At 48.8% G+C, this 72089-nt stretch overlaps 1 long non-coding RNA gene and 4 other non-coding genes across 5 annotated transcripts; all 5 read left to right on the forward strand.

Moving 5' to 3' along the window:
- The first annotated feature begins 3980 nt into the window (after positions 1-3980).
- On the forward strand, positions 3981-30933 carry LOC135812605 (uncharacterized). The gene is made up of 3 exons (XR_010552865.1): positions 3981-4259; positions 4365-4559; positions 30185-30933. It is a non-coding gene; the product is annotated as an uncharacterized LOC135812605 (long non-coding RNA).
- A 38571-nt stretch (positions 30934-69504) lies between these two features.
- On the forward strand, positions 69505-69576 carry Trnas-uga (transfer RNA serine (anticodon UGA)). Its single transcript has one exon. It is a non-coding gene; the product is annotated as a tRNA-Ser (tRNA).
- Positions 69577-70421: 845 nt separating this feature from the next.
- Positions 70422-70493, forward strand: Trnas-uga (transfer RNA serine (anticodon UGA)). The gene has a single exon. It is a non-coding gene; the product is annotated as a tRNA-Ser (tRNA).
- Positions 70494-70726: 233 nt separating this feature from the next.
- On the forward strand, positions 70727-70798 carry Trnas-uga (transfer RNA serine (anticodon UGA)). Its single transcript has one exon. It is a non-coding gene; the product is annotated as a tRNA-Ser (tRNA).
- Positions 70799-71945: 1147 nt separating this feature from the next.
- Positions 71946-72017, forward strand: Trnas-uga (transfer RNA serine (anticodon UGA)). Its single transcript has one exon. It is a non-coding gene; the product is annotated as a tRNA-Ser (tRNA).
- Positions 72018-72089: the final 72 nt, after the last annotated feature.

Consider the following 72089-nt stretch of genomic DNA (forward strand, 5'->3'; position numbering starts at 1 on the left):
GTACCTGGTCCTGGACCAGGGAGCTACTCCATGGCTCCTACCATCGCGCGGCCGGCTGGCCGCATGCGTGTGCATTGCAGACTTTTTGTTGTTGCCTTTTCGGATGTGCATGCACGACGAACTTCCTTCTTTGGAACTGCTTCTTGCATGAGCTGTTTCGGATATTTCGTCTCCTGGCCTGGCTTATTTCGTTTCGGCGCTGCTGAGACCTCCTTTCGCGGAATATTACTCAATGACAGGTGAGTTGACCAGTTCACTTTGATTCATTTGCTTGTGTTGACTCTTTCATTTACGAAAAGTGTGCTGATTTTGGGCGGAATGAAATAAATAATGGAAAAGCTGACAGGATCTCCTTTCTAAATGTAGCTTTTCCGCTGCCGAGGCCTCCTTTTACGGAATACTCAATGACAGGTGATCTCTGAGTTGACCAGTTTCCTTCGATTCATTTGCTTATGCTCACCCTTTCATTTACGGAAACGTGTGCTGATTTTATTCGGATTTAGATCCATTTTTATCTCTTTGCCCTTGCCTACAGTGTGCGAAGAACGCGAGTTCACCTTCTTGACGGTAAGGCTTATGTTAGATGTGTTGTCGAAATACTCATATCCATTGCACATTAGTACGTTACAAGTAAGGCACTGGTCAGTGGCATACTATCGTTGGCAGTTCCCAATCTGGAGGGAAAGGTTCAAGGACTCATTGACCGAGTTTGCCAAATAAATTCGCATATCAAGGAAAATCTCCATTGTGGAGAGGTTCAGTAACTTGTTTGCTTCATACGAAACGAGCCAATGGGTGCAGTCTCGTGAAAATCTCGTACTTGTATGATTGCATTTGTTTACTCGAGTCTGGGCTGTTTGATTTGTGAGTACCGCCGAGATTGCACTGCCCCAAATAAAGTTTCGTGCCGTTAATGCAAGAATTACGATCTGCAATCTGTTTGTAGTACCAAGAGTACATGAAACCCCCGGGTTTTCATGTACTCTTGGTAGTACCTGTAGTACCTGCAAGAATGTGCAGTCCGTGTATCGTACTTTCTCTGTTGCTGTTACAGTTGCTGTCAAGTTGCTAAAGAAAGGTTCAGTAGAGAGGTTCTGCAAAACGAAAATTCGAACGAAGTTTCGCGACAGTCCTTGCGAAAGTGTGTACGAATTTTTGCACGAACTTTGCGTTCTGCACATTTTCGTAGTTTGCGCGGGCCAAGTGCACGTACGCCATGACCCGATCTCACGAAATTTCCTACGACAGTTCATTTCGTGTTCCCTGCAAGTTTCGCTTCCAAAGTTGCGAAAGTTCGTGCGAAGTTTCGCACCTCCTGATGTAGAGGGAAAGTTTGTACGCATTTTCGTTTTGCAGAACCTCTCTAGTGACTCTTTTGTTTGATAGGAGACGAGTCAATGAGTCGGTGTGGCTTAGAATCTTTCGCTGTAGAATAAATCTATTCGTATGTCTATTTGAGAAATAATTGTATTCACTGGTTATAAAATAGGTTAAGACAAACTCACAGAATAAATACCATCGGTCCCTTGGTGTTCGTCCTAAAGAAGTTCGACTGGATATCATTCATACTCACCAAAAGATGTGTAAGATTTTATTATCATGGAGTGCCTTGTTTATCTCTCAGTATCAGTACCTCCAACCATAGCCTTGACCCTTTTATCCTCAGGATCAGTGTAGTTGTTGGAACGAGGTGTCGGACTTAGCAATGTATTTGTTTACATTTTAATACATGTTTACTGTTCCTCCTTTGCTGTGTTGTTTTAGAAAATCGTGGACTAACAGTTTGAAGTCATTGAACTACTTCCAAAAGTTGTATCGACATCAACAGGATTACGATTTCAGTGCAATATGATGGTGGATGACCTTATCACGATAACCCATGATTATAAACCAATATAAACACAGAATCAACAAAAACATCTGCGACACGCACCTGGCGCATGGCTAAATTTCTCAAACAAATCTGATCGAGGGTGGGGAAATCTGAAATATCTGAAAGGCACGACTCATGCATAACCTTCCTAGGGGCTCCCGTAAGAAGACCATAGATCTGTGGGAAGCACCCTAGTAAAAAAAAAAAATTCACGGTTCGCGTGAGACTCGGCTGGAAGCCGGGCTTTCCGCATCCGTAGGAACGCCACCACCCTTCAAGGATCAAGGCGCAGCCTAGTAAAATAAAAGTAAATAATAATAGTTTTCTCTGAGACAAAAATGCGACAATACTCATAAAAAGGACACACTTCAGGCTCATTACAAACATCTTGAAAGTTTTTGTCTTCACAAGTATACTTTCAAGCCTTCTCATCAGGTGAAATACTTGCCTGTATTTCACCTGATGAGAAGGCTTGAAAGTATACTTGTGAAGACAAAAACTTTCAAGATGTTTGTAATGAGCCTGAAGTGTGTCCTTTTTATGAGTATAAATAATAATAATAATAATAATAATAAGACAAATTTATGACAGAGTCATGAAATTCTGCAACAGCAACATGCACAGAGTGAACTCCGTATAAAAAAGTATAACCACCACTACTCACATGTTCACCTGCAGGAGAACATGCATTATCATGCTAGTGCCATTTTCTGCCAGAAAAGGCTTGCACATCAATGCGTATAATACGGTATTGATATGATCAAGAGTGCATAAACCTCTTGATATGATGTGAAGGCCATCATTTACATAATTATTGATATAGGCAAGAGTACATAACCCCGGGGTTATGTACTCTTGATATAGGGCATTCCATTGATTGGTGACAGAAAAAACAAAAGAAATTATAGCAATAAAAACTGCTTTATGGCAGTTTTCTAAAAAAAGTTATTGTGTTCTAGTCCATGGACCCCGTCCAAAAAGTAAGAAATTACCGAAATGTGATAGATGGAAATTAAAATTTCACACAAAACCTCACAATAATCACACACAGAATTAAAAGCTACATGTAGAAGACCTTTTCCCCTCGTGATACCCTATTCGTAAATTCCCCTTTCTTTTCCTCCTACTCCACGTGGCTCCAACTGCCTCCCAGTGTTAGACAAGCTCCAGATATGCCCAAATTCCGTACCCTCGTCAGACAGCACTTCAGTATCTCCCAGTAAACAAAGTCACAGTCACCACTTCCGCTGCATAGCTCGCTGAGCATCCCATTGCTTTGTAAGTTGCTAATCCCTTCCCACTTTGTGTACGTGCTCTTAATTTTCTTTTTTTCTCTTCTTCCGTGGTTGGTCTCACCCTCTCCTCAATTCAATTGGCTGTCTTGACATGCCACGAGGTGCAGAAATAAATAAATAAATAAATAAATCCTCTTTCCTATGCATGCATGTTGCCAATTGTTGGTGCAGTACAAGTTAAAGTTGAAAGCAGCATTTCAAGTGTTGTGATTATTGTGAGGTTTTGGGTGAAATTTTAATTTTCAGCTATCACATTTCGGTAATTTCTTACTTTTTGGACGGGGTCCATGGACTAGAACACAATAACGTTTTTTAGAAAACTGCCATAGAGCAGTTTTTATTGCTATAATAAGTATCAGTATCAGCACTACAGACGACTGCAACCACTCACAAGCAACAGTTAGTTACCAGCTCTGATCCATCTACAACCTTCTCTTCGACTCTTGTTTCCGAACAACACAGCGCTCAGCAGGCAGTACCACGCGAACAGATTACAGCATCCATTCACCTAGACTAGACAGTTACAATAGGGGCGCCAATATTTACTGCACTCTGCAGCTCTCGCTATACACAACAGGCACACTCGACCACCGGCCGGATCGAGCCGTTTTCCTCGGATCGGAGATCATTTTCGATCTCCACCAAAATAAAATAATTAATCCACCACACACGGTTCACGTGGTAGATTCGTACTCGGACCTGACCACCACAAACCCAGATCAACGGAGACCGCACAACATATCCAGAACAAGCGGTATGGACAACGCCCGGGTCAAATACTGACCCCAACGGCGCAATCGCGAAAGAAGCAAGTCCGCAAGTACGACTCACCATTGTCGGAACGACGAGGACGACAAACGCCCCGGAGCACCACGCGCGCCAGCATCACCGCACGCAGATCTACGCGCGATCCCCGCGCACGACCTACGACACCACGCAAGATCGACGTCTCCAGAACACAACTCGCGAAGACAACAAGAAGCCATCACGTCGTGTCCGACTACACTCCACATATCTTCCTCAGCCTACGTTCACCTTCGACGTCGACGACCATCTTATCAGCTCCTCGGACAACCTGGAGAGATCTCCCGGTAAGTCCAAAGTCAACACGTGTGTCTCTCTCAGAGACCCGCCAGTGAGACTTCTCTTCTCCTTCGATACACCAATAACCGCCGTCCTGTCTGTGTGTTTTATAGCTCCGTCCACCTGGCAGAAGACTCAGCCCACGCCACGAAGAACGTGATACAACACTAACCCCTTCATCAATAATTAATTAGTAAACAATTTCTCGTTTCAACAAAGGATTAATACCGGAGAGCCCAAACCCCCTGGGGGGACGCACAATTAATTAACTACGAGGGAACCCAAGACGGTCCAGCGCAACAGCCGAGGTAAGCAATGCTGACTTCCGACATTTAATCCCAAAACCGGTGTACCTCACCTGAACAACATACTGGAAGCTGCACTGAACTTATGTTTCCATGTTACCAATTGCAACATTCCACAAATCATTCATAATTGAAGGAAAAGTAACCCTGAAGCTGATTCAAGAAATATAACTCTGTTTTATTTGTGGAATTCATGAGGTCCGTGAACAAGACTATTAGTATTACCAAGACCAACAGCAACAACGAGAACAACTCTAAGGAGAACAACAACAACAACAACAACAACAACAACAACAACAACAATCAACAACAACAACAATCAACGACAATTACAACGACAACAACTATTACAACAACATCAACGTCCATCAACACCCAGACCACAACACCAACGTGCAGACGGGGTGTTCCGACGTGGTGAAGGCCTACCCATGGCCTCGTCGGGACATCACCAACCTCGTCGGCAGCGAGCACCTTCTCACAACAGTCGTCATGGTGATGACTATGACTGTTACAGCTGACGAGCTGAGAGAAGGACGCCATGGGCAGAAGTTGGAAAAAGACAAGAAAAAAGAAAAAGAACAAAAGAACAAAAGAAAAAAGAAATATAAATTACAAATAATTTAATTACAGAGGAAGACAAGAAAATAACATCACAAATCCTTCCAGACGTGATCCCTGCAGCTGCAGCAACGACGACAATACTACGGCGGCAACACGACGACTTCTACAACACAAAAAACGAAAATTATAAAAATCCTACCAACCCGTAGAGTAACGAGGGTCCGAACCTGGGTTTTCCCAATACGGTTCAAATGGTCGCAAGACCGGGACTCTGCCAACCGGTTTATGGTTGTAGTCAGGAGCACTACGCGTCCTCGCCTTGTAACATGCTGTCAAAATCGAAAAACATGTTAAAGGGGAAGTTAAGGGAAAAATTAAAATTTCACCAGTTGTAGTCTTCGGGGTGCTGAGTCGAATGGTCTTGGTCCGAGAAAGCTGAGACGCTCCCTTCCTACTTGAATCCCAATCGAACTCGCGCACTTCCACCAAAACTGGGTGACTGCGCCCTACTAGATGGGGATTTGTATGCAAAATGTCACTAAAAGCGCCATTTCGTTCCTATAAAAGCACGGATGACCGCGATTGGCCCATATGTTGTAGTCTTTTGGACGCTGAGTCGACTGGTTTTGGTCCGAAAAGGCTGCGATGCAGCGTTCCTCCTTTATTCCCAATCGAACATGGTTGAACAAGTGGTCACGTGCTCCTGGGTGCCAAAATCACCTGGTCACCACGCCAGCAGGCGACAACTTTCACACCAAGGTTCAACTCGAGTTCAACTCGAGTGACAGGACTGCACCCAAAAAAGGTCAAACAGGCTAGCAAGTCTACCCTGCAGGCACGGTGACCAGCTGACTGGTGTACGCAGGAGCACGTGACCGCTTGTTCAACCATGTTCGATTGGGAATAAAGGAGGAACGCTGCATCGCAGCCTTTTCGGACCAAAACCAGTCGACTCAGCATCCAAAAGACTACAACATATGGGCCAATCGCGGTCATCCGTGCTTTTATAAGAACGAAACGGCGCTTTTAGTGACATTTTGCATACAAATCCCCATCTAGTAGGGCGCAGTCACCCAGTTTCGGTGGAAGTGCGCGAGTTCGATTGGGATTCAAGTAGGAAGGGAGCGTCTCAGCTTTCTCGGACCAAGACCATTCGACTCAGCACCCCGAAGACTACAACTGGTGAAATTTTAATTTTTGCCTTAACTTCCCCTTTAAACTACCAAGCAAGGCTTCTGTATATACTAGTACTAGTACTGTACTAGCGCTAGCATGCATGCAGTGACAGCAGTCAGCACTTTTGTTTTTGTTTTTCTTTAGTTGTGACGTCAGGTCATTGTGATAATTATTATGATTTCTTGCAGCACCGACTTCAACGGCGACTTGCCACCGAGAGTATGGCCCAGTGCTCATGGTACTAGTAGTAGTAAGTGGGGGGGAATAGTAGAAGAATTTATTATTTTGATAGGGAAGGCCCTACGGTAGTACAGACGCATGCCGTCTTGGTCGCAGTGTGAGCGCGCCCTACAACTACTTACTTTTTGTAAGTTACTTTTGTAAGCCCTTATTTTTTGGAAATCGGCGGCTTCAGACTACGGCCAAATGTGACCACATTTCTACGACTCAGATACTATAGGCCCTCATGGTACCGTAGTGGAAATCGGTCCTTAGCGGGAACCCACCCAGCCATCCAACCTCTGCTGACCAAGAACAGCCTACTCCGCTTCACGGAACTCTTCAAGCATAAGCTGCTCGTGCGGAGGCAACTCCGAGCACGGATCAGCCCCTCCCTAACTACCCTCATCTAGGCATATGCGGATAATGCCGGCAGAAAAATTGGCATAATTCGGTACTTTTTCTGGTAAGTTTCATGCATGTTTGGTATGTGGATAAAGAAATGGAGCAGAATTCGAGGAATTGCCCGCCATAAGGTTTGTATGGTTCTGCCAATTTCACTGCTTTTATTATTATTCATTATAGGGTACCTCACTTCTAACTCTCCAACTACGGTCTCTTTGCTGCATATGTTCACTTCACTTCCAAAAAAAAACAAATAATATTAGATATAAATTGAATGCACCAAATTTTCGGGCATGGCCCATCTTCAGGGTGAAAAAGAAAACCATTCAACTAAAGCTAACAAAAACTGAAACGAGTATATATGCTGTGTGGTGCGGTAGTGCTGGAAATCTTTGTATGTGTGAAGGGTAGCAGCAATGGTGAAGTGTGTTGGTAGAAAGGGAAGGAGCGAAAGAGACCAGTGGAGAGCTGTGTCTGTAAGTGTGAATATGTGTTAGTGCGATGTGAAGGGAAAGCACGAGAAGTGTGGTTACCAGCAGCAATGGTGAAGTGTGTTGGTAGAAAGTGAAGGAGCGAAGTGGAGAGCTGTGTCTGTAAGTGTGAATATGTGTTAGTGACATGGAGAATAGAATGCAAAGCATCAATGTAGTTGGGTCCATGGGTGTGAAGACAAAGATGACGACAACTATTTGCTAAGCACTATATAACCATATAACCAGCTAGCACACATAAACATCAAATATCCGCAACATCACAGTCTACCACAATTTACAACACCAGCATCTAACACAATAATTTCACACTGTGTCCAGCAGTCTCCAGCCACGATCCCTGTTAACACTTGGGCGTTTATCACGAATGAACATTGCTTCACGTATACGACGATTCACAAGGGAAGACTGCTTGGCGAGAATTGATGCGTTGGTGATGGGTGTAGATGTGATTGCTTGTTGTGGGTGGTGTTCTGCATAGTGTTCTCCCCATGGCGTCTCCAGCGCTTGCGCTTTGGCCTCTCTGCAATGCTCCTCAAATCTCTTCCTTGCAGTTCGCTCGGTCTCGCCAACGTACTCCTCGGCGCAAAGTGCACATAACATCGAGTAGATAACATCCTGAGACAAACATTGACCACTCTCCATACCAGCATCACATGCACGACATTCAACTGGTCGCCCCCTCCCTCTTCTCTTCTTATACACTTCCTTCGGGCATTCAGGACGGGACAATGATGACGATACCAACATGTCCCTTAGTGACCGACCGGACTGGAACACCACACGCACATCCTTACTGAAAGACCTCACCGTACGACGAACATCACGTGCCAAACGATCATTGACGAAGGGCAGTTTGATGATGGATGTGTACGATTGTTATAGAAAAGTGTATCCTGTTGGTCCAGATCGCACTCTCCCCTGGGAATTGGTGAAATGTAGTGTGTCGTTGTCTAAGAGTAGGTGTTCTGTCAAATTCCTTACAGCCTGTCGACATCATGGTGTTATTCCTGGATGTATTAGGAACTGTTCGAAGGCTACGCATCTTTTTGGAGCCGCCGTTGCCAAACAAGAGACCCATTTCCAGCAACTAGTTCTGAATCAAATCATAAAGGACAAGTTCACCTGCATAAGACGACTCAAAGACAGGCAAGCATCTCTGCGATGGGAAGTCCACAGGAGGATGTTGCCAGGCAAAGCGACATGGGTGATAGGCCATTGCAGTCAAATGAGCGAGTGTGTACGGGAGGACGAGACGAGGCGACTGAGAAGGAAGTTGGACTGTTTGGTGAGGAGTAGGGAGGCATTGGCGGAGCAGGCCCCAGCTATGGATGCCCAGAATCGGAGAAATAGAGTTGTGATTGAGGAAGCGGTGGAGAGCGAGGTGCCAGAGGTAGCGAGAAAGGTGATGGAGCTCGGACCAAAGTTTATTCCTGGCAGACGCGTGACGAAGTCAACAGTGCAGCAGGCGGAGGTGGGTGTGGAGAGACTGGCGTTCGGTCTGAGGTGGAAAGAAGAGGCGGAGAAAAACCGGACGCAAGCAGCTTCTCATCAGACGGTTACGGGGAGGCCCGTGCGACATCTAGACAATGACACGAGACTGAGAAAGATTGCAACCACGACCAAGCAAGCGCCAAGCATGGATGATGAGAAGGAAAACGGATTAAGGAGACTGAAGGGAAACATCATGAGACTGTACAAGAGAGAGGCCGACATCAATACCTCCAATAACGGACGTCAACTAACGAGACGGGAGAAGGAGGCCCTCTCCACCTTACGGAGGAATGAAGGAATCGTGGTTAAGCCATCTGACAAGAGTAAGGGATTTGTAGTGATGTCTCGTGACAGTTATGTACAGAAAGCGAATGTCATGTTGGAGTGTCGGGATAGTTATGAGCGCTGTGACGTGAAGGTAGAAGACCTTGACAAACACACACGCAAGAAAGTCGCTGAGATCACCCAACACAAGCTACCACAACCACTCGCCAAAGCCATTCTCCCACATAACTCACGACTGAGCCAATTCTACGGTCTACCCAAAGACCATAAGCCAGGTCTTCCGCTGCGCCCAGTTGTGTCTACGTGCGGTTCGTCAATGGATAATGTCTCCTTGTTACTGGAACGTATCCTTAATCAGTTGTTGAAGTTCGTTCCAGCACATTTGACCAGTACAAAGGAGTGTATTGACGTGTTGAGTGATGTTGGTGTTCTTCCCGATGATTGTATCATTGCCTCACTGGATGTTGTCTCGTTGTATTCTAACATACCAGTTGTCGAGAGCATTGATGTCGTCATGGAGTTCTTGGAGTTGCATCGGAAGGAAGTAGATATGTTTCACCTGTCACTGTCGGATGTTCGGGAGCTCCTGTCAGTCGTGTTATCGTCCAACTACTTCGAATTTGACGGTGTCCAGTACCGGCAGCGGAAAGGCCTGGCAATGGGCAACCATCTCGCACCCCCAATGGCAATCATTTTCATGTCGAAGCTCGAGTCGGAGGCGATGGCTATGTTTCCGTGGAAGCCTCGCTTGTATCGTCGCTACATCGATGATTGTCTGGTAGTATGGTGTCATGGTCTTGTCAAGTTGATGGAGTTCGTGCAGTACTTGAGCAGCAGACACCCAGACATACGCTTCACAGTAGAACACACCCAGCAGAATGTCTCGCACACAGTCAGCTACCTCGACTTGTCTATCTCTGTGGCGAGTGGTGTTGTGCAGTGGGAGTTGTTCGTTAAGCCCAGTCATAGTGGTGTCCATCTATCGTACGTGTCTTCATTGCCATTGGGGGTGAAGCGTTCGGTTGCCCAGGAGCAGTTTCGGCGCGCAAATAGCAACGCGTCAACCGACAGGGGGAGGGAGCGGGGAGAGAAGAAGATCGAGACATTACTACAAGACAACGACTACCCACAACACGCTATTCAAGCAGCCAAGCACCATGCAAGCACACCAAGACCATCATCCACCATACAACAACAACAATCGTACACATCCATCATCAAACTGCCCTTCGTCAATGATCGTTTGGCACGTGATGTTCGTCGTACGGTGAGGTCTTTCAGTAAGGATGTGCGTGTGGTGTTCCAGTCCGGTCGGTCACTAAGGGACATGTTGGTATCGTCATCATTGTCCCGTCCTGAATGCCCGAAGGAAGTGTATAAGAAGAGAAGAGGGAGGGGGCGACCAGTTGAATGTCGTGCATGTGATGCTGGTATGGAGAGTGGTCAATGTTTGTCTCAGGATGTTATCTACTCGATGTTATGTGCACTTTGCGCCGAGGAGTACGTTGGCGAGACCGAGCGAACTGCAAGGAAGAGATTTGAGGAGCATTGCAGAGAGGCCAAAGCGCAAGCGCTGGAGACGCCATGGGGAGAACACTATGCAGAACACCACCCACAACAAGCAATCACATCTACACCCATCACCAACGCATCAATTCTCGCCAAGCAGTCTTCCCTTGTGAATCGTCGTATACGTGAAGCAATGTTCATTCGTGATAAACGCCCAAGTGTTAACAGGGATCGTGGCTGGAGACTGCTGGACACAGTGTGAAATTATTGTGTTAGATGCTGGTGTTGTAAATTGTGGTAGACTGTGATGTTGCGGATATTTGATGTTTATGTGTGCTAGCTGGTTATATGGTTATATAGTGCTTAGCAAATAGTTGTCGTCATCTTTGTCTTCACACCCATGGACCCAACTACATTGATGCTTTGCATTCTATTCTCCATGTCACTAACACATATTCACACTTACAGACACAGCTCTCCACTTCGCTCCTTCACTTTCTACCAACACACTTCACCATTGCTGCTGGTAACCACACTTCTCGTGCTTTCCCTTCACATCGCACTAACACATATTCACACTTACAGACACAGCTCTCCACTGGTCTCTTTCGCTCCTTCCCTTTCTACCAACACACTTCACCATTGCTGCTACCCTTCACACATACAAAGATTTCCAGCACTACCGCACCACACAGCATATATACTCGTTTCAGTTTTTGTTAGCTTTAGTTGAATGGTTTTCTTTTTCACCCTGAAGATGGGCCATGCCCGAAAATTTGGTGCATTCAATTTATATCTAATATTATTTGTTTTTTTTTGGAAGTGAAGTGAACATATGCAGCAAAGAGACCGTAGTTGGAGAGTTAGAAGTGAGGTACCCTATAATGTGTGAATGGCTGCAATGGAGTCTGCGAGTGCTTAGAAAAGTTTATTATTATTATTATTATTATTATTATCAGACTTTTCCCGTTTGTCTCTTTCCCTCAAAACCAGTTAATATTTTATGACTTGGGGCTCCCCGCGTGCTAGTTTGTACGTGAAGTGTGTGGGTACAGTGAGGGCTGCGTCCCACCCGCCTGTGTGGATTCACAGGAAGTGTGAGTTACGAAGTCTGAAGAAAACATTGAACGGTCTCTGCTTGGATGACGACTACACCATAGCTCAGTGGTTAGAGCATCGCTGGCTACAAGCGAGGGTCCCTGGTTCGAGTCCTGGTGGTGACAGTCAATTTTTTTCTTCAGACTTTTCCCGTTTGTCTCTTTCCCTCAAAACCAGTTAATATTTTATGACTTGGGGCTCCCCGCGTGCTAGTTTGTACGTGAAGTGTGTGGGTACAGTGAGGGCTGCGTCCCACCCGCCTGTGTGGATTCACAGGAAGTGTGAGTTACGAAGTCTGAAGAAAACATTGAACGGTCTCTGCTTGGATGACGACTACACCATAGCTCAGTGGTTAGAGCATCGCTGGCTACAAGCGAGGGTCCCTGGTTCGAGTCCTGGTGGTGACAGTCAATTTTTTCTTCAGACTTTTCCCGTTTGTCTCTTTCCCTCAAAACCAGTTAATATTTTATGACTTGGGGCTCCCCGCGTGCTAGTTTGTACGTGAAGTGTGTGGGTACAGTGAGGGCTGCGTCCCACCCGCCTGTGTGGATTCACAGGAAGTGTGAGTTACGAAGTCTGAAGAAAACATTGAACGGTCTCTGCTTGGATGACGACTACACCATAGCTCAGTGGTTAGAGCATCGCTGGCTACAAGCGAGGGTCCCTGGTTCGAGTCCTGGTGGTGACAGTCAATTTTTTTCTTCAGACTTTTCCCGTTTGTCTCTTTCCCTCAAAACCAGTTAATATTTTATGACTTGGGGCTCCCCGCGTGCTAGTTTGTACGTGAAGTGTGTGGGTACAGTGAGGGCTGCGTCCCACCCGCCTGTGTGGATTCACAGGAAGTGTGAGTTACGAAGTCTGAAGAAAACATTGAACGGTCTCTGCTTGGATGACGACTACACCATAGCTCAGTGGTTAGAGCATCGCTGGCTACAAGCGAGGGTCCCTGGTTCGAGTCCTGGTGGTGACAGTCAATTTTTTCTTCAGACTTTTCCCGTTTGTCTCTTTCCCTCAAAACCAGTTAATATTTTATGACTTGGGGCTCCCCGCGTGCTAGTTTGTACGTGAAGTGTGTGGGTACAGTGAGGGCTGCGTCCCACCCGCCTGTGTGGATTCACAGGAAGTGTGAGTTACGAAGTCTGAAGAAAACATTGAACGGTCTCTGCTTGGATGACGACTACACCATAGCTCAGTGGTTAGAGCATCGCTGGCTTCAAGCGAGGGTCCCTGGTTCGAGTCCTGGTGGTGACAGTCAATTTTTTCTTCAGACTTTTCCCGTTTGTCTCTTTCCCTCAAAACCAGTTAATATTTTATGACTTGGGGCTCCCCGCGTGCTAGTTTGTACGTGAAGTGTGTGGGTACAGTGAGGGCTGCGTCCCACCCGCCTGTGTGGATTCACAGGAAGTGTGAGTTACGAAGTCTGAAGAAAACATTGAACGGTCTCTGCTTGGATGACGACTACACCATAGCTCAGTGGTTAGAGCATCGCTGGCTACAAGCGAGGGTCCCTGGTTCGAGTCCTGGTGGTGACAGTCAATTTTTTCTTCAGACTTTTCCCGTTTGTCTCTTTCCCTCAAAACCAGTTATTATTATTATTATTATTATTAACAGTACGAAGTAGTGGTTGCGACTTCGGCGATGATTTGTAAGAAAGGTTTGCTCCCCACACCGGAGCTCGCGCTATTCCGCCGACTTTACTTGACACTATTATTAACTTTTATTTTACTAGGGTTTTCGAGCAGAATCTGCCACCGTTTCGAGCATTATCCGCCAATGCCTACCCTCATCTCTCGTCCTCCAACTAGGCCTTGACGGATTATGCTAGCATAATTTTCGCATAATTCCTACCAAAATCGAATGATCGCATAATTCGAGGCAAATTGCATACGAATCGCATAAAATTGGAATAATCCGCCTGTTCGCATCAAATTCCATACAGTTGTACAGTCATGTTGTACAAGTACAAGTAGATACACTAGGAAGTCGTAGGTTTACGACTCCCTTGATAACATGTCCAGTCCACTACAATCAGTGACGACAAGAGTAAACCTTTTTTTTATGTACTCTTGGTGACGGTCGTAGCTGCAATTGTAGGTCGGACGGCGCGTTGACCCCGTGTCGGCGTTGAACTTTTGCTACTACAGTCTGTCCCCGGGGAAAATTGCGATTCCGCGGCCGCGTTTTTTTCCGCGTTTTTTGCGATTTTTTAAAAGACCGCGTTTTCCGCGATTTTCCCGCGTTTTTGAACTTTTTTGTTGCACTAAACGTACACACAGTGCACTGTTCGGTCAGCAACGTCTCACCGTGGCGGCTTTTTACTCAAATATGACGAGTGCTTACACCAGAGACTTGTAACTGATTGATTTCACTACATACTAGCACCGAAAATTGCCGCACATCAATATTATTCACCGCATATTTACCGCATATTTACCGCAAATTCACCGCAAATTATGCCATATTATGCCGCGTTTTTCCCCGCGTTTTTGCGATTTTTCCCGCAATTTTCCCCGGGGACAGTACAGTACAACGCCCTATACAAAAAAATTCCCCTGTGATTTTGCACAGATCCATCATACATTATGTATACATTAGCAGCATAATTATTATGCATATACATGTATGTGTAGTGTGCGTGGTCTAAGGCAAGGAGGCAACTACCCACAGTCAGTCAACGAACGTTTCAGAACTTACTCCGGCACGGCCTGGAGGTTATCTTATCAAATATTCGTAAGTGAACTTGCTCTCAATCAACCACGTATGAAATACAAACTAGAGAACTACTTATACAAAATCTAACAAGGCCGTTGGCAAGGGGGCCAGCTAGGAAGCTTCAGCTGGTGTCTATTGCGGGAAACAAGCAGCAGGCAGCAAAACAGCTAAAGAGAGTATGTGATAGTTGTAGTGTTCGCGTGTTCCTACGCGCTGTGGCATTCCTTGGCCACTCCAGACATTCATGATGCATGTAGTAGTAGTAGTACATCGTGATGTTATGCATGTAGCATGTGCCGTTTCCCGCGCGCGCGTGAAACGGACTTCGCGGCTTTTAGTTGCTGTGCATGGTTTGACTCTGGACTCTTGTTGTTTTGGACTGAAGAAGAAACAATACTACATTGGCGCTGCGAGCTATTTCGTTCCTCCGCGGCGAGCATGGGTGACCGACCACCCGCCATTCCGCCCCCTGGACCTTTTCCTATTTATGTCTCCCTCTACGATGCCGCCACGCGCTGGCCCGCCTGGACACGGAGTTTCAAACTTTATCTTGCTGCGTCCAAAATTGGCGATGACGACCAACAGCGTGGGCTACTCCAGTACCTGGGAGGAGACGACATCCAGCAACTCGTGCCCACTCTCAGCAACACAGGGGCAACATTCGACGACCTCGCCAAAGCATTGCAGGACGAGTTCGATAAACACCAAAACAAAACGCTCCTCAGGTTCAATTTCCGTCAGCTTCGTCAACAGCCGAACGAGACTATGGAGGGTTTCTGTTGTCGTTTGGGCGACCACGTGAAACGCAGCGGCTTCCCGGATACGGCCGCGGAAAAATTGGCTGTCTTGGACCAGCTGATCATCGGCTGCAAGTCCGACGCCCTTCCGCGAAAACTGCTGGAGATCGATGGCCTCGACTCCGACAAAGCTCTGAAAGCAGCCCGCGCGTATGAGGCCAGCATCACCTATGTACTCGCCATCAAGGACGCCTCTCTGGGCTCTTCAGTGGCTTCACAGCAGGACGCCCACGTCGCTTCCCTGGCGTCAGCAGCACCCCAGCCTGCCCATGTGGATGCCCTCTCAGGGTCACAGCGCCACGGCTACGCAGCTGCACGCCAGCCCCAAGCCCAGTGTCCACAGTCTACCTCATCCGGTCTGACCTGCTACCGGTGTGGAAAGCCAGGCCATGCCACATGTGACGCTGCCAAGGGCCAGTTCTGTAGCCGCTGTGGCAAGCCAAACCATTTCGCTGCGGCGTGCCGCGCCTCGGACTCCGCCATCCAGGCCCGCACGTTCAGGGAACGCCGTCCCCACCAACACTCTGACCAGCACGCTGTCAACAGCGGCCACCATGCCATTCATTCTTTAGAGATTGGCGCAGAGCTGTTTTCTACCGACTCTCCGCCTCGCCCATCTACGGCACCCTGCCGTGAGGATGCCCGGCGCACCGTGCACGTCAACGGCATACCCCTGACTGTCTTGGTGGATAGTGGTGCCAGTCACAATATCATCAATACTGGTGACCTGGCAAAGGTTGCCCCTGGTGCAGCACTTCAGCAAACGGATGTGCAAATCTTTGCTTACGGCTCAACTTCACCTCTTCCTCTTCTGGGTAGCATCACCCTCTGTGTTTCCTCCGCTACCATGAGTTCGACGGCAACATTCCTCGTTGTCGCACACGCGCCACGTACCGCTGCTATCGTTGGCCGCGAGACCGCCATGCGTTTTGGCCTCATCCAGCTGGTCCACAGCATCGAAAGTCCGCAACTGCCAGACGACCTTGCTGAGTACCACGACCGCTTCCAGGGCCTCGGCTGCATCAACGACGTAGAAGCCCATATCTACGTAGATGGCAACGCCCGCCCTGTCGCTCACGCACCATCCAAAGTGGCTGTCCACCTCCAGGAGGACGCACTCGCTGAGCTCCATGAGCAGGTCGCATTGGATGTCATCGAGCCTGCCACTGGCCCCACCCCATGGGTTGCCCGAATGGTGGTCGTGCCGAAGCGCAAGGGCAAAGTGCGCCTCACGCAGGATTTCCGTGATGTCAACGCCGTTGCGGCACGGGAACGCCATCCCATCCCCACGCTCGAGGAGATTACTTCTGACATGCCAGGGGCCACCGTGTTCACCGAGTTGGATATGAACAAGGCCTTCCACCAGATCTCACTGGCCGAGTCATCCCGTCTTTTCACCGTGTTCCACACACCCCTCGGCCTAATGCGGTGCAAGCGACTCGCCATGGGGTTGGCTTCAGCGTCTGAGATCCTCCAGCGGACCATGGACCGTGTCCTCGCGGGTCTCCCAGGTGTTCGCAGCGTGCACGACAATATATTCATCTACGGCGAGACGGCCCAAGTCCACGATGAGCGCCTGCACGTCTGCCTGCAACGCCTACGTGCCCACAATGTTACCCTCAACCTGGCGAAGTGCCAGTTTCGCCAAACCCGCCTGGCCTTCACGTCGACTATCTACAGTCGCCGGGGCACTCAGGCTGCACCACACCACAAAGAGAGCATTGCTGTTTTCGCCACACCCAAGTCAGCTTCCGATATCAAGAGTTTCCTGGGTTTGGCGACATTCATGCGCCATTACATCCCCGACATGGCCACCAAGACGGCACCCCTGCGGAAACTCCTTGGCAAGGGTCAGCAGTGGGATTGGTCACCCGAGGCTCAGGCAGCATTCGATGCCATCAAAGCCGACATAGCAGCTGATCGGGCCCTCGCCTACTTCGACCGTACCAAACACACTCACCTTTACGTCGATGCCTCACCCGTTGGCCTTGGCGCCATCCTCTGCCAGTCTCCTGAAGCAGTCGTCCAGGATCACTCCGAGCTGAAACCAGTCGCTTTCGCAAGCCGCAGCCTGACCCCCACTGAGCAGCGTTATTCGCAAACGGAACGCGAAGCCCTCGGTGTGAAGTACGGCTGCTTGCGCTTCTCCCATTTCCTCAGCGGCGACCCCGGCTTCACGGTCCACACCGACCACAAGCCCCTTCTACAGCTGCTTCACCCGTCTTCACGACCTCCACCCCGCATTGAACGGATGGCTCTCAAGGTCCAAGACCTCCACTTCAAGCTGGTGTATGAACCTGGCCCTACCAACCCAGCAGACGTCGTGAGTCGTCACCCTCAGCCACATCCTCCCCTGCCGAATGTTGGTGAGGAGGAGGACACCGCCTATATCAATGCCATCGCGCAGTCCTCTGTTCCCAACGCCCTCCTCTTGTCCGACATCCAAGGCGCAACTCGAGCAGACTCAACCCTCCAGGCCGTGCTGCTGTCACTGCAGACGGGCATGTGGGACGACAAGGCAGTGGACATCCGCCCTTTCTACACACAAAGGCATGAACTCTCCGCCGCCGACGGTCTCCTGCTCAAGGACTATCGTCTGGTGATTCCACTGTCTCTCCGAGAGCGGACACTTCAACTGGCCCACTCCGGCCACCAAGTCATGACACGGACCAAGCAACGACTGTACACGAAAGTCTGGTGGCCTGGCATGACATCCGCTGCGGAATCCCTCTGCCGCCAATGCCTCTCCTGTTAGGCAAACACGCCAACAGGCCCATACCGGCCGGAATCCACACCGACCCCACCATCGACGGCGCCATGGCAACGGGTGTTTGTCGACCTGTATGGCCCCTTGCCAGGCGGAAGCACACTCTTGGTTGCGGTGGACCAACTGAGTCGCTACCCAGTCACTCACGTGTTCAACTCCACTCCCGCTACAGCTGGCGTACTTGCAGTGCTCCGCAGTGCGTTCGCAGCATTCGGCCTGCCAGAAGAAGTGGTCTCTGACAACGGCCCCCAGTTCCGCTCGGCGGAGTTCAACCGTTTCCTGGCCCAGATGGGCATCGCTCACCGTTGCACGCCTCCTCTCTGGCCCCAAGCCAATGGTGCAGTGGAGCGGATGAACCGCACGATCGGCAAGGTCCTCCGTGCTGCCCAACTGGATGGCCGAGATTTGCGTGCTGCACTTGACGAGTGGCTACTCGCATACCGCACCACTCCCCACCCCGTCACAGGCCTGCCGCCAGCTACCATCATGTTCGGCCGCAGCATCCGGGACACTCTCCCCAGCCTGTGCACGGCCCCAGCACCAGATGCGACCGTCACGGCGAACAAGGAGCATGCGTTCCGCGCCCGCCAATGCGAGGCGGCGAACCACCATCGCAGTGCGCAACCGGCTTCGACCATCACCCTCAAGCCGGGTCAACAAGTTCTGCGCAAGAACGAACGGCAGCACAACAAGCTCGACTCAATCTGGGATCCAAACCCATGGACTGTGGACGAGATGACGGGCTCCACCGTGGTCATCACCCATCCAGTCACAGGCCAGCGGGTCTCTAGGCATGTGTCATTTATGAAGCCGGCTCCCGCTATCGTGGTTCATCCTCCGTCGCCCGAGCCTCCACTACCTACCCCGCCGCTACCACCGACAACACCACCCTTGCCCCACCGGCGGCGTCAGCAGCCACCGCGCTCGGCCAAGGCGGTCCACAAATATGTCCAAACAGCACGCGCCACCTGATGTATGTGTGCATCAAGTCCACCCTGAATCTCAGACTGGCTTCAGTTTTTTCCCTTTTATCCTTTGTGTGACTGTTTACCTGCTCCGCCTTTTCTATCTGTAGCATAGGGAGAGGGACAGCCTGACATCAAGTCATTTATCCATGCCTCGTGTTTTCAGTTTTCCACTTTTCACCCTACGTTTTTTCATCTGTGCTTGGGAGAGATGTAGTGTTCACGTGTTCCTACGCGCTGTGGCATTCCTTGGCCACTCCAGACATTCATGATGCATGTAGTAGTAGTAGTAGTACATCGTGATGTTATGCATGTAGCATGTGCCGTTTCCCGCGCGCGCGTGAAACGGACTTCGCGGCTTTTAGTTGCTGTGCATGGTTTGACTCTGGGCTCTTGTTGTTTTGGACTGAAGAAGAAACAATACTACAATAGTGTAGCAAGCAATCTGGAAATGCCATTGATTAATCGCAGCACGCCTCGGTTCTACAAAGGAAGCATTGGAGCATGAAACTGATATCGCAGTGAAGATAAGTCCATACAACTGCACTGGGTGTCTGACACTGGTGTGTTGCACAAGGCTAGAGTGTATGGCATCTCGGGAGACCTGCATCGGTGGCTCCAAGACTACCTCTGCAACCGCACACTTCAAGTCCTCATCTCCGGCCAGACATCAGCCAGACGCCCAGTTAAGGCTGGGGTGCCACAGGGCAGTATCCTGGGCCCCACCTTATTCTTGGTCTACGTCAATGACCTTGAAGACCACCTCCCAATCGGCTCCAACCTTGCCTCATTCGCCGACGACACAACCCTATACGCCGAAATTGCAACGCTCGCTGCTGTTCCTGACAACGCTAGAGTACTCCAGGCTGCTGCCGACCTAGTATCCAGTTGGGGCTCGGATTGGAAAGTGCAGTTCGAGCCAGCCAAATCTCAGGCCCTTACAATTTCCCACCATCGTCGGGACTGGCCAATACCCCCCATTGTCTTCAATTGAACTCCTGTCCAGGAGCAGCCCTCCATCAAAGTACTCAGCATCACGTTTGACCATCAGCTAAAATTCAGCCAGCATATCCGAACTGTTGTAGTCCGAGCAACGCAGAGACTTGGAGCCTTGCGCAAGGCATTTCACTTGCTGACTATTCCTGCCCGGCTTCGAGCCTACAAAGCCTTTGTCCGTCCGGTTATGGAGTACTGCCCAATCGTCTGGATGGGGGCAGCTCCTTCCCACTTGAATCGGCTGGACTGGGTGCAGGAGCGAGCCATCAAGGCAATACATCCGCAATGCTGGCTTCCTAGCCTCATAATTTGCCACACTATCGCTGCCCTCTGCCTCCTGTATAAAGCCCTTTGCGATAATTCTCCCGCTCTTCTCTCGAGAATGGCTCCACCCCCGACACACCAACCCAGGACCACACGCCTCACCCGCCAGGCTGTACGACTGTCCACCGCGCATCCCCATCAGTTACAGAATGTTCTTCCTGCCAATTCCCGGAACAATGTGAGCCGAGCCTTTCCCCACTCCGTCATCCCAATTTGGAACCAGCTGCCTACCTCTATCATTCCCCACCCATTTCACCCAAAGAACATCCAAAAGTTCAAGACAGCAGCTTATCACCATCTCCTCAGAACGAACTGGCACTGGGCCACTCATAGCATACGCGAGTAAGAGGGTACAGTGTCCTACCCTGCTTGGACATACATGTAATCTCTCCTCACAGACAGTCTCCTCTTGAATTTAAAAGTCTAACAGCGTTCACATCAATACTCAACTTATTCTTTTGCTCACTGAGCAATACAATCTTTCCATTTTCTTTCTTCTGTTTTCTTTTTCAATTTAATCCTCCCTACCCAATATCCCTTTGGTGGATCCATGGAGCTATGAAGCCGAGACCTCTGGTCGGCGGAGCTTAATGGGCCCCACCACCACACTCCATCATTCACCCCAGTGTCTGGAGATATGTGGATTTTGTAGAAGAAAAAAAAGAAGAAAAGAAGAAAAACAAAAACAAGGACCTCTTACAAATGAAGCATAGCGGCACAAGTATTGTATTTTGGAAACAATGAATACTACTGATAATTAGTGTTGGTCTAGCTACTCTCCAGTGTGTAGTGGCGCCATGCAAGGATCATGGAAGAACACTCGTAAATGTAGGAAGTACTGTATTCTTCTAAACAATAAGAGTCATGCAAAATACATGTACATGTACTACTATACTAGTCATGTGTAAACTGTAAAGCAGGGATACTACACTGTATGAAGCAAGTAGGGGTAGGTACGCGTTTTTCGAGCTCCAGTTTTTTCACATCGTCTCGGACAGCCCAGCCGGCATTAGGCCGGACTGGTGGCAGGCAGGTAGCAGTGGTTTCAGTGTAATGTAGTGTAGTTGTAGCTTAGGTAGCCAGGTTGCGACAAGGAGCAATCTGTCGCCATGGGCGAGCTCTCAAGCGCGGAGCAGGTAGAGGTACTCAGTAGTATTCCCGGGATCCACCACAACGTGGTCAGTATGGTAGAAAATTTGGCTGCGTTCATTAGAGAGTCAAGGGACAATGAAGCCTGCCTCTGGCGGAGACTAGACGATCTCTCAAACCTTGTCATTGAGCTAAGGCAAGAGGTAACATCATTGAAGGAGTCCGCCACTACGGCAAAGGCCAACAACGGCAATAAAACGACCAAGGAGAGTTCAAAAGCTCATGTACGGGATGACCGCGCATCCGTGACCCCCTGTACCTCAGACCTCAGACATGCCCATCGCGGAAGCGATGATAGCGAACAGCTATGTTTAGACAAAGCAACTTGTGCTGGGATTACACCATTCAACAGCTTGCAAGGCTGATGAATTGACCGCCACTATTTTTAGCCTGGTATCCACCACACAGCTGTTTGAAGTGACTTTTTCTGGCCAGTGAATCCCTATTTTTCATTTTTCCATTTTTTCTACACACACACACACACCACACCACATACTCCGGCATACACTGGCTGTTGGTAACCACCCAGGAGAATGAAAGAAAAGTCAGGAAGAGTCCGAGAAAGAGAAGAAAGGCGTGTGCGACCATAATCGTCGGGAATCCGCGATATTCATGTTAAAACAAAATGGCGTCACGATTTATTGAAAGTGGTATAGTTGGTGGTACGAGTGTTCAAAACCATTTGAACTTCATACTGTTCGTCTTCTTTTTGACATGCTCTCTTTCCATCGTCCTTAGCTTTTGTTTGTTGTGAGCTGTTGTGGCTTTCTCCTGTACCTCCGGGGGATGCCAAGTGATGGTTTTGAGAGGCTGGTGATGGCTGTGAGCGAGAGTTTGCCGATCGGCGTCGTCCTCGCTGTAGCGATGAAAATACTAGTTACTGCGCACCTGGCAGATATCACAACACGTCGGAGCGTCCAGGAGAAAAGGAATCTTGGGTTTTCACTGGAATCTAGTTCCTCCAGCACCGTGTAGCCCACCGTCGGTGAATGGCCGTCCAGAAAGGTCGAACCTGGTCTTCTGCAGCATCTCGCAGTCCTGCGAGGCACACTGAATACGCCTGTCATGTATTCTACAAATAAAAATCACGAAGCAGTGGACTGTATGCTGCAAAAGACTCAAGAAATGTGACTGGTGTCTGTACACTCAGTGACTGGACGCCAACACCCCAGTCTTCTCCTGCAGGATCTGTTTGACATTGACGTTATGCAGTAGGTCGGCATTGACCTGGTTTGGCAGCTATCGTAATAGTATCTGCCTGGTTGGATGTAGCCGGTTGGCGTTTGCTCGTCGTCCAGTCCGGAATTTTCTTGTAACTCACGGTGGAGTACGCGCAGGGTTTGTGATCATCCCTGTTCACTTCAATATTATCAAACACAACGTTCCCTTTGTCACTCATCTTATCCTAAGTACTGAATTTGCTGACAATATTGCACCACACTTGTCACAACCTACCGCCACTGCTGGCGGTGGCGACTGGTTCGTCAATGGCGGTGACCAGGCTGACTGACTAGCTTCGAGACAGCGGCCTCGTTGTCAACCCCGCGACAGCCTAAAGGTTGATTTTATCGATCCAGCCTCAGCGCCATGTTGACGATGCCCTAGTGACTGGGTGTCATGGATTGCCTTGCCATCAGCGGTCATTGCCGTCCACCTTGGTGCAGCCCTCAACAACTGGCTCAGCCCATGGGAGTCTCAAGTGGACAAAGTTGTTGCCAAAGTAGCTCAGAAGATTGGTGCATCGTGGTGTAGGTGAGCACATAACTAGGACTTCCCAGCGCCTATTTGTCCAGGCTGCGATACTATGTGACATGCTGTACTGCACATTCTTTTCAGCACTGCAAGGCCGGCAGCTGGACCGACTCCAGGGGCCGCGCACATGCAGGCCGCCTGTTGCCAGTGCAGCATTCTGGAACGTTCCTTCCTTCTGAGATCCGTGGAATAATAACTTTCTTTGCTTCAAAGCAAGTTGCTTACCTTTCTGTTGTGCTCCCAGTGTCCTTACAACAATAACCTACAGCAATATTTTATTTTCCTTTCCATTCCCCAACCAATGAATACTACAATGTCGATTCTATTTCTGAATACTTTAGTGTGTGCCCGCGCACGCACGTGTGTGTGTGTGTATACCTCACTCGCCACTCGAAGTTCTGTTCCCCATTACTGGAACACTGCCTGTTCTTTCAGGACCTGCCATCATCTGCGGATGGGTATTCAATGATTGTATTGTGTGTGTGTGTTTCATTCAGAATCAGATCCGCTATCGTTGCTATAAGAGAAAATCTGTGGGTTCACATCCAGTGCATTTGTAGATTTGCGTGCTTTTCTCGCCACGGGCGCATACATGGGACATTGTGTGTGTGTGTGTGTGTGTGTGTGTGTGTGTGTGTGCGTCTGTGTGTATGGGGATATTGTCTGTATCGGCTTTTGGTACTAATGTTCAGGTCTGTGCTTGCATGTGTGAACATGAAATTGTTCGGTTCTGTGCATGCTATTGCTATGTTGTATATTATTGTATGTATGTGTGCATTTCCACGAACAGTGTAGATGAGCGTGGAGAGTGCATTCATCCCTCATCAACCACTTCCCCTTGGGCTTACGAGAGTTTTTTCTGCGTACCTCTCATTTTGGTTTGTTTCTCTCTGATACTGTATTGATGCCGGTACCTGTACCTCGATGTGTTCCTCTGTCTGCAGTCGCCTTTATCCTTCGGTCAAGTTAACGTTTATTGTGCTCTATTTATCGTGCGAATCAAAATAAACAATAATAACACAAGTCATGCTAGAGTGACGACATGTGCGTGTAGTAGGGTTGATGCGATGGGACGTTATAATTAGGTGGAACAGAACACACATTGGGCAGATTGATTGGGCATCATTGACTGTGCTCAGTCTAAACAGTGAACATAATAATAATAATTATCTCCAGTGACAGACTGTAGCGGCTAGCCTCCAATAGGTAGCTGGCACTAGTCGCTACTGCTTGTTTGACAGGTGCCGCCAGAACCCCTGTTGTGTCATGCTATAGATGCACATGCCCTATTCTGGGGCATACTGAGGTACTTTGATTTTGTTGACTGCATGTAGACAGCATCCAATAGTAGTACTCGTAGACCTTGGCTCTTTGTAGGTCAACCACCATCGCATGGATCGATCGGTGACTATGCACTTGGAGGTTGGAATAGCCCGCGCTGAACAGATCTTGCCATGGCCCAGGGAGTGAACTCGCTTACTCGACTATCTCGGTTTTAGTTAACCAGCATGAGTGGTGCAAGTTGTCCATACCATGTTGCGAGCTCACAGTTGTTTGGGCAGGTTTTGAGCTGCACCACGAAACAAAGCGAAATAACGGCGTGACTATAGAGCAAGGAAGCGGCGAGACGGCACTTCCAGGACGAGACAGGTAGTAGAGATGTGTTCACAGCACGAGCAACCTCTCAAACCCTGCCGGTACTCCACAGTTACAAGAAAATGTCGGACTGGACGACGCGCCAATGCAAACCTGCTACATCCACCCAGGCAGATAGCTGCCAAACCAGGCCAATGTCGACCCACTGCATACCGGTATGTCAATGTCAAACAGATCCTGCAGGAGAAGACTGGGATGATATTGGCGTCCAGTGTACGGACACCAGTCACATTTCCTGCGTCTTTTGCAGCATACAGGATAGACTCATCACTATAAAGTCCACTACTTCGTGATTTTTATTTGTAGAATACATGACAGGCGTATTCAGTGTGCCTCGCAGGACTGCGAAGACCAGGTTCGACCTTTCTGGACGGCCATTCACCGACGGTGGGCTACACGATGCTGGAGGAACTAGATTCCAGTGAAAACCCAAGATTCCTTTGCTCCTGGACGCTCCGACGTGTTGTGATATCTGCCAGGTGCGCAGTAACTAGTATTTTCATCGCTATAGCGAGGACGACGCCGATCGGCAAACTCTCGCTCACAGCCATCACCAGCCTCTCAAAACCATCACTTAGCATCCCCCAGAGGTATAGGATAAAGCCAAAACAGCTCTCAACAAACAAAAGCTAAGGACGATGGAAAGAGAGCATGTCAAAAAGAAGACGAACAGTATGAAGTTCAAATGGGTTTGAACACTCGTACCACCAACTACAGTCAGACCTCGCTTAACCGCACACATCCGTTTTCCACAAAAATATCCGGATAGGCAAGGGAACCGGATAACCAAACACCAGTTATGTTGGATGCAATGCGTATGTTGTAAATCCGTAACCAGCTATTTTCTTCCGGATGGCGAGGGATCCGGATAAAGGAGGACCGGATAAGCGAGATCTGACTGTATACCACTTTCAATCAGGGAGTCGTAAAATACTTTTACGACTCCCTGCTTTCAATAAATCGTGACGCCATTTTGTTTTAACACGCATACGGTCCATTGAACCCGCAACCTCTCGATTGGAAATCGACTGCACATACCACTGCACCATATGGGACACACACACCCCCTGTACACGTACAGACTGTTATGTATGCACTACCGTATTTATGCATGACTGTACTCTTATGGACTGCCCTGTCCATGTATGATGCTCCCCTACTCTGTGCTGCATCTGTTCCGGCCCGTCCGTCGATTCTGCCCATCCTAAAATGGGCAGGTGCCCATCTTAGGATGGGTGGAGGGGGTGCCCATCCTAGGATGGGATAGGTTCGATTGATGGAGATCCGGTTTTTTCGTTTTCCCGCCGAAAACGTGCTTTTATAAATTTATAAACGTGGTTTATATTATACTTTTTTTCTTTCTTTTTTGGGAGGGTGGATCAGAAGTACAGTCATTACTAGTCCGGACGAGTCAGAGCGAGGGCGATTCACGGCTTGGTCTGGAACGTACAGTAGAGTCGCGCGCCCAAGAACGTTGTTTCCAAGGGGTTAGCCTGGAACGTTCTTATTTTTTCTGCAATCTGGCTGCGTTCTTATAGCACGTTCTTAGGAACAATCCGTACTGGATCATATGTATTCCACAAGCTGCCAGAAAACCAACATCGCCGTTCTTAGCTTTAGGGCTCGGTCACACATGCACTGGGATTCGCTTCGGCGACGAGGTTCGGCGGCAGCGAGCCTGGTGTCGCTCCAGCGAAACGGTACGCTTTCCAACGGCCAAAGAGAGTTGGAAAGCTTGTGTCTTTGTGGGTAACCTGAACATTTGGGCTCATGCAAAATCGCACCGATTTTGGGATTTCCCCACAACTTTTTGCGTCCGCAAAAATGTTGTGCTGGACCGCATTCCTGTCACTTCGCAGTGGCTTTTCGTTGGTGCAGTTTGTATTTTGGAGTTCTATGACATTTTGGGTCTAACATGATCATGGAAGAGTGCTCTTTCGACGAGAACAGGGCTTCAACTGTAGCTTTACAGCAGGAAAGAAAATCGATGCTGGTGGTCAGAGGGAAGACGTGATTGAACGATTTCTTGGCTGTTTTATGTTGGCAAGTCAAATATTCACCCTGCCGGGGCGTAGGCAGGTTAGTTTTTCTTCAGCTTCGGCCGTTTTTACCTCTGCTGCTGAACAGCTAGATCCCTGGACGTCAACTGCCGTCCAAGCATGTCATTGTTACGTACGGCCGGCCTGCTGCGAGTGTTCATCCAAATAATAGTGTGATCTACAGCGGGGCTAGGCTGCCAAGTTTGTCCATTGATGCTGTCCAGCCAACTTTGTTGCTGCGTCTTATCAGCCAAATCCAGTGTCATCTGCTGCGAATATGCCAAATTTGGCCATTGCTACTACTTCTAGTCCGTCACATACAGTATTATCTGCGGAGAATCTGCCAAATGATTCGTCCAGTGCAGCTGGTCAGCCAACCATTGTGGCATCTGCTGCAGGCCTGGTGAATGTTGCTGTTTGTCAGTCAACATGTAAAACCATCGACCATGTATAAGTAATCACTCGTACATTGTTCACAATGCAGTATGTTGCTGGGCACCCATATTCGCCCTTCACAGCCAGTCAGCCACTAATTTTCCTGCTGGTGGTCATCCGTATATGCCAGCTTTGTCGGTCGGTCGGTACCCGTATGTCGCGTATTGCATTCAGTTGCGCATGTTTCCAGCTGCAACTAGCCAGCGAGTTATCTCACATCACGGTAATAATGGACGTACCTCACAGTGCTGCCCCTGCATGGGCTCTTTGGCCGCGTGAATGAGTGGAGAGATTTTCACAAAAAATTCCGGGGTTCCAGTAAGTAGCGGCAACACCCCGACCGCTCAGCAAGCAACTTCTGCACAAGCAGCAAGATGTTCGAGCGTAGTGTGAGAGCCGGCGTCAATCTAAGTCTGGAGGCCGTGGAGAATGATCAAACCATGATGGCAGAGATGCTGCAATATTTGAGTGGCACGGAAGTGGATGGATTTAATGTGGCCGCCTCCTATTCTCAGTAGCGGTATTGCAGCAGAGGAGGCTAGCCGAGTTCTTGGCAGCCACCAAGAAAAAGCTGGAATCGCCCACAGCGGCAATCTGACAAGTGAGATGCTTTACAGCCACACCTGTGCCGAGGGCATATAAATCCCCTCAGATACCACCTGGGCTGAATTATCCATCAGGCAAGTGTACATGATGATAAACAATGTCTGTTTTGGGCTTAAGGTATTCATTTTGCATTGAATGAGTGGTCAGGCCATGCAACGAGCTTCTTACAAGCGGATGAGTATAATGTATGGGCCTGGTAGGTCATGCAATTTGTGTGCAAGGGATGTATTTACTCATAATTCTCGGTGCTTTGCCGCTAAACCAGTGATGAAACATCACTATGATCCATGGACATGAAAAACAGAATCCATTATAAGGTATATGGGTAACTACGAAAGCATGAATAAGGAATAACGAGCATGAATGAGACAAGGGTACCTGCGGAAGCATGAATAATGAATACGAGCATGAATGAGACAAACACCAAAAAGTGTGAAATAGTTGGGTACCTACGAAAGCATGAATAAGGAATAACGAGCATGAATGAGACAAGGGTACCTGCGGAAGCATGAATAATGAATAACGAGCATGAATGAGACAAACACCAAAAAGTGTGAAATAGTTGGGTACCTACGAAAGCATGAATAAGGAATAACGAGCATGAATGAGACAAGGGTACCTGCGGAAGCATGAATAAGGAGTAACGAGCATGAAGGAGACAAACACCGAAAAGTGTGAAATAGTTGTGTAGCCGATTACCGTATATCTGGTATCCTATTCTTACTTTGCCCTTGTCAGTGAAGTGTAAGAGAGCCCCAGTGCGGCTCAGAAGTGTGAAGGGTGCGAATGCCTTCGGGCAATGAAGAGAGAGAGAGAGAGAGCTAATGCCACAGTGGCACAATTTCGTGGGTGTGAATGTCTTCGGGCAATGAGAGAGAGAGAGAGAGAGCTAATGCCGCAGTGGCACAGTTTGGTGGGTGTGAATGCCTTCGGGCAATGAGAGAGAGAGAGAGAGAACTAATGCCGCGGTGGCACAGTTTGGTGGGTGTGAATGCCTTCGGGCAATGAGTGAGAGAGAGAGCTAATGCCGCGGTGGCACGGAGATATTGCCGAAGTGGCACAGTTTGGTGGGTGTGAATGCCTTCGGGCTATGAGCGAGAGAGACCTAATGCCGCAGTGGCACGGTTTGGTGGGTGTGAATGCCTTCGGGCAATGAGTGAGAGAGAGAGAGAGCTAATGCCGCGGTGGCACAGAGATATTGCCGAAGTGGCACAGTTTTGGTGGGTGTGAATGCTTTCGGGCAATGAGAGAGAGAGAACTAATGCCGCGGTGGCACCGAGATATTGCCGAAGTGGCACAGTTTGGTGGGTGTGAATGCCTTCGGGCTATGAGTGAGAGAGAGCTAATGCTGCGGTGGCACGGAGATATTGCCGAAGTGGCACAGTTTTGGTGGGTGTGAATGCTTTCGGGCAATGAGAGAGAGAGAACTAATACCGCGGTGGCACCGAGATATTGCCGAAGTGGCACAGTTTGGTGGGTGTGAATGTCTTCGGGCGATGAGAGAGAGAGAACTAATGCCGCAGTGGCACGGTTTGGTGGGTGTGAATGCCTTCGGGCAATGAGTGAGAGAGAGAGAGAGAGAGAGCTAATGCCGCAGTGGCACCGAGATATTGCCGAAGTGGCACGGTTTGGTGGGTGTGAATGCTTTCGGGCAATGAGAGAGAGAGAACTAACGCCGCAGTGGCACAGTTTGGTGGGTGTGAATGCCTTCGGGCAATGAGAGAGAGAGAGAGAGAGAGAGAGAGAGATAGAGAGAGAGAGAGAGAGAGAGAGAGAGAGAGAGAGAGAGAGAGAGAGAGAGAGAGAGAGCTAATGCCACAGTGGCACAGTTTGGTCTGTGTGAATGCCTTCGGGTAATGAGAGAGAGAGAGAGAGCTAATGCTGCAGTGGCACAGTTTGGTGTGTGTGAATGCCTTCGGGTAATGAGAGAGAGAAGGAGAGAGAGAGAGAGAGAGAGAGAGAGAGAGAGAGAGAGAGAGAAAGAGAGAGAGGAAGAGAGAGCTGATGCCGCAGTCTCATGGGTGTGAATGCCTTCGGGAAACGAGTGAGAGAAATATTGCCAAAGTGGCACAGTTTGATGGGTGTGAGTACCGTCGGGGAATTAGTGAGAAATACAGTACAGTACCTCTTTGGCCTGCAGTTGTGTGTTGTGTTTGTGCTTCGCTTCTGTGACTTGTATGTTTCCACAGGTGGAGGCGTTGGGCACGGAAGTGACATATCTTGTCTTAATCTTGCGCTCAGTTGTGTGGCTATCGCAGTGGTCTGAAGAGCACGAAGATGCCTGGGTTCAGGGGGGCCATTTGGTACCTACCGAGTCAATGCCCTGACCGTACAGTATGGACTGTGGCCTATATACAGACGTTTTGGCATGATCACATCAGCAGCTGGGCCAGCCATTGTACGGCGAGACACCTGCTTGGCATTTACCATGGCCTTTACATCTCTATGACGTATACCAGGGCCGAGAGCTGTTTTCTATAGATGCTGCGCGAGTAGGATGTTAATGAGAGTGTTGTTCAGGAACATGGATAGTGCAGTCTGCCTTACTGGACGAATCCAAACCTCGTATTGGCAAATATTGGGAATCTATGCAAGCGCTATGCAGCCGAATCGGATGACACAATTTGACAGGTAACACAGAGTATATGGCAAGGCATGTACCCAGGGCTATCCTTTTCTGTCGCCATTGCCGAGCCACCGTGCTCACAGTAGAGACTTCTGTGTGTGTTATTGTTGTGAAGTGGACCACAAAGACGGTACGCTTTCCAACGGCCAAAGAGAGTTGGAAAGCTTGTGTCTTTGTGGGTAACCTGAACATTTGGGCTCATGCAAAACCGCACCGATTTTGGGATTTCCCCACAACTTTTTGCGTCCGCAAATATGTTGTGCTGGACCGCATTCCTGTCACTTCGCAGTGGCTTTTCGTTGGTGCAGTTTGTATCCCACCCTCCCACCCCTGACTTCTGGGTGTGTGTTTATCGATATATTATCGTATTGGTTTTTCTTATTGGCCATGTGGCTGTTGCAGGTACGACTGCTTTTCTTTTTTAGTTAAAAAACGTAGGGGTGGTGTGTGCGTCGTGGGCCATTGTATGGTTACATACAGCTTCAGATTGTATGGCTAGTGACAGGGGGGTTGAGTCTGCAGGGGAAGAATACAGTGATTGAACTGAAGCTGGATGATGACCGTGTGGTGAGTGTGTGGGGGGTTCGAGATGCCGTCCTGGGGCAGGGATGTCGGTCCTTTAGCTTGGACGGGTGTTGTTACATTCATTGTAACTTTTGTCGTTTTCTGTGTGTTTTGCTGTGCGACAAAGTAGCAGCAGTGTCTTGTGCTAAATTTTCTTATGATATCAGGCCCTATGCGTACAATTATTCAAAAAAGAAAAAAGAAAAAAAATATATATCAGGAAGGAGATATAATAATATCAATAATAAAGCCATTGCCGAGCCACCGTGCTCACAGCAGCCCATTGCCGAGCCACCGTGCTCACAGCAGAGACTTCTGTGTGTGTTATTGTTGTGAAGTGGACCACAAAGACCAAGTGTGTATGGTCACACATACAAACAGGGCACAACTCCTACTTTGGCGGAAAATGAGACTGTGGTGCATACGGTACGGAGAATACACGGTCAATGACAATCACGCGTTTTCGTTGCATGGACATCATACGCATACAAATTTCTCGTAGCAAGTCCATATACTAGTCATGGCCCAAATTTGCTCGGCCTACATCGATATTTTGCCGCACAATTTTGCCACACATATTTCGATATTCTGCTTGGCATTTCCTTTCTCCGTCGATATTTTGCTTTGGTTTTGCTCGAGATGAAATGAGTTTTAGGGAAAACTCAACGATAATTGTCGCTGATGACGACGATATGTTTGATTGAGCTCCTGCTGCTGCTCAACTTTCCACTGAAATGTAGCCATGAGTCTGTTTTCTACAACTTTTGTGCTTGTTTTCAACTTTGGTGACTGATTGTGTTGAGGAAGTCCCTAAGAAGCCTTGGATTTTTCGAAAAGCCCACCGAAACTCGATATTTTGCTCAAAACTTGCCGGAAACTTGCGCATCCGATATTTTGCTCAAAGAATTGCTAGCAAATTTGGGCTATGACTACCATATACATACATGTATACAGTAGACCGTGGTGTTTTCCGCTGAAGCGAATCCGCAGAAGCGACAGTCTCGCTTCGAAAATTTTGGAGGAAGCGGATTGGAGTTTCCGCTGAAGCGGAACTTCCGCTTGCGAAGGACTAAAGGGACCCTCACTTAATTTTTTGCCGACTACCCGCCAAAAAACACATTTCGACACGCGTGTGTGCTGGACGTCTGCGCGTGCACGACAAGACGTGTAACAGGCCAACTAACTTCAGTAGTCATTCTTGGAATAATCAATGATCCTTGCCATAATGCATTCTTATAAACATGAACAAGCAATGATGGACATAACACCTAACAGCAGCAGCGTGATAATAGCAGGTGATAAGTGTATCCTATTCCTAGTGTTAGTAGTAACAGTGAATCTGTTACACCATTCCCCCCTCTCAACTGTCAGAACAGTACCAATTCGAAGGAACAGTTATGGTAACTAATGATCATGCATGGATATGTGGAATGCATGGTAGCCGAAAACAACACTGATGAACTCAAGATCCAGTGCATGTCCTCTGCAAATAACGCCTGGCTGGCAGGGAAGCACTATCCTAATCATGCAGAATGGTACATTTCTATTGCAACACGTAGAAACTAGCAATACAACTGTGGCTGCCAATTAAATAGCAATTTTATGAAAAACGGTCCAGGTAGGTTTTCAGCGGAATAATAGCGTTTCCTGCTTCATCCATCAAGTATTCCTCCGGCTCCCAGGTGGCATCTCGGTAGCCCTTCCATTTCACTAGGTACTGCGTGCGCCGTCCTCTCTTCTTGTGCGACAACACCTTTTCGACAATGTACCGCGTATGGCCATCCGCATCGGTTAGGGGTGGAGGTGCCGGCTGAGTACGGCCCGGTATCTCATTGCCATGGTACAGCTTGAGGGCAGCAATATTGAACACTGGATGGGCCCGAATGATTCTTGGAAGAGCTAATCTGTACGCATTCGGGGCCACTTTCTTCTGCACCTTGAACTGCCCATACCACTTGAGCCTTAATTTGTGTGAAGGCCTGTCTCGTTCCTCGGGCGTCAGCAGGAAGTCCCTGAAGACCAACACCTCATCCCCCTCCTTCAGGGCGTCCTCCACCCGTCCTCGATCCGCATACAATGATTGCCGGGCCTGCGCCGCCACGATGGCATCCTGTGCCTCACGTAGTGCCTCTACGCGGCCATCCAGCCATGACAGCGGACCATTCGTGTCCATGCCAGCTCCAGCTTTCTGCTTCGTCAATAAGCTCGAGGGAGTAACTGGATGGCATCCATGGTTGAGGAAAAATGGCGTGTTACCTGTTGACGCTTGATCGGCATTGTTGATCGCAAACTCACATAGCGATAGGAGTTCATCCCAATTGTTTTGCCTATGGTTGACGAAAGCTCTTAGCGTATCCTCAATGACACGGTTCACACGCTCAGTCATGCCATCGGTCTGCGGGTGGTTGGCCGTGCTCATTTTTAGCTCCACGCCAAGAATACTGAAAACCTCCTTGAAGAACGCCGACGTGAATCGCGGATCTCGATCACAAACTATCGTTTTGCTCAAGCCATGGGCAGCAAACACATGATCCACGTACAATCGGGCTGCCTCCTTAGAGTCAACATGAACAGTCGTCGGGATCAGGTGCACATACTTCGTCAGACGGTCCACAAAGGTTAGAATGGCGCTATGTCCTCGGCAGGTCAGCGGCAGTGCCATGATGAAATCCATGCTGATGTCTGTCCAGGGCTGTTCGGGGACTGGAAGGGACTGCAACAGTCCTGCCTTGGTCTGGCTACCCTTTACGCGTTGGCACCGGTCGCAAGATTTAACGAAGTCCTTCACAGTACTTCTCATGCCTGGCCAATAGAAGTATCTGCTCAGCTTCAGGTAGGTCCTGTCTCTCCCCGGATGGCCGGCCGTCAGGCAATCATGATTCTGTTTGAGCAGTTGCAGCCGTACCGGACCGCGAGGAATGCAGAGGCGAGCATCGCCCGATGTTACTAGGTACAGCCGCCGGTCCACACTGTTCCAGACGTATCGCTCATGCATGGCGTCTTCGCTGCAAGCCATCAAGCGCTTGATTACTGGCGAAAGCTCTGGGTCACTATCATACCCTGCTGAGATCTGATTCGCAATTCCTTGATTCACATCCAGAGAGAACTCGATTCCATTCAGTTCCAAGTCTGGTCGACGTGACAACGGGTCTGCTATGTTACACTTCCCTGGTTTGTGATGTACCGTGTAGTCATAGTCGGCCAGGAATTCAATCCATCGAGCCTCTCTCTTGGTTAAGTTTGGTTTGGTCCTGAGGTAGACAACTCCCATGTTGTCGGTGTAGAGTTGAAAGTGGCGAAATAGGTAGACTCGCCAGCACTGCAGGGCGTACACTACAGCCAAAGTTTCTCGCTCGGCGGCCGTGTAATTCCGTTCGGCAGAAGACAGCTTTCGGCTCACGTAAGCCACAGGATGCCAGGACTGGTCCTCTGCTAGCTGCGTTAAGACTCCTGCCACAGCAAAGTCACTTGCGTCAGTCTCAACGCGGAAATCCTGACTGACGTTTGCTAGTCGCAACACTGGTGCATCCAGCAGAGCAGACTTCAATCGCTCAAATGCCTCCTGTCGAGTCTGATTCCACTCGAAGCGCACATGTTTCCCTGTCAGTTCCTCCAGGGGTTTGGAGATGGCCGAGAAATGGTTAATGAACCTTCGAAAGTAATTAGCGAATCCCAGAAACTGTCTTACGTGCGTGACCGTCGTCGGGACAGGCCAGTTATGCACGGCCTTGATCTTCTCTGGATCTGGAGAAATGCATTGGCCGTCTATCCGGTGCCCAAGAAACAGAACGTCTGTCCGGCCGAATTCACATTTAGACGGTTTGCAATTATAGCTCATTCCTCCTGAGGGCGTTTAAGATGGTTCTGACATGATCGAGGTGCTCCTCCCATGATTTGCTGAATATGAGGATATCGTCTAGAAACACCACAACGAATTTACGCAGGTATGGCTGGAGGACACTGTTCATCAAGGTTTGGAATGTTGCCGGGGCATTTGTTAGGCCGAAACCCATCACTGTGAACTGAAAGTGACCGAATGGGGTATTTATTGCTGTCTTCGGAATATCTGTTTCTTCTATTCGAATCTGATTGTAACCGGACCTCAGATCTAGCTTGTTGAAATACGCACTGCCTTGGACGGTATCAAAGAGGTCGTCAATATTCGGTAGGCATGCCTTGTTCTTAATGGTTATGCGGTTTAGCTCACGCCAGTCGCATACCATTCGAAGTGTTCCATCCGCTTTCTTTACGAAGAACACAGGGGCTCCGTATGGGGATTTGCTGGGCTGGATGAATCCTCTACGGAGCAGCTCGGTGAGCTGAGCTTGAAGCTCATCCATCTCTGGTTTTGGTAAACGATATGCTGCACGAGATGGCGGTTTAGCTCCTTCTTCCGTTTTTATCTCGTGATCTGCGCCGCTTCTGGGTGGCAGCTTGTTTGGAAGCTCATCGGGAAAGACGTCCCCGAACTCCTTCAGCAGGTCCTTGAAATCCTTCTGATCCTCCCTACCCGGACTATCCACCGTCTGTGGCTCGTCCGGATCTGCTGTCACATACGCTAGGATTCCTTCTGCGCCACCTCTCATTGCATGCCTAGCCTGCTTCCCTGAGATGAAGAACGTCTCGATCGGTGGGTTGGATTTGTCCGTGCCATCACTTTCACTCGGTTGACAGATGATGGATCCACCCTCCAGCTTGATTTCATTGGTACGAAAATTGATCTGTGGGTTCGTCCGGGTCAGCCATGGTTTTCCGAGGATCACGTCATACCGCGTCATAGGGAATACTAGGAACTGTTGGTGCTCGCTAAAGTCGCCGACTACGGTCTTCAAGCTGTCCGTTTTCGTGATAGGCTGTGAGCGGACCGATCCATCAGCAAGTGTGACGTTCAGGACGTCGCTACCGGTTGTTGTGGAGATGTTGTGCTTCTTGACAAAGTCAGTTGAAATGAAGTCGTGGGTTGACCCAGAATCCAGTAGTATGGTAACGCGACGTCCATTTATCTTGCCCTGGACGCGCATTAGGTCGTGTTCGTTGTCGGCGGAAATGCTCCCTGTGCTGGCGGTTACTTCATTAGGCCGGCCAACAGTATCAGGTGACGAATGCTTGACAGGCGAGGCTTGAATTTCGGTCTCCTCGAGGCGTGGTTCCTCATTTGCTAAGGGGCTGAATTTGTTCTTAACTTTGATTCGTGGCCTATTCCTGGGTGCTCTCGTGTTCGCCAGTTGTCGCACTCCCTTCCTTACTGGCGTCCATCGTTTAAAGAAGGCTTGCTTGTGGCGTTCCTCCCTCCTTCTGGACAGAATCTGGCAATATGGCCGGGTTTCCTGCAGGTGAAACACAGCCTTGAACGACCCTCTGGCTCCCTGGTTTCTCTCCCACCGGATGGTGTTGGTTGGCTTGACCAGGGTCCAGGCTGGCGCCTCTGATGCCCTGGTGCGCGCACTGCCTTGGCGTAGCTTGCTTGGGCTAGCCGCATCGACTGGTCTGCTGAGACCGCAGCTCGTATGGCTTGGGCCAAATGTTGCGGGTGCTCCCTAAGTACCTCACTGCTTAGGCCCTGAGCCAGCCCACGCGTGAACAAGATAGCTCTGGAGTGGTCATCAAGCTCGGGAACTTGTAAGCTAAGCCGCGAAAATTTGTTGATGTATTCGTCAAGAGTCTCATCTTGGTGAAGAGCGAATAAGTCGATGCGCGCCTGTTCCCTGTCATAAACCGGGCCGTACACTTCTCCCAGCTTGCTCTTCAGGTCTGGCCAGTCGGAAAACAGCGTGTTTGCCTCCTGAGAGGCGATAAACCAAAGACGAGCGTTGCCCTCCAGAAAACTCGCCGCGTAGCTCAAGCGCTCCTCCGCGTTGTCCAGCTGCAGGGACTTCATGGCGAGTTCGATGGCGAAGGCCCACTCCTTGAACTCTCTTGTATCTCCACGAAACACAGGCGGAGACTTAACATGGCGCATGCGTGGCCTCTCTCCGCAGGGAGCTTGAGCACGTCTTGGCGTTTGATCTGATCCATCGCACTGACCGAGTGCGATAAGGTGATTCAGACGCTTCTGAATCTCGAATATACCGTAGGCGACTAATGCGGCCACTGCGCATAGCCCGAACATGACGAAAAGAAAAACCATCCTCTTGCTACCAGTGTAACAGTCCAACTAACTTCAGTAGTCATTCTTGGAATAATCAATGATCCTTGCCATAATGCATTCTTATATACATGAACAAGCAATGATGGACATAACACCTAACAGCAGCAGCGTGATAATAGCAGGTGATAAGTGTATCCTATTCCTAGTGTTAGTAGTAACAGTGAATCTGTTACAAGACGTGTGAGCTGGCTGACAAGTGAGAGCCAGGGAGTCGTCAAGTACCAGCATTTGACGAATCCCGGCCTGGTGAGACTGAGATCGAGAGCATGCATGCATGCATGTCCAGCTGGCGGGAAAGGAACCTAAAATTGTAGATCGATGGGTTGAATCTGAAATTGTGGATCTACACGAGGTTTGTTTTGTAATGGCTAGTGATCTTGCTAGTGATCTTGCAAACTGTTACTGTGACTTTTCCAAGTCCTACTCATATACCTTGTAAAATCAGATGCCCTGTAGTAAGTAGTCTTGGTGGAAGCAGACTGGAATGCGTTGAATTCGTAGCTTCTGAAATTGAAATTTATTTTTTCTTGAGTGACACTGACAAGCGATGGCATTGGCGACAGGAGAACTTTGCTTCCTTCCAGGAAAGCTGCATCGCAGTCGGATCCTGTCCATGCACATGCGATCATGCTGTGTTGTAGACAGTGGAGAGCTGATTTTGACCCAAGAAAATAGTTTTGAACATTCATGAAGAGGATATTGTTGTTGTAGCTAGCTGACAGACATAACCTGTGGCAGTGGTGTATGGAATCAGCGTGCAAGGTCTGTAGCAACTTGATCATGGCAGAGAACGAGCTGAAGCGAGATGTGAAGGGTGCCATGCAGCTTACACTTGTGCATGTTCTACGTTACTCTACGGCGAGGAACTACACACGCACTCGCTACTGCTCTCGCAAGGTGATTGGCTTCTCTCCAGTGATTCAGGCCGCCTCAAAGCATGGATCCACTGCACTTTGTCGCGGAACACATCAACATGCCTGTTGACGTACACTGGAAAAGATACGACTCCTCGATGAGGACCTGTGTAGCAACTTGATCATGGCAGAGAAGGAGCTGAAGCAACTTCCAGTGGCGCATGTTTTTTAGTTTTAACGGTGCTCCACGATGAGGAACAGCACACGCACTCGCTACTGCTCTTGCCAGGTGATTGGCTTCTCTCCCGTGATACAGGCTGCCTCAATGCATGACTTATCTGTACATCAATACGCCTGACGTAGATATAACTGGAAAAAGTGTCACTCCACGATGAGGAGCACACAGCACTCGTGAAGGCTTGTACAGAGTGAGGGGCTTCTCCCCAGTGATGCAGGCTACCTTGAAGCATGATGAGCTACGTGAAAAATACCGCGCGGTGTGTTGAAGCGAGGCATGGAGCATGCCATTCAGCTTGCACTGGTGATTGTTTTACTCAACGATGATGAACTGCACGTGGCATTTGATAGGGCTTGTGCAGGGTGAGTGTCTTCTCTCCAGTGATGCAGGCCACCTTGAAGCGTGAATCCACTGCATCTTTCTCTCTCTCTCTCTCTCTCTCTCTCTCTCTCTCTCTCTCTCCTCTCTCTCTCTCTCTCTCTCTCTCTCTCTCTCTCTCTCTCTCTCTCTCTCTCTCTCTCTCTCTCTCCAAATTCTTTGGTAATGCAGCCTTCCACCAACATTGTCCGGTTGCACGCCTACTGTCACTCAAACAGGACCAATGGATGCAACATGTGCCTAGCAGATACACTGTTGATCATGAACAACTCCAATAACACCCCCCCCCTTACCATTGTCTTCAATACACATCCAACTAGAACTTGAAGTATAATTATTAGTCGAAGCTGCTGGTATAGTCTCTACTTCTTGATGCTGCCCACTCTCTTTTTCTGTCTGTCTTTCTCTTTCTGTGTATGTATGTGTGTGGGTGTGTGCGTCTCTCTCTCTCTCTCTCTCTCTCCTCTCTCTCTCTCTCTCTCTCTCTCTCTCTCTCTCTCTCTCTCTCTCTCTCTCTCTCTCTCTCTCTCTCTCTCTCTCTCTCTCTCTCTCTCTCTCTCTCTCTCTCTCTCTCTCTCTCTCTCTCTCTCTCTCTCTCTCTCTCTCTCTCTCTCTCTCTCTCTCTCTCTCTCTCTCTCTCTCTCACACACGCACACACACACTCCCTCACTCACAAAGCATGGATCCACTGCACTTTGTCGTTGAACATCTTAACACGCATGTTGACGTACACTCTCTCTCTCTCTTCTCTCTCTCTCTCTCTCTCTCTCTCTCTCTCTCTCTCTCTCTCTCTCTCTCTCTCTCTCTCTCTCTCTCTCTCTCTCTCTCTCTCTCTCTCTCTCTCTCTCTCTCTCTCTCTCTCTCTCTCTCTCTCTCTCTCTCTCTCTCTCTCTCTCTCTCTCACACACACACACTCACAAAGCATGGATCTACTGCACTTTGTCGTTGAACATCTCAACACGCATGTTGACGTACACTCACTCTCTCTCTCTCTGTCTCTGTGCGTGTGTGTGTGTGTGTGTCTCTCTCTTTCTCACTCACTCACTCACAAAGCATGGATCCACTGCACTTTGTCGTTGAACATCTCAACACGCATGTTGACATACACTGTATCTCTCTGCGTCTTTTGATTTCTGTGTCGCTCTTTCTCTTTTTCTCTCAACCTGTGGATCTACAATGTACTTTGCTGTAATAAATTCTTTTGAAGTTCTGTCCTTATTTGACTGGATTATTGGTCACGTATTGATCAAGCTCGGCACGAAGTATTGGCTCGCTTTTTCACATACTTACTCTCCTTTTCTGTATGTCTCTCCATCTCTCTTTCTGTGTGTGTGTGTCTCTCTCCCTCTCTGTTGACGTACACTGTTTCTCTCTTTGTCTATCTCTGTGTCTCTCTTTGTCTGTCAGTTTCTCTCTCTCTCTCTCTCTCTAACACACAGGCACAAGCTCTTTCTCTCTTTCAGTTTCTCTTCTTTTGTTGCTTTCTCATGAACACTAGCACACACACACACACACACTCAACATTGATCACTTATTCCCATCATGCATTTTTGGGTTTCGTTGTGATAGAATATTGTACTACTACTTGTAGTACTACTGATGTACAACACTATTCTCATGCAACTGGAGGGTATATATCCGGGTGCTATTTGTTGTTGTGGCTAAGAGTGCATGGGTGCTATTTGTTGTTGTGGCTAAGAGTGCATGGGTGCTATTTGTTGTTGTGGCTAAGAGTGCATGTGTGCGGCCAGCTAGTTCCAGCATGCAAGGTGTTACATTTGCTACACTGTGGTCTTACAAGCACAGAGAACCATATGTTCCAACTTTCCTTGATACAACTATGAACCGAAGCACAACTGCTGCAAACATTAACTGCCCATTTAGGCAAGATAGCAACAACTAAAAGTAGAAGAAGTAAGTAAGACTAGCGTCCTTCCAGCTCCAGGACAGTATGAACAGGCAACAACATAAATTTTAACAGCATTGCATCGTACATGCATGTAGCTATGCAGAAATAATTGTACATTTAGTTGTGAATGCAAATCCAAGGCGGAAAGCAGTCAGGCGTAATAGATGCCAGCAATAGAAACCAGATCTGTGACGCATGTCACATGCATTCATGATGATCAATGCATCGTGGTTCACCACCATTGAACACAGTAGTACATGTAAATTACACAGAAATAGGAGATTAAATCTGACATATCTCCCTCGTGAAAGAAAAGTGATAAATATTACATGAGTGAGTAAAAGACGAAGACAACAAGAAGAAAAACATGACAAAAACAATGGCAATTGAATATGAAAACTCGGATGGAAGAAAAGGACCAAGGACCTACAAGACGTGCTAGAGCTGATAGCCAGTTTGTTGTAGAACGTCAGTACTGTCGGTCAGTTTGGTGCAATGTTATAATTATTGTTATCGCATGAGCTGATTGTCAAGTACATGTAACTGGTGGTGTTAGTGGACAGTACAGCATAACTTGTAGTTCTTTGGTCTTTTTTTCTTTACTATGAATATGAAAACAATCACAGTTCGCTCAGTACTTGCACCTTTAACTTCCAGTGGCTCAAGATGATGAACTGCATGCTTGTGTACCTTCCCAGCTACTTAAACTTCTACTATCTGAACAGCACCATCCTTACCTGGATAGGTCATAAGCACACGTCCAAGTGGCTAGTGTGCAGTTGCGGTGTGCGTATCCATCACAAGCACGATATCTCCTTAGGGTGATGCTGTTGAAGCAACCACATCACTTGGATGCTTAGCTTCGGAACAATCTCTTTCAGCTAACGTTTCCATACCTGATCTACAATACGTTGCACAAACTCCCAGCGCTTTCTTGGGTGAGCTTGAGTCATTGTAGATGTGTTGGCTTCAGCAGCAATAGTTGCCCTAGCATGGCCAATGAAAAAGTGTTGTGGCAATAGCAGCTGAAGGTCTTCATGCAGCACCAGTTTCATTGCCTTGGCCATTACCTAGAACACACCACCAAAGTGTGGTGCACTCGGTGGCTTGAAGTACCAGGTAATGTCGCGGTATGACCTTTCTGCTGCTAGTCTGAAGTTGTCGAGAAACTTGACAGCTGCTTTTACCTCTTGATCAGCCACACGGAAATTGGTACCGTTGTCCGATTGCATCTCTTGTGGCACACCACGTCGCATGGTGAATCGGGGTCTAAGAGCCAGGAGAAAACCGTCGTTGTCCAGAGGTAACCTCGAAATGACAAGCCCTAGTCAGCAGGCATGTAAACACACATACATATCTCTTTGAGTTGTGACCGATCTCGACCCTGGCGTGCATAGAAGGGGATGACATAGCCGACACTAATTATGGCAAATGACTGATGTGGTCCAGTTGTCTTGAAGTCGGGAAGTGGTGGCATTGCTGGTGTTGCTGTTTTGATATGGCCCTTGCGGCAAAGAACGCACTTGGCCCGATGCCTCCAGGTGGCCTGCATCACTGGAGAGAAGCCACTCACCCGGCACAAGCCTCCACGAGTGCTGTGTGCTCCTCATCGTGAAGTGATACCTTTCCCAGTGAACGTCAACAGGCATGTTGATGTGTTCGACGACAAAGTGCAGTGGATCCATGCGTTGAGGGGGCTGGATCACTGGAGAGAAGCCAATCATCTTGCGAGAGCAGTAGCGAGTGCGTGTGCAGTTCAGCTCCTTCTCTGCATGATCAAGTTGCTACAGACCTTGCAAGCTGATTTCATACACCACTGCCACAGGCTATGTCTGTCAGCTAGCTACAGCAACAATAACCTCTTCATGAATGTTCAAAACTATTTTCTTGGGTCAAAATCAGCTCTCCACTGTCTACAACACAGCATGATCGCATGTGCATGGACAGGATCCGACTGCGATACAGCTCTCCTGGAAGGAAGCAAAGTTCTCCTGTCGCCAATGCCATCGCTTGTCAGTGTCACTCAAGAAAAAATAAATTTCAATTTCAGAAGCTACGAATTCAACGCATTCCAGTCTGCTTCCACCAAGACTACTTACTACAGGGCATCTGATTTTACAAGGTATATGAGTAGGACTTGGAAAAGTCACAGTAACAGTTTGCAAGATCACTAGCAAGATCACTAGCCATTACAAAACAAACCTCGTGTAGATCCACAATTTCAGATTCAACCCATCGATCTACAATTTTAGGTTCCCTTTCCCGCCAGCTGGATATGCATGCATGCATATCTATTATATGCTCTCGATCTCAGTCTCACCAGGCCGGGAGTCGTCAAATGCCGGTACTTGACGACTCCCTGGCTCTCACTTGTCAGCCAGCTCACACGTCTTGTCGTGCACGCGCAGACGTCCAGCACACACGCGTGTCGAAATGTGTTTTTTGGCGGGTAGTCGGCAAAAAATTAAGTGAGGGTCCCTTTAGAGAAGTTTAGTCCTTCGCGTTCCGCTTTTCGCCGTTGCCATGCCATTTTTCGCTCCTGCGACCTCGCTTCAGCGTATACGCTACTTTCGAGTGCATGTGTGACCGGGCCCTTAGGCTGTGGTGTTCTTAGAATTTCAGGCTGGACGTTCTTGGGCTCCGCGTTCTTCAGCGCGCGACTCTACTGTAAACATTTTTCGGAAAGCAAGCTTCTCCAAAATTCGAAATTTTCCTTCCAAAAATGCCGTCGTCCTTGACCTCGAAGCTGCAAAAAATACCGGTATGGGTAGTATTGAGGCGGGTATGGTATAATCCCATAATTATAAAGTACATGTACAACTTTTTTGGAGGCAGGAAACTTACGAAGGAAATAAAAACTACAAATCTCAAGCTATGGACGAGACCGTGCTCGGGGTCTCGCCCATCTTAACGTGTTAGAAGCCATCTTTAGTTTACACTACTCCGCTCCTACTAGATGGGGATTTGTATGCAAAATGTCACTAAAAGCGCCATTTCGTTCTTAGAAAAGCACGGATGACCGCGATTGGCCCATATGTTGTCGTCTTTTGGACGCTGAGTCGACTGGTTTTGGTCGGAGAAAGCTGCGATGCAGCGTTCCTCCTTTATTCCCAGTCGAACATGGTTGAACAAGAGGTTACGCGCTTCTGCGTGCCCAAGTCACCAGGTCATAGCGCCAGCAGGCGACAACTTTCACACCAACGTTCAACTCGAGTGACAGGACTGCACCCAAAAAAGGTCAAACAGGCTGTAAGTTGTACCCTGCAGGCACGGTGATCAGGTGACTGGTGTACGCAGGTGCACGGGACCGCTTGTTCAAGCTGCATGCTTGATTGGGAATAAGGGCCTTACGCTACATCGCAGCTATTTCGGACCAAAACCAGTCGACGCAGCGTCCGAAAGGCTACACCATATGGGCCAATCGCGGTCATCCGTGCTTTTATAAGAACGAAATGGCGCTTTTAGTGACATTTTGCATACAAATCCCAATCTAGTAGGGCGCAGTCACCCAGTTTCGGTGGAAGTGTGCGAGTTCGATTAGGATTAAAGTAGGAAGAGAGCGTCTCAGCCCCCTCGGACTAAAACCATTCGACTCAGCACCCCGAAGACTACAACTGGTGTAATTTTGATTTTTGCCTTAACTTCCCCTTTAATGGAGCGTCCATTTTGGTGTTTGTTTTTACACAGTTTCTGTTCCTCTTGTCTCACTGCTTACCTTCTGCTTCTCTCTTTCACTTTTTTCTTATCTGCCCTTGTGCATACAGTCTTCGCTAAATTTATCACGTACTTGGTCCGACTTATTAAAATGCGCGTTTCGCTTCAAACGAACAAACAAATTCAAATAATCTCAGGACGGAATAAACAATCCAGCTACCTAACACTATCCTTCAGTTGTCGATTTGTGATGTTGAAGAAGAAAATTAATGGCTCCAACTCCAAAGGAGGCAGCGCCTCAGGATCCTAGTCGACTCGAACATTTTGCGTCCAAATTTTGTCGTTAGAGGACTCCTGTTGCTTCTCGCGCAACACAGAGAAGGCATCGTGCTGAAATCAACACCCCACTGCGATGGGGAATTTCCACGGAGTACCAGAAACTCCTGTGCGATCGATCTCGAGTGCCTCCTGGCGGATTGAAATCACTGCAGTCGCTGTTTTCTTGGCAGAATTTCAGAAACGCGTCATCCAGAAACTCGTGCTGAAAGCACCAGCATCGCTCAGTCCAGTTTGCTGATCTCTCTCGCAGTCGTTCACGATGTGGCGGCCGACGAATCAAGATCACAGAAGAGATCGTCGAGAAGTTGATCGAAATAAAGAACCGCCCTTAAGGTAGACTTTGAGGAGAACAACCTGGCTGGAAAACTGAAGCGCAGAAAGGGTGTTCTGCGGATACGGTGCGTGAATGGTGCGCAATGGAGCCGCGATCGCGATGCGTCACAACACAACGCCAGTCTAGTCTAGTCTCCTGGGCCAGTGGATTCGTGAAACGGGCAGGGAAGAGCACGCTTGGTCTGACTGCATGACAGTCATCATGTCGACGCAGACTCACTCAGTACGCGCGCGTCACACGGTGATGAGAAGTGATTTTTTATGCGTGGTGGTTTACTTGTTCGCCACATTTGAAGATGTCGTGGGAGCGTCAGGTGAAAACACCTACAGCCACCATTGTGGTAGTCGTACTGCACGAGGAGGAGGCGAAGTCGATCGTCTAAATCGTGCCTATGGAGTGAAAAAATCAAGGAAGCGCAGTGTAGCTTGGAGGAGATGAAAAAACTGTCGACGTTTTGCAGGTTGACGCAAATGCAGATGCGCCCTGAGACACCAGCAGCGATGAAAACTAGAAGGTCAGGCCAAGAAACGCCACAGTAGTTATCTATCTACCGTCTCTTGGTTGGTTTTTTAGTACAGGTGCTCCTTTGTACATATCCTTGAGTTTTGAAGCGAAGCGCACATTTTAATAAGTCGGACCAAGTAGTTGTTATGATTACCACCTCTGTGATGTTTTTTGAGGCGTTTTTTACGGGCCAAATAACACAATGGTTTAAAATTCAATAAATAATACACTGGAGAAGAAATCAGAAAAATGCATGTGTAAAATAAAGAATTTCGAACCCAAACCCAAAAACACTTCAAATCAATTTTTTTATTATTAAAAATAAACTCAATCCATAAACTCAATAAACTCAATTCTTTGAGCAAACGCTGCTTGACAAGGAATTCTGGCCCGACACCATTTTTTTATTTATTTATTTTTACTATGTTCACATTCCCAGCTCGAAAATAATAAAGAAAGACAATGATACTGAGACTAGGACGAACGTGACAACTATTGAGCAGGGGCTGCAGCGAGACGCAGCAGTGATGGTGGGGCATTGATGGCTCTGCCGACCTGAGGTCTCGGCATCACGGCCAAAAACACGCCCCAAAAACAAAAAGATAGAGCTGTACGAGTCAGCAAAATGAAAAGAAAGGAAGGGTTAACACCAGCGAGTGTGCGGGAGAAACTGTGAGACAATTAACAAATTACAAGGGCTGTTACTGAGAGGAGCATCATCATGGCTGATCATGGCGAGTCGGTTGTCTGAGCCAGTTGTGGTGCATAGATAGGGATAGAGGAGAACGACGAGAGCATCATCATAGCGAGTCGACTGCCCAGAGCCAGTTTGTGCTTCGCAGATGGCGATATACATTAGTTTTGAATGCTTGTATTCCCTTGCTGTCGGGAGGCTGGGGCATAAGAGCGGCGGGGAGGGAGTTCCAGTCACTAATACTGCAGTGTGGGAACGAGCGCCTTAATGCCAGCGGGACAGATGCAAGCAGCTGGTGTTGGAGCTGGTGATCATGGCCAATGACGCTACCATGCTCGCTGCGAGTTCTGGGGCTGGATGAGGGGAAATGGCGCGGTGGAAAAACAGAGAGTCGCTGCGGAGGGCCAGGCAGGAAATGCAGCTTGTATAGGCAGGCAAGCGAGGCAACAGTACGACGGATGGCCAGGCTAGGTAATAGTGCACCTGGACCGATGATTCGCAGAGCACAGCGTTGGATATGATCTAGGCGTTGCAGGTAGCTGGGCGGAGCACCTATCCAGATGAGGGGGCATACTCCATAACTGGTCGAACAAATGCATTGTATACTGTGGTGCGGCCGGCTGGAGAGAGAATGTGCGCTGCACGGCGCAGGAAGCCCAGGCGTTGTTTGGCTCGAGTGGCAACCTTCCGGAGATGAGTGCTGAATGACAGCTTCGAGTCAAAGGTCACTCCAAGTAAAGAGAGAGCCTTCTCCTCAAGGACAGGAGTGCCGCCGAAGACAATGCGAGGCAAATTGATGGGGGTTCTGCGGAGAGTGGCGGTCATGGCTTGGGACTTCGACGGTTCGAAGGAGATGCGCCATCTGCGGCCCCACTGATGCAAGCGATCAACAGAAGTCTGGAGGCTCAATGCTGCGTCGGCTGGGGATGTGTCGAGGGATATCAGGCTATACAAGGTAGTATCGTCGGCGTACGCCTCCAGGTTGGCTCCGGGTGACAGGGTCTCTGAGGCGTCGTTCACGTAAATCAGGAAGAGTGTAGGGCAGAGTATGCTCCCTTGGGGAACTCCTGCTGATGTGGTATACAGCGATGAGGTTTGGCCGCCCACCAAGCATTGAATAGACCGTCCACCTAGGTAGGAAGAGTGCCAGGTATGCAGGGGGCCGCCAATGCCAAGATGGCGGACTTTGTGGAGGAGGCCAGCATGGGACACACGGTCGAATGCTCCGGCAATATCCACGGCTAGAATACGTGCTGCACCGCCTCGTCCGACGGCTGTGATCCAGGCGTGGTGTAGAGCCTGTAGCGCATCTGAGGTCCCGAGGCGTCGACGAAACCCGAACCGGTGGGGTGTCAGGAGTTTGTGACGCTCAAAATGATTCATGAGCTGACGATTGATAACGCTCTCCATGATCTTAGAGATTATGCTCAGCAGTGAAACTGGACGATAATTCCTTAGGGCGGATCGTGAAGATCGCTTGTGGATTGGAACCACGCTGGCAGTCTTCCACATTTGGACACCGTGCTGGAAGCAAAGAGCAACGAGCTGACACAGTGGCTTGGCAAGTTCTCTAGCGCATTCCTTCAAAACACGAGCGGAAATACCGTCGGGTCCAGTCGCCTTTGAGGCATCCAGGCCAGCTAAAAGCCGGTGGACTGCATCGGGGCGAAAGTGGACTGTCGTTAGTGCAGGTGCGTCAGCGAATGCCGTGTCCGGTAAGTCCTTCGTGGTAAGGTCGCGGCCTTGCACACTGCACTTGTGGGAAAAGAAACGTGCGAAAGCCTCCGATTTCTCATAGCTTGTGGCCCTCTAGCAACATTCACTATCAACGAGCAGGGGAATGTCAGTGTTCCGACCCTCGCCACAAGCGCACTGTAGCTTCGTCCACCATTCCTTCTCCTTCAGGGACCCATTCGACAAGCTATGTCTGAGGCTGTTCTCTTTGGAAACTCTAGATCTAGCGAGGACTGCGACAGCATTGTTTACAGAACGGGTAAACTCATGTTTCAGTGCAAAATCGTGAGGGTGCTTCCTCCAAGTGCGCCAGCGTTTGTCCTTCTCCTTCATGGCGGCTGCACACTCAGGTGTCCACCATTTCCGATCCGTTGACTTCACTGTCAGTGTCTTGGACGGAACGAACTGGGAAACGGCTTTCATGATTGTGGCAGTAACGTGCTCACACGAAGTTTCTGGATTGGCAGTAATGACGGTTGACCAATCAACCTGTCGGAAAAAGGATCAGAGGCGGTTCCAGTCTGCCTTTTCATAGCGCCAGACAGTTCGTTGCACCGCCGCTTCATGGGTAGGAAGAACACCTGTGAAGTCCGAAAGAATTACAGCGTGGTCAGATCGACCAACAGGGGACATTATCTGCGTGGTCACAGGAGAGTTGAATGTGGACATCACCAGGTCGAGTGTGTTATCCCCGCGAGTAGGATTGAACGTGCTGCGTGAGAAAGTGGGCTGTGCATGTGTCTTCGAGGGCTTCCCCCGCAGGTGTGGTCTTCGAGCTATGGAGCCAATTGCGGTTATGCACATTAAAATCACCGGCGAGTATGAGGGTGGCACCAAGTGCACGAGCAGAGGGAAGGATTTCATCAAGATGGTTAATGAGTGTAAGGTCACTGGGCCCCGTCGAACCTGGCCTGTAAGCAGCGCCCAAGACTATCTTTTATCCAGGGGACAATTGAATGGATAGCCAAATGAGTTCGTGATGTGGAGAAAATAGCTCATCAATTACCATGGCTGAGAGTGTAGATCTGATCCATACCGCCACTCCGCCACCGCGTGCTTTTCGATCCAGCCGGAAGGTGGTGCAGCCAGGGAATGTGGAGTCGGATGGTGGGACGGTTTCAGAGGAAAACTTTGTTTCCGTCACTACTGCTATGTCGGGATTATGCTGGTGCAGTGTGTGCTAGAACTCAGCTAGCTTGTTTCCTAAGCTAAATGCATTGGTGCAAAGGAGTCTGAGTGAACATTTAACGGTATTGACTACATACATTTAAAAAAGATACAGCTAAAGAAATTGTGTTGTGATGATCTATCATTACTAATAAGACATTATAGTTCTAACAGTTCTTACGGTTTTCATGCTTCTACAGTAAGCTTGCTGAAGCGAGATCCAGAAACATTCTCTTTTCCCCGCTTTCCCTTCTTTCCCTGAGCTGCCACGCAAGGTTCTGTGGATTTACTGGTTGGCGATGACTCATGGCGTTTTCCACGACGTAGGGGAGGCACTTCTACAAACTCCTTCATCCAATCGTGGTCAGCGGCATCACTCAGGAGTTTGTTGATTCGAAGGTCCTGGGAGGCAGACCGGGACTTATCCTCCGATTGGTGAACAGGTTCCTCAGGTTGTGAATAGGCTTGGTCAGAAGCGCATTTGTCCAAGCACTGTTCGGCCGGCTGACTGGCAGGTTCAACAGTCCCATGCTCTGCAACTGGAAGAGATTGTGTCAAACAAGGCTTCTGACTAGTAGGGTTATCATCGTGTTGTTCAGTCTGAGAGTTGTTGTCGGTGGGTTTCGAAGAAGCCTTGCCGGGCTCCGTGGCAAAAGACATACTCGCAGAGCTAGAAGTACTCGCTATCTGAGAGTCTTTCAAGACCGGTGCCTCAGCGTTGGATTTACACAACTCCGATAGTACGTCAGGTGAGGGGGTCTCCCATCGCCTGGTGTGCGCTGAAGGCATCCGTTGTTTCCGGACTGGGCATGCACTGGCCAAGTGAGCAGGGGAGTCGCAGATGCGGCACGTGGGTTTTTGATCTTCGTAGTGAACTCTGAATCTTGTACTGCCTGTTGTACTGACATACGATGGAATGGCCACGCCAGGTGTCAGCATAAAAGTGGCGAATCTGACCCCAGTGGTGGCAAATTTGCCAGACTTCAACTTCAGGCGGCCATGTCGAACTGTACCTACTACCGTACCGTACGAAGATAATGCTGCAATGACTGCGGGATCTGAAATCCAGACAGGAATGTCGTGCATGTGCAACTGAATGTGTGGATTTACCAATGGCGCAGGGACAATTTGTTGTCCTCAAACGGAGAAACCTTCAAGGGAAAGTTTTCTGATTGATTCTTGGCAGCTGAGCGTGATGTGGCATCTGCCTGTGCTTAGCAGTTCAATGGATACAATATCCTCATATCCGTGACCCTCTAGAGCTTCTAAATAGTCATGAATGCTTACTTGTTTCAAAGCTGGGAAAGAAGCAGTACAGCTCTTCAGGTGGGCGGGTGCAACACCTCTCCATGCGTCCAAGCGCTGGTCACCCGTCGTTGCAACATTTGCAGGGTCAGTCTCTGCCTCCATGCCGTCTGCTAATGCTTTACTATCAGTATACTGTGAAATACGGACCTAAACGGCCATTTCTACCGGAGCCCAAAAAACGCAAACCAGCCTCGAAGTGAGATATCTGGTACTATTGCGCACACCGTCCGCAAATGGCGCTATGCCGACTCCGCTAGCAAGTGATGGACCCTCGGTCACCTAGCCAACAGCTAAATCCTCTTGCCCAACCTGTTGTGCCCCACGCAAGTCCATCACACCCTTCCCCTCAATGCGATACATATTCTTCTAAATCTATTGGTCATATTCCACTTGCACCACCATTCCTTCCTGATTCTGGACGACAAACTACTAAAACTCCTAATCAACCTGCCCAATTACCTTCATCCTTCTCAGTGCTCTCACTTAACTGCCGCTCCATAGTAAATAAGCTAGCTGAGCTTAGTCAAGTCTGTGAGCAGTATTCTCCAGACATAATCTGCCTATGTGAAACGTGGCTGACAGCTGCCATAGACGTCTCAATTCCAGGCTACACGTCATACCGCCTGGACCGCCCACCTACGACCAGCTCTGATAACCTGCCAGCAAGAGGCTATGGCGGTGTTGCTACTCTTGTATCTGACAGATCGTTCATGTCCATCAAGCGCCGCTTCGACCTTGAGCGCTGTGGACTGGAGGCGGTTTGGCTCGAATTGCGGCCAGTGATCCTTCCCTCACTCTCCCTCATCATCTGCTCTGTTTACAGACCCCCTAGAGACAGCATCTCCCAAGTCCAGGCATTTAGTGACCTCCTAGAGGACTGTCTGTCCAACATTAGCCTCCCCAATTCTGCGATTGTACTTGCAGGAGACTTGAATGCTCGCCACTCTGACTGGTCTCCTAGAGACACCACGAATCGTGCTGGAAGGGAGTTCCGTAACCCCTTTTCTTGTTTTGGCCTTGAGCAAATGGTGACATTCCCCACACACTTTACCCCCCCCCCCATGGCTCAACATCGTGTGTTGACGTTGTGCTCACGGATCATCCTCACCTACTACTCTCTGTTACATCTCTTGCTCCTCTTGGTGCATCTGACCACGCACAGATCCTCAGTCACTTCCTACTGCCTACTGACGCTGTTTATCGTGAGGAACCTGCTGCAAACGGATATCCCGCTGCTGCACCCCAATACCACTTCAGGAATGTTCCTGCAAAGCCGGAATATGACTTTAAATCCGTGCCATCTTCCGTCTGGGATAGTGTGAATGCAGAGCTCACTGATATTGACTGGAGTTGGCATCTGCGTGCCTGCAACGTCAATGATGCGCTTTCGCACTTTTCTTCCATTCTCAACAGTGCCCCTGAGAAGCACCTCTGGCCATTCGGAAAGCAGCCGTATTCTCACAGCTGCCCACGGCCCAGTCAGCCACCCTGGGTTGATGCCCATCTCCGCACAGCAAACAAGTGGAAATAATGATCTTTATATAGCATTTTCAAGAAGTACCCAACACAACAAAACAAACATGCATACCAAAAGCAGCGAAATATTGTGAAAACCCTGACGCGAACAATGTACAGAGCTTATATCCGCTCAGTGCAAACTACTTTGCAGGGTAGACACCGTCCATCGGTTCACCAGTTTGTGAGACAAGCACGAATTCGAAATGTATCACGGGAAATTCTGTCACTCACCACAGGGACTCAGCAGGCGGCTGACCCTTTGGCCAAAGCTACCGCATTAAACGCCCAGTTTGCCTCTGTGACTCGGCCAGATGACCCGTTGCTCTCTATTCCCCCTATTGTCACCCCCTCGGAGCCCTCAGCTTGTTTCACGTCCGTCATCACCACAACTGCCACTGTCCGGCGTCATCTGAAGAAGCTTCCGACGTGCACGGCATCTGGTCCCGACGGCATCCCCAACCGGGTCCTCAAAGCCCTGGCACCATCCATAGCTTTCCCTTTGTGCCATATTTTCAACATGTCATTTACCACGGGCATATTCCCTTCCGCATGGAAAACAGCGAAAGTCATACCTGTATACAAGAAAGGTTCCCGCCACGAACCTGCAAACTACCGCCATATCTCTCTTCTTCCCTGCGTGTCCAAAGTATGTGAACGCATCTTTTATGATCACTTATACAGACATGTTTCGCCGTTTCTGAGTCCCACACAATCTGGGTTTCGTAAAGGCGAATCCACCTCCCTTCAACTGACCCGCATCGTGCAGCAGGTGTGCCAGCATAGGGATAACAGAGCGCTTGCTGGTATTTGCTTCCTTGACTTGGCCAAAGCGTTTGATACCGTCTGGCATCGAGGACCTTTGGCCAAGCTCGAGCATGCATTCAGGGTACGTAAACAACCACTCTCCTGGCTGAAATCTTATCTCTCTGGGCGTTATCAGTACGTAACTGTGCTTGGCACATCCTAGGCTGCAGAGCCAGCATTGCCAGGCGTTCCTCAAGGACGGGGGTTTGTAGTTGACGAGTGTGGTTGCGAGTTTTTTTTACGTCTGACGTCTTGCTCCCCCAACCGGGAGCATGGCGTCCATTGACTTCGGAATTTTGGATAGTGAAGGCTTGGAGTCACTGGCAAAGGCCAATAACGTCAAGTGGGCCGGCCTGAGCCGGGTGCAATTGGTTGGCGCCCTGAGGGGAAAGTTGCAACCACTGGACGATCAGATCGACACACACAGGGTCACAAAGCAGGCAGGCGGATGTGAATGTACCAGTACTGATGCTACTGCGCTAACGAAGATGATGGTTGACCTGATGGAGACGGTCCGAAACCTGGTAGCAGAAGTTTCCGACCTACGAAAAATCTCTCTCGAAAAGGAGAAAAGAAAAGATGCCGCCATTGCAGAACTCAGGGAGGAGCTTCGCGCCCTGACACAACATCACCAGCCCATCGATGTCTCTAATCGCGCCCTCGACAGCCGCCAGGATGAGTACTCGTACCGAGCAGCTACAAACATTCCCGCCACGGGTGTACCAGTAGTACCCGCATCCGCACCAACAGGGCTTGAAACCGCAGCTCTGGGCGAGACGTACGCTAATCGTACCTTCTCTACACCACGAACAAGCAACGCCAGTCGTACTACTGACAAGCCTGTCAGCACCAAGTACGACTGGTCGATCGTACGTGAAGCCGCCAACCGCCACAGGAAGCCCGCAGATCTGCGTGGAGGTAAGAAAATAACACGCAGAGTTGTATTCGTTGGGGGCATCAATATCAACTGCAGTGCTGATGATCTTGTTCCGTACTGTAGAAAGAAGAATGTGGAAGTTACTGGCTGTAAACTGATCCCCTCCAGAACAGTGTATGGCACGTTGTACGCACATCTGACAGTTGCTGAGCATGACGAAAGAAATGTTCTGGAAAACGATTTCTGGCCCGAGCATGTAACAGCACGAGAATGGAAGTTCAAGAACCCACCCCTCCCCAAGAAATCATAAACTGTGATGTTGAATCCACACGCACCCATCTTTTTCCCCACTAGGACCACATCGACACCATCATCTAACAGTGTGTCAGGGCAACTGAACCCAGATGCACCTACCTTCACTCTCCCATCACCATACGATACCCCAGCCTTCATACCAAACAAACATCCCCATCATATGCGGCTAGCCACAACCAATGCTTGCAGCTGGTATCCAAAGGCCGATGAAATTAATAACATATTTGGTACTTCAGACATGGACATATTAGGCATCACCGAAACCTGGCTAACTCAGAAAATTCCTAACTCTGTATTATTGCCAACTGCCGCTTTTGACATAGTGCGAAGAGACCGCCCATCTCATGTCGCTCTGCGTGGCGGTGGTGTTGCTTTCTTACTCCGACCAGGACTCGCCTACGTCAGACGAGCAGACCTCGAGCCTGCCAACACCAACCTTGAAATCCTATGCATTCAACTTAAAAATGGCCACAAAGATGTCTATATTTTCTGCTGTTATCGGCCACCAAGGCAGGATCATTCAACCTTCCTCTCTGGCTTGCGTGAGTCCATCTCTTCCATTACGGACACTACGGCTTCCATTATCATCCTCGGTGACTTTAATGCTCGGCACAACGAATGGTATAGGCAGGACCCGAACACTGCTGCTGGAAGATGCCTTGTCGAACGGCTGGATGATACTGGTTTTACACAACTTGTACGCGACCGCCCAACACGTTTCTCCGCCGCAGGTCAGAGCTCTTCTCTCCTTGACCTTGTTCTTTGTAACCAACCATTCCTCATCCACAACCTCACCACACTTCCCCCTGTTTCTGATCACTGTCCTGTGGTATTTGATCTCGCAATACAGACTCGTTCCCAGCAACCAGTGCACTCTGATTTGCTCGTGAACAACTATGCAGCCACAGACTGGCCCGCACTTAATAACCACCTTTGGAGCCTCCCTCTTCTCGCTGCTGTACAAGAAGCCAGTAGTACAGATGAAGCATGGGTCTCCTGGCGAACACTAGTTGACACAGCCATATTATCTTTTGTTCCGAAGGTTCGAAAACGAACAAATCGTTATGGAAAGCCTTGGTTCACCTCTGTGCACCATCGCCTCCGTCAACGTCGAGATCGACTATTTGCTGCAGCAAAACGTGTCAATACCCCTGAGTGCTGGGCTGCTTATCGCATTTCAAGGAACTGCCTCGTCGCTGCCATCCGTAAAGCTAAACGTCACTTCTACGACCAGATGTCAGAAGGCCTTCATGCAGATCGAGGATCTTATGACTGGTGGAAGAGAGTCAAGAAAATGTGCCACATCAATTGTCCTCACACCGCTATACCTGATATACAAGGAGTCGATACCTTAGCGGTTACCGACCCTGAGAAAGCGAACATCTTCTGTCAACAGTTCGCCAAGAATAGTCAAGCTACACCGTCGTCGGATGCAGATCATCGTGATCTCGCCATGCCTTCTTCTTCGGAAACATTTGCCATCCGCCCTCTGTCTATCGTGGAAGTATTCAAGGCACTGTCGACCCTAAGTGTGCGAAAGTCTACAGCTGGCAGTCTTCCTAACAGGATCCTACGAGAGACAGCAGAAGTGCTCGCCCAATCCCTCACTGCTCTCTTTAACCGCTGCACCACTTACCGATCCCAACCCCTTGAGTGGAAAGTTGCAATCGTTACCCCAATTTACAAGGGTAAGGGAAGTCGCAATGACCCTGCTAACTACCGGCCGATATCTCTGCTGAATGGTGTGGCAAAATGCTACGAAGCGTTAATCAGCCGCCAGGTGTACGCGTTTGTAGCGAAACACAAACTACTGTCGCCGAAACAGTTCGGGTTTCGCCACCACCGAAGCACGGTTGACCAACTTGTGCATATCACATCAACTGTCAGCTCTGCATTTGATAACCGGGCCCAGTGTGATGCCGTCTTTCTCGATTTCTCGAAGGCATTTGATCGTACCAGCCATCGCCTCCTAGCCTCATGTCTGTCCGGTTGGTGTGCACCTGACTCATTCGCGTGGCTGATGGACTTCCTGGAAGGCCGATCGATGTCTGTGCGGGTCGGAACCTCCTTATCAACCCATATGTCGCTCACCGCTGGTGTGCCACAAGGCTCCCACCTAGGCCCTCTATTATTCAACCTTTCTATCAACTCCCTTCCCAGCATTCCCCAATCCAGCGATCTGACTCTGTTTGCGGATGATTCCAACATGGTCTGCGTTTCTCCGCCTACTGTCGTACCCGCCGCGCACACTGCCTCCCTGCAACTAGACCTTGATAGATGTGTGAACTGGTCCCATAAAGCTGAAGCAGTTTTCAATGCTAACAAATGTGTCCATGTTCCCTTTTGCAGACCTAAATCAAACCCACCTGATCCCAGGACCGTCACCATGGCCGGTACGTTACTGACCCAGCCCTCTTCCCACCGCCATCTGGGCATCATCCTCACTCCTTCACTCAATCTGTCCCCCCATATTCAACACATTGCCAGCAAATTTCGAGGTCGGGTTTTTCTTTTAAACCACATGTCCAACTTCCTTCCTTTTCCTGCTGTGAATCTTTTGTATAAATGTTATGTTCGTCCCCTCCTTGAATATGCTGTTCCCGTTTGGATGTTTTCCGTTTCAGCCACCATGTCCACAACCCTTGATAAACTGCAGGCTACTGCTGCTAGAGCATACTTAAATAGTAAACTCAAGCGTCGGCCTGACTGGACGACTTCCAAAGAAGACCTCAATGTTCTGTCCTCTTGGGAATCGTTAGCATGGCGACGGCAGATTCTTGGCCTTGTCTATTTCCACCATGTATTCTCCCAATACCCCTCCTTGTTGTCTCACTTCCAGCTACCCTCTTCCCAAAGCAGTCGTCACCCTTCATCCATAATTCTTCCTAAAGCTGGCACCTTCTTTCGTAAATCAACCCTTTTTTCTTTGAGTGTTGCCTGGAATAAACTTCCTGAAGATATTCGTTCACTCTCTACAACAGCGAAATTTAGTATTGCTGTTCGTCGGTATCATTCGCAATCTATGTTTTCTTTGAAAGGTATTCCTGACTTTTGTGTCTAGGCTAACCACATCTATGATAGTTTCAATAGTTTGTGTATATGTCAGTTATAGTAGTCCGCAATGCTGCTTTTCTAATTCTCATTATGATTAGCATGCAATGTACTACCCGAAGTACTGAATTTACTTCTTCTGCACTCTATATTCTAATGTATCTTCTACCTCTTCTCCCTTACGAACATACTTTCTCATTTTCCATACTTATATAGGAGACTCCCTTCGATAGGCATCTATTTGCCTCTGGAGGATCCGTGAAATAAAAATCAATCAATCAAAAAGGACCAATTCTTGGTCCCCTACTATTAATATTTAGAACGAGGTCTGTCTCGTTGTCCAGGAAACGACCAATCAGCGACATTCCCGCCAAGGGCCTTATCAGAGTTTAAAGCCCGCTCAATCGTTATTTTATTACTCTTGATGACGCGTCGAGGGCCTTGGATTAGTTTAAAGCCCGCTGAATATACTCTAAACTGGTGCGTACAACTCCCTGTATGCATTATAGTACGGTGCAGGTAATGAACTCTGCATAAAATGTACGGTGTACTACTAAAAGCTACGCATTTCAGAAGTGTGTACGGTTTTTGCCTCCCGTATTCTTTCATCTGTACGAATTTCCTTTGTCAACAGCTTGTGGAAACCTATAAAAACCGAAGATCAAAGTCATTAGAGGTATCGACAAGGGGCCCTCAAAGCCCCTAAATCGCTCCACAAGCTATGAATAAGAATGAAGCTCGCAATAAGAGCCCAGCATTTCATTTGCTGCTACAGTATTCTACTTTTAGCAGCCGTTGCACTTTCCAGGAGCCAATGCTAACGTTAAAATTGTTCATGAACACAAACACCTTGGTGTTATATTCGACAGCCATAATTATTGCCTGGTCCCCACAGGTCCAGTCAGTATGCAAGCGAGCTAGCTCCTCCCTTGGCATGTTGCAACCTCACTGCCACCATTTAAATGACCATTGCCGAAAATTGTTCTTTACGTCGTATATTCTACCTATATTTGATTACTGTGACACAGCGTGGTGCGGTCTGTCTCAGGCCCTTGTTCAAACTCTGGAAATACACCAGCGTCTGCTTCTAAAAATCCTGTTTCGCAAAAATCAAACATTCTCCTCCCAACGTCTCTACAGTTTAGCTTCAGTATCTCCCCTCTTAGGCGCCGGTCACACATGCATGGCGCTTTTGCGACACCACCAAAGCTGCACCACAAAAGTTGGGATATCCCCGGATCACCATGGATACTGCGCCTGGCGCCACTGGCGCCACGGCGGCAATCTCAAAAGCGCCACAACCAAAAAATTGGTGGCGAAACACAAAAGCGGTAGTGCAACTTTTGCGGCGTTGTCGTTGTTGGATCTCTTGGATCTTGGAAAAATTAGTTTTTCATCTCTCGTCATGAAGTGGACTGCTGACCAAGAGCAACTGCTCCTCTCCCTCTATTTCGAGGTCAACCATCCGACATGGGACTCGACTCAGGCGTCCACCGATGCTCAAGGAGCTTCCGCAAGATTCAAACGAAGAGAAATTGAACAACATGAATATTGAGGCAATCTCCATAGCTCTCCGCAGTCGCTGGTCACGACGTAGTCGGCGATTCTGGGCGTTTCTGCGATCCATACCAGCGCAGGAAAGGAATTTTGAGGCTACAGTCTTTTTCAGAGAAGTTTTACGACACCTGTGGAGACCCGTGAAGCTGCCTGCGTACCAAAGCCTTTGCATGTGTGACCGCCGGCAGAAAAGAGCCGCAAAGGCGCCCACTGCCAGCGTGTTGGAGGCAGCCGCAAAAGCGGTGTCGCCACCTGCATGTGTGACCGGCGCCTTAGAGCGACACCAGCAACATCTTAGCATCCTTGTACACATGATCTTATTAGACCTGGCTCCAAAACACTTTGCTAAGTATAACTGGTTTGTGTCCACCAGATCAACACGTCATTCCTTCTCATTACCCCGTGCCAATACCTCCCTGTTTCTGAAATCTCCTATCTTCTCTGCGTACACTCTCTGGTCTTCCCTGCCAACTAGCCTTAAAGCATGCACAGACATTAAGGAGTTCAAGCTTCAGCTTCTTCGTCCTAAATAATCTCACCATTTTCGTCATGCCTCCCCTTGCAGTACTCTCTTTGTTTCTCTCCTTATTATTCAGTTCGCCGTGGTTGGCTACCACCCGACTTCTCATTTATATTGGCAGTCTTCTGACGAGCCAGGAGATGTTGAATTAATAATAATAATAGTTAATAATAATAATAATAATAATAATAATAATTTGAAACTCGGATGTTGAGCCATAAATAAATGTAAAAGAGAAAAGGACATATGGATACGAGTTAAGAGATGTGTTGAAGTTAGGTGTCAGGACGTCGAATGTCTCAGTACTCTGTCAGTTTTGTGCCTAGTTATTGCACTTTCTGACTGTATACAGTATCATGTTACAGTGATGGAGAGTTACTCTAAACTCGTATCCATATGTCCTTTTCTCTTTTACAATAATAATAATAATTTTAGAATTGCGATCAACAGAACGAGCTGAACCGACATTTCACAAAGGCTTTTATTATATTCAAAAAACGAGTGGATACGAAGGCAGTGAAGAACATGGAAGAAAGAAAAAATGTGATATGGAGAAAATGATGAACAAAAAATCGTACTTCGAACTAGTTTTCCTGCTTCCTGAGGTGCTTCCTGAGGAGTGTTGTGCGAAAATTAGTTCGAAGTACGATTTTTTGTTCATCATTTTCTCCATATCACATTTTTTCTTTCTTCCATGTTCTTCACTGCCTTTGTAATAGTTTTACCTTGACACTGCTTGCTTGTCTTATGGTAACACCTTGTGTTCCTACTATTCTCACTCCTGCGGTTCTCGCCTTTCTTTTGCTTTATAACCTCAGGTTTGAACATCATTCGGGGAATTCTCCAATCAATCAAGTCTATACTGTTACACTGGTAGCTTGAGGATGGTTGAGATCATCGTTTGCCCTTTGACGTGCCTTGTGCTATGGCCGCTACTGCTCTGCTATACGCCGCTTTCCGTGAGATCCGCCGCGCTCGGGACAACGTGGCTGCTACAGTTGGACGACATCAATTACCTGCTACATCAAGCTCAAGTCCTCCGGATCTAGCCCCGTGTCGATCGCGTTCTCTCTCCCAGACAAGCCCGAGCGTCAAACGCGTTACCAGAGAACCGAATGTTTTCCATGGCAACCCTTCCGAGTTCAAAGAGTGGGTATTTACGGTCGAGTTAGCCTTGAAGTGCTCACCTCAAGGTGACCCGGAGAGCCAAGTTAACTTTGCGGCTAGCTACCTCGCTGGGAATGCGCGTCTTTGGCTAATTTCTTCCATGGAAGCAGGTGAGCAATTTTCGGATTGGCATTCTTTGAAAAGCGCCCTAGCGCGAGTGTATGGCCCGCACTATGACAGGGAAAGAGTGCGGTTGGATATGTTCTCTATCCAACAGCGTGGGTCAATTGAATCGTACGTAACGGAGTTTTCTCGGCTAAGTTTACAGGTGCCGGAACTTGACGAACTCTCCAGAGCCTTGCTATTTGTCAACGCCTGCACGGTAACATGCGGACCTTGGTAGTGAAGGAACACCCCACTACACTGTCAGCCGCCGTTCAGTCAGCGCTAGCAGTCGCCTCAGACAGCCGATTTCAGCGCAGACCACCACTGGCGACCGCGCCGGGATTCGCACCACCATCAGGTAGCGGAAAGCTAACAAAACTAAGCCCCGAGGAACGTGAGACATTACGAGCCCAGGGGAGCTGCTTCGCATGTCGTCGACCAGGCCATATGGCCCAGAATTGCCCGCAGCATCGAGATCACCCAAACGGTGGACGTAAGTAAGGCCGATGCGATTACTGACGCAGCAAGAAAAGGCATCACCTGCGTGTAGTGTGTGCTCCGTCTCTACCCGTAACCGATTCAGTAGCCTCGCTGTGGAGGATGTTGACGATGATGCTGAATGCTCCGAAGCCAATTTCAAGCGAGATGTTACACCAACTATTGAGGCCCAGGTTACCAGCGTCAATGTGGAAACGGAACATGAGCTCCTGCGTGTAGAAGGCAAAATCAACGGTCGTCGCGCGCTTATGTTAATAGATTCGGGCTCGACCCATGATTTCATTGCCGAACAGTTTTCCAGGAGAGTTAACCTGCCAACCGAAATTGGCTCGGAAAACCTGAATGTCACGCTGGCTGATGGAGCATCAAGCTCGTTTCCCATGGAGACGACCCATGAATTGAAGGTTATCGTAGGCGACTTCAGCGATAACCAAACCTTCACGGTGTTCCCCCTTCATCGCTATGACGCTATATTGGGGAAACCTTGGTTAACGCGTAACAATCCAGACATAAACTTCCGGACGAATAAAGTCAGGTTGAAATCGAATGGTTTGCCTTGTGCGTCGCCCAGTCAAAGCGAACCGACCGCTCCTGTGGAGGCGATGTTCATATCTGGTCGTCAGGCTAGGCATGCCCTTAGGAGTGGAGACGAAGGTGTTCTGGCGTGGGTCAGCGTAGAAGACGGCATTGGCAAGGAACCTCCCGACAAATCCACTCAGAACGAGCACCCAGATCTCAAGGCCATGTTCCGCGACTATGACGATCTTTTCCCGGATGATCTGCCAGCTAGACTCCCACCAGAGAGGTCTGTAGACCACGAAATCCGCCTGGAGGAAGGCTCATCACCCCCATCGCGACCTGCCTATCGCCTGCCCAGGCCAGAAATGGAGGAATTGAAGAAACAGCTCACAGAACTCTTGAAAAAGGGTTTCGTAGAACCAAGTAAGTCCCCCTTTGGTGCACCGGTGTTTTTTGTCAAGAAAGCTGATGGTTCGTTACGCATGGTCTGCGATTGGAGGGTGCTAAACAAGATAACTGTTAAGAACAAGGCGTGCTTGCCCAATGTGGATGATTTATTCGATACCGTACAGGGCGCTAGGTACTTCACGAAACTAGACCTCCGATCAGGGTATAATCAGATTCGCATTCAAGCTGAGGACGTGCCCAAAACCGCGATTAACACTCCCTTTGGGAATTACCAATTTAGGGTCATGGGATTTGGTCTCACCAATGCACCGGCAACATTTCAATCCATGATGAATACGATTCTTCAACCATATCTGAGGGAGTTCGTAGTCGTGTTCCTAGATGACATACTCATCTTCAGCAAAACGTGGTCGGAGCATATGCAGCATGTCCGGTCGGTATTGAGCGTGCTCCGGGACAACCAGTTATTTTGCAAACGGTCAAAATGTGAATTTGGCGTGGAGAGTGTGCGGTTCCTGGGACATTGCATCGATGGACTGCACATCGCCCCTGACCCAGACAAGATTGCCGCAGTAAATGTCTGGCCCGCTCCGACTTCCGTCACAGAGGTGAGGCAATTTCTTGGATTTACGAACTATTTTAGGCGATTCATAGATCAATACTCATCGCTCTCTAAGTGTAACAGTATAGACTTGATTGATTGGAGAATTCCCCGAATGATGTTCAAACCAGAGGTTATAAAGCAAAAGAAAGGCGAGAACCGCAGGAGTGAGAATAGTAGGAACACAATGTGTTACCATAAGACAAGCAAGAAGTGTCAAGGTAAAACTATTACACTCTCCCGGCCCCATAGGAAGCCCAAGGTTCTATTAGATAACACAATCCAGTTAGGAGATGCAATTGTGGAAAGGGGAATATTAAATAATCACTCATGCACATGCATAACCACATTGAAGTGTAATCCAACTCAACTTCATCACTCTCACAAGGAGATGACGCAAAACTATATCAGTCTATAACATATTATTAACTATCTCAGTAAGAGATGCATATGGCTCAGCCCAGTTAGATCAAGGCTGCTGTCGTTGTGAGGCTAGATAGTTCTGCAGCGGTTTAATATTCCGACCAGACTCATCACATAGGTTGCCAGCGGGCTCCCACGTAGCTTCGCTGCTGGGGTAACCCTTCCAATGCACCAGGAAGTGTTGCTCACCACTGCGGTGTCGGTGATTCAAAACGGCTTCGACAACATAGCGTGTGTGTCCATCTAGATCTGTGAAGGGCGGAGGCGGGGGTTGGTGTCTTCCAGGAATCGTGTTCTCTTCGTAGCGTTTAAGAGCAGTGACATTAAACACGGGATGGCAGCGAATTTCACGGGGTAGTTCCAAGCGAAAAGCATTCGCTCCAATCTTAGCCTGGATACGATACGGACCAAACCACTTGGGTTGCAACTTCCGAGAGGGCTGGCCACGAGCTTCCGGGGTCAGTAGAAAGTCTCTGTAGACAAGAACGCTATCACCAACCTTCAAATCACTGGGCGTTCTCGTCTTGTCTGCGTATAGAGCTTGCCTTGACTGGGCGTCGAGCATTGCATCTCGAGCTATCCTTAGTGCGGCTTCCTGCTCATGACGCCAATCGACCGAATCACTCCTTTCCCCTCCCGTAAGAATGAATTCGGGTGGGGACTTAGGGTCAAACCCATAGTTCAGATAGAACGGTGTATTAGCTACAGATGACTGTTGTGAACTATTTATTGCAAACTCGCAGAGTGGTAGAAGCGAATCCCAATTGTCCTGTCTCAAGTTCACAAATGCTCTTAGAACATCTCCCACTTGCCGGTTAACTCTCTCTGTCAAACCATCCGTTTGAGGGTGGTTAGCAGTGCTGAATGCCAATTTAGTTCCTAGCTGAGAGAATACTTCTTTGAAAAAAGCTGCAGTGAATCGTGGATCGCGATCGGAAACAATGGTCGAGCTCAGCCCGTGCAGACGAAACACGTTTTGAATATACAGTTGAGCGCTGCCCTTAGCATCAATCTTCGAGTTTGTTGGAACAAGATGTACGCATTTCGTAAGTCGGTCCACAAAGGTGTAAATTGCGTCGAAGCCACGAGAAGTAAGGGGCAATCCAACAATAAAATCCATTGAGATATCCTGCCAAGGACTATTAGGTATTGGAAGTGACTGGAGAAGCCCTGTTCGTGGCTGACCTCCCTTCGTTCGCTGGCAGAGATCACAGGTTTTGACAAATCTCTTGATATCGAGACCCATTCGGGGCCAGTAGAAAAAACGTGCTAGGCGGAAGTACGTTCGATCACGACCCGGGTGGCCAGCCGTTGCACACTCATGGTGTTCTTGAATGAGCTTTAACCGGACACCGCACTGTGGTATGCACAACCGGTTATTGGGGGATGCCTTGAGGTACAAGCGATCAGTGGATTCGTCCCAATAATAGCGATCATGCAAATTATCTCGGAGAGAATGCTTCAATCTATCTATGATGGGAGTTAGCTCTTTGTCTCTCTGGTAGGCATCTGATATTGTATTGGACACGTCATCATTCATTGCTAAAGCATACTCAATAGCATTCAAACTTGGTACTGCATTCTCCACGAGGTTACTCTCATGGAGATCTGGGCGACGCGAAAGGGGATCTGCAGGGTTCTCTCTGCCGGGTCTGTGACGGACTGTGTAGTCATAGCCAGCTAGGAATTCAACCCATCGCGCCTCTCTCTTTGTAATGCTTGGTTTTGTCTTCAGATAAACTACCGCCATGTTGTCGGTAATGACCTCAAAGTGTTCAAAGAGGTAAATGCGCCAGGTCTTTAGCGCAAACACTACGGCCAATGTTTCTCTTTCTGTAGCTGTATAATTCTGTTCAGCAGCAGACAATTTTCGGCTAGCATAAGCCACTGGATGCCAGGCATCTTCCTCTAGTTCTTGGAGAAGCACACATCCCAAGGCGAAATCGCTTGCATCTGTTACCACTCTGAATGGTCGGTTCACATCAGCCAGCCGCAATAGGGGCGCATTCAACAAGGCATGCTTTAGCGATTCAAAGGCATGTTGCCGGGAGCTGTTCCACTCGAATTGTGCATTGAAAGTGGAGTGAAAAACTTGTCAGCGCCTTCTAGGTTCAGCCTGGTCCCATAGCTCAGTGGTTAGAGCATTGCTCATGACAAGCAGGGTCCCAGGTTCGAGTCCTGGTGGGTCTGGCGTTTTTTCTCTTTTCAGGCAGTTCACTTCCCCGACTGATCCTTTGAATTTGAAGTTCTCCCATCCTTTCCAAATTTAATCACTTTCTTTCACCTCTGGTAGTTTCCAGAAACTGACCGTGGTTGGTCCCCTGGGGAAGGGAAAAAGACCCAAGTGCCATCAGTATGTGTGGCACGTGTTGTGAGCTGCCTTTGGAGTGAAAAACTTGTCAGCGCCTTCTAGGTTCAGCCTGGTCCCATAGCTCAGTGGTTAGAGCATTGCTCATGACAAGCAGGGTCCCAGGTTCGAGTCCTGGTAGGTCTGGCGTTTTTTTCTCTTTTCAGGCAGTTCACTTCCCCGACTGATCCTTTGAATTTGAAGTTCTCCCATCCTTTCCAAATTTAATCACTTTCTTTCACCTCTGGTAGTTTCCAGAAACTGACCGTGGTTGGTCCCCTGGGGAAGGGAAAAAGACCCAAGTGCCATCAGTATGTGTGGCACGTGTTGTGAGCTGCCTTTGGAGTGAAAAACTTGTCAGCGCCTTCTAGGTTCAGCCTGGTCCCATAGCTCAGTGGTTAGAGCATTGCTCATGACAAGCAGGGTCCCAGGTTCGAGTCCTGGTGGGTCTGGCGTTTTTTTCTCTTTTCAGGCAGTTCACTTCCCCGACTGATCCTTTGAATTTGAAGTTCTCCCATCCTTTCCAAATTTAATCACTTTCTTTCGCCTCTGGTAGTTTCCAGAAACTGACCGTGGTTGGTCCCCTGGGGGAGGGAAAAAGACCCAAGTGCCATCAGTATGTGTGGCACGTGTTGTGAGCTGCCTTTAGAGTGAAAAACTTGTCAGCGCCTTCTAGGTTCAGCCTGGTCCCATAGCTCAGTGGTTAGAGCATTGCTCATGACAAGCAGGGTCCCAGGTTCGAGTCCTGGTGGGTCTGGCGTTTTTTTCTCTTTTCAGGCAGTTCACTTCCCCGACTGATCCTTTGAATTTGAAGTTCTCCCATCCTTTCCAAATTTAATCACTTTCTTTCACCTCTGGTAGTTTCCAGAAACTGACCGTGGTTGGTCCCCTGGGGAAGGGAAAAAGACCCAAGTGCCATCAGTATGTGTGGCACGTGTTGTGAGCTGCCTTTGGAGTGAAAAACTTGTCAGCGCCTTCTAGGATCAGCCTGGTCCCATAGCTCAGTGGTTAGAGCATTGCTCATGACAAGCAGGGTCCCAGGTTCGAGTCCTGGTGGGTCTGGCGTTTTTTTTCTCTTTTCAGGCAGTTCACTTCCCCGACTGATCCTTTGAATTTGAAGTTCTCCCATCCTTTCCAAATTTAATCACTTTCTTTCGCCTCTGGTAGTTTCCAGAAACTGACCGTGGTTGGTCCCCTGGGGGAGGGAAAAAGACCCAAGTGCCATCAGTATGTGTGGCACGTGTTGTGAGCTGCCTTTAGAGTGAAAAACTTGTCAGCGCCTTCTAGGTTCAGCCTGGTCCCATAGCTCAGTGGTTGGAGCATTGCTCAGGAAAAGCAGGGTCCCAGGTTCGAGTCCTGGTGGGTCTGGTGTTTTTTTCTCTTTTCAGGCAGTTCACTTCCCCGACTGATCCTTTGAATTTGAAGTTCTCCCATCCTTTCCAAATATAATCACTTTCTTTCACCTCTGGTAGTTTCCAGAAACTGACCGTGGTTGGTCCCCGGGGGGAGGGGAAAAGACCCAAGTGCCATCAGTATGTGTGGCACGTGTTGTGAGCTGCCTTTGGAGTGAAAAACTTGTCAGCGCCTGCTAGGTTCAGCCTGGTCCCATAGCTCAGTGGTTAGAGCATTGCTCATGACAAGCAGGGTCCCAGGTTCGAGTCCTGGTAGGTCTGGCGTTTTTTTCTCTTTTCAGGCAGTTCACTTCCCCGACTGATCCTTTGAATTTGAAGTTCTCCCATCCTTTCCAAATTTATTCACTTTCTTTCACCTCTGGTAGTTTCCAGAAACTGACCGTGGTTGGTCCCCTGGGGAAGGGAAAAAGACCCAAGTGCCATCAGTATGTGTGGCACGTGTTGTGAGCTGCCTTTGGAGTGAAAAACTTGTCAGCGCCTTCTAGGTTCAGCCTGGTCCCATAGCTCAGTGGTTAGAGCATTGTTCATGACAAGCAGGGTCCCAGGTTCGAGTCCTGGTGGGTCTGGCGTTTTTTTCTCTTTTCAGGCAGTTCACTTCCCCGACTGATCCTTTGAATTTGAAGTTCTCCCATCCTTTCCAAATTTAATCACTTTCTTTCGCCTCTGGTAGTTTCCAGAAACTGACCGTGGTTGGTCCCCTGGGGGAGGGAAAAAGACCCAAGTGCCATCAGTATGTGTGGTCCGTGTTGTGAGCTGCCTTTAGAGTGAAAAACTTGTCAGCGCCTTCTAGGTTCAGCCTGGTCCCATAGCTCAGTGGTTAGAGCATTGCTCATGACAAGCAGGGTCCCAGGTTCGAGTCCTGGTGGGTCTGGCGTTATTTTCTCTTTTCAGGCAGTTCACTTCCCCGACTGATCCTTTGAATTTGAAGTTCTCCCATCCTTTCCAAATTTAATCACTTTCTCTCGCCTCTGGTAGTTTCCAGAAACTGACCGTGGTTGGTCCCCTGGGGGAGGGAAAAAGACCCAAGTGCCATCAGTATGTGTGGCACGTGTTGTGAGCTGCCTTTGGAGTGAAAAACTGGTCAGCGCCTTCTAGGTTCAGCCTGGTCCCATAGCTCAGTGGTTAGAGCATTGCTCATGACAAGCAGGGTCCCAGGTTCGAGTCCTGGTGGGTCTGGCGTTTTTTTCTCTTTTCAGGCAGTTCACTTCCCCGACTGATCCTTTGAATTTGAAGTTCTCCCATCCTTTCCAAATTTAATCACTTTCTTTCGCCTCTGGTAGTTTCCAGAAACTGACCGTGGTTGGTCCCCTGGGGGAGGGAAAAAGACCCAAGTGCCATCAGTATGTGTGGCACGTGTTGTGAGCTGCCTTTGGAGTGAAAAACTTGTCAGCGCCTTCTAGGTTCAGCCTGGTCCCATAGCTCAGTGGTTAGAGCATTGCTCATGACGAGCAGGGTCCCAGGTTCGAGTCCTGGTGGGTCTGGCGTTTTTTTCTCTTTTCAGGCAGTTCACTTCCCCGACTGATCCTTTGAATTTGAAGTTCTCCCATCCTTTCCAAATTTAATCACTTTCTTTCACCTCTGGTAGTTTCCAGAAACTGACCGTGGTTGGTCCCCTGGGGGAGGGAAAAAGACCCAAGTGCCATCAGTATGTGTGGCACGTGTTGTGAGCTGCCTTTGGAGTGAAAAACTTGTCAGCGCCTTCTAGGTTCAGCCTGGTCCCATAGCTCAGTGGTTAGAGCATTGCTCATGACAAGCAGGGTCCCAGGTTCGAGTCCTGGTGGGTCTGGCGTTTTTTTCTCTTTTCAGGCAGTTCACTTCCCCGACTGATCCTTTGAATTTGAAGTTCTCCCATCCTTTCCAAATTTAATCACGTTCTTTCACCTCTGGTAGTTTCCAGAAACTGACCGTGGTTGGTCCCTGGGGGGAGGGAAAAAGACCCAAGTGCCATCAGTATGTGTGGCACGTGTTGTGAGCTGCCTTTGGAGTGAAAAACTTGTCAGCGCCTTCTAGGTTCAGCCTGGTCCCATAGCTCAGTGGTTAGAGCATTGCTCATGACAAGCAGGGTCCCAGGTTCGAGTCCTGGTGGGTCTGGCGTTTTTTTCTCTTTTCAGGCAGTTCACTTCCCCGACTGATCCTTTGAATTTGAAGTTCTCCCATCCTTTCCAAATTTAATCACTTTCTTTCGCCTCTGGTAGTTTCCAGAAACTGACCGTGGTTGGTCCCCTGGGGGAGGGAAAAAGACCCAAGTGCCATCAGTATGTGTGGCACGTGTTGTGAGCTGTCTTTGGAGTGAAAAACTTGTCAGCGCCTTCTAGGTTCAGCCTGGTCCCATAGCTCAGTGGTTAGAGCATTGCTCATGACAAGCAGGGTCCCAGGTTCGAGTCCTGGTGGGTCTGGCGTTTTTTTCTCTTTTCAGGCAGTTCACTTCCCCGACTGATCCTTTGAATTTGAAGTTCTCCCATCCTTTCCAAATTTAATCACTTTCTTTCGCCTCTGGTAGTTTCCAGAAACTGACCGTGGTTGGTCCCCTGGGGGAGGGAAAAAGACCCAAGTGCCATCAGTATGTGTGGCACGTGTTGTGAGCTGCCTTTGGAGTGAAAAACTTGTCAGCGCCTTCTAGGTTCAGCCTGGTCCTAAAGCTCAGTGGTTAGAGCATTGCTCATGACAAGCAGGGTCCCAGGTTCGAGTCCTGGTTGGGTCTGGCGTTTTTTTCTCTTTTCAGGCAGTTCACTTCCCCGACTGATCCTTTGAATTTGAAGTTCTCCCATCCTTTCCAAATTTTAGTCACTTTCTTTCTCCTCTGGTAGTTTCCAGAAACTGATCGTGGTTGGTCCCCTGCGGGAGGGAAAAAGACCCAAGTGCCATCAGTATGTGTGGCACGTGTTGTGAGCTGCCTTTGGAGTGAAAAACTTGTCAGCGCCTTCTAGGTTCAGCCTGGTCCCATAGCTCAGTGGTTAGAGTATTGCTCATGAAAAGCAGGGTCCCAGGTTCGAGTCCTGGTGGGTCTGGCGTTTTTTTCTCTTTTCAGGCAGTTCACTTCCCCGACTGATCCTTTGAATTTGAAGTTCTCCCATCCTTTCCAAATTTAATCACTTTCTTTCACCTCTGGTAGTTTCCAGAAACTGACCGTGGTTGGTCCCCTGGGGGAGGGAAAAAGACCCAAGTGCCATCAGTATGTGTGGCACGTGTTGTGAGCTGTCTTTGGAGTGAAAAACTTGTCAGCGCCTTCTAGGTTCAGCCTGGTCCCATAGCTCAGTGGTTAGAGCATTGCTCATGACAAGCAGGGTCCCAGGTTCGAGTCCTGGTGGGTCTGGCGTTTTTTTCTCTTTTCAGGCAGTTCACTTCCCCGACTGATCCTTTGAATTTGAAGTTCTCCCATCCTTTCCAAATTTAATCACTTTCTTTCGCCTCTGGTAGTTTCCAGAAACTGACCGTGGTTGTTCCCCTGGGGGAGGGAAAAAGACCCAAGTGCCATCAGTATGTGTGGCACGTGTTGTGAGCTGCCTTTGGAGTGAAAAACTTGTCAGCGCCTTCTAGGTTCAGCCTGGTCCTATAGCTCAGTGGTTAGAGCATTGCTCATGACAAGCAGGGTCCCAGGTTCGAGTCCTGGTTGGGTCTGGCGTTTTTTTCTCTTTTCAGGCAGTTCACTTCCCCGACTGATCCTTTGAATTTGAAGTTCTCCCATCCTTTCCAAATTTTAGTCACTTTCTTTCTCCTCTGGTAGTTTCCAGAAACTGACCGTGGTTGGTCCCCTGCGGGAGGGAAAAAGACCCAAGTGCCATCAGTATGTGTGGCACGTGTTGTGAGCTGCCTTTGGAGTGAAAAACTTGTCAGCGCCTTCTAGGTTCAGCCTGGTCCCATAGCTCAGTGGTTAGAGTATTGCTCATGAAAAGCAGGGTCCCAGGTTCGAGTCCTGGTGGGTCTGGCGTTTTTTTCTCTTTTCAGGCAGTTCACTTCCCCGACTGATCCTTTGAATTTGAAGTTCTCCCATCCTTTCCAAATTTAATCACTTTCTTTCACCTCTGGTAGTTTCCAGAAACTGACCGTGGTTGGTCCCCTGGGGGAGGGAAAAAGACTCAAGTGCCACCAGTATGTGTGGCACGTGTTGTGAGCTGCCTTTGGAGTGAAAAACTTGTCAGCGCCTTCTAGGTTCAGCCTGGTCCCATAGCTCAGTGGTTAGAGTATTGCTCATGAAAAGCAGGGTCCCAGGTTCGAGTCCTGGTGGGTCTGGCGTTTTTTCTCTTTTCAGGCAGTTCACTTCCCCGACTGATCCTTTGAATTTGAAGTTCTCCCATCCTTTCCAAATTTAATCACTTTCTTTCACCTCTGGTAGTTTCCAGAAACTGACCGTGGTTGGTCCCCTGGGGGAGGGAAAAAGACCCAAGTGCCATCAGTATGTGTGGCACGTGTTGTGAGCTGCCTTTGGAGTGAAAAACTTGTCAGCGCCTTCTAGGTTCAGCCTGGTCCCATAGCTCAGTGGTTAGAGCATTGCTCATGACAAGCAGGGTCCCAGGTTCGAGTCCTGGTGGGTCTGGCGTTTTTTTCTCTTTTCAGGCAGTTCACTTCCTCGACCGATCCTTTGAATTTGAAGTTCTCCCATCCTTTCCAAATTTAATCACTTTCTTTCACCTCTGGTAGTTTCCAGAAACTGACCGTGGTTGGTCCCCTGGAGGAGGGAAAAAGACTCAAGTGCCATCAGTATGTGTGGCACGTGTTGTGAGCTGCCTTTGGAGTGAAAAACATGTCAGCGCCTTCTAGGTTCCGCCTGGTCCCATAGCTCAGTGGTTAGAGCATTGCTCATGACAAGCAGGGTCCCAGGTTCGAGTCCTGGTGGGTCTGGCGTTTTTTTCTCTTTTCAGGCAGTTCACTTCTCCGACTGATCCTTTGAATTTGAAGTTCTCCCATCCTTTCCAAATTTAATCACTTTCTTTTGCCTCTGGTAGTTTCCAGAAACTGACCGTGGTTGGTCCCCTGGGGGAGGGAAAAAGACCCAAGTGCCATCAGTATGTGTGGCACGTGTTGTGAGCTGTCTTTGGAGTGAAAAACTTGTCAGCGCCTTCTAGGTTCAGCCTGGTCCCATAGCTCAGTGGTTAGAGCATTGCTCATGACAAGCAGGGTCCCAGGTTCGAGTCCTGGTGGGTCTGGCGTTTTTTTCTCTTTTCAGGCAGTTCACTTCCCCGACTGATCCTTTGAATTTGAAGTTCTCCCATCCTTTCCAAATTTAATCACTTTCTTTCGCCTCTGGTAGTTTCCAGAAACTGACCGTGGTTGGTCCCCTGGGGGAGGGAAAAAGACCCAAGTGCCATCAGTATGTGTGGCACGTGTTGTGAGCTGCCTTTGGAGTGAAAAACTTGTCAGCGCCTTCTAGGTTCAGCCTGGTCCCATAGCTCAGTGGTTAGAGTATTGCTCATGAAAAGCAGGGTCCCAGGTTCGAGTCCTGGTGGGTCTGGCGTTTTTTTCTCTTTTCAGGCAGTTCACTTCCCCGACTGATCCTTTGAATTTGAAGTTCTCCCATCCTTTC

The sequence above is a fragment of the Sycon ciliatum genome, chromosome 3, assembly GCF_964019385.1.
Source record: "Sycon ciliatum chromosome 3, ocSycCili1.1, whole genome shotgun sequence".
Taxonomy (NCBI): domain Eukaryota; kingdom Metazoa; phylum Porifera; class Calcarea; order Leucosolenida; family Sycettidae; genus Sycon; species Sycon ciliatum.